General features: G+C 35.3%; 4 protein-coding genes across 4 annotated transcripts in view; 3 read left to right on the forward strand and 1 right to left on the reverse strand.

Annotated features, from left to right (window-relative positions):
* Nucleotides 1-814, forward strand: part of LOC115997166 (replication protein A 70 kDa DNA-binding subunit B-like) — a 2,594-nt gene extending 1,780 nt beyond the window's left edge. The window contains exons 7-8 of the mRNA XM_031236674.1: nucleotides 1-342; nucleotides 427-814. The exon at nucleotides 1-342 is cut by the window's left edge and continues 261 nt beyond it. The gene's annotated coding sequence lies outside the window, so the exon portion shown is untranslated. The remainder of the gene's footprint in view (nucleotides 343-426) is intronic.
* Nucleotides 815-1,058: 244 nt separating this feature from the next.
* Nucleotides 1,059-2,358, forward strand: LOC116001265. Its single transcript, XM_031241152.1, has 3 exons — nucleotides 1,059-1,193; nucleotides 1,285-1,887; nucleotides 1,972-2,358. The coding sequence occupies exons 2-3, from the start codon at nucleotides 1,648-1,650 to the stop codon at nucleotides 2,137-2,139; spliced, it is 408 nt and encodes a 135-aa protein (XP_031097012.1). The 5' UTR covers nucleotides 1,059-1,193; nucleotides 1,285-1,647; the 3' UTR covers nucleotides 2,140-2,358.
* A 1,795-nt stretch (nucleotides 2,359-4,153) lies between these two features.
* LOC116010718 lies at nucleotides 4,154-11,616 on the forward strand. The gene is made up of 10 exons (XM_031250235.1): nucleotides 4,154-4,217; nucleotides 5,423-5,560; nucleotides 5,803-5,889; nucleotides 6,913-7,065; nucleotides 7,172-7,613; nucleotides 7,687-8,333; nucleotides 8,738-9,070; nucleotides 9,203-9,952; nucleotides 10,039-11,464; nucleotides 11,568-11,616. Exons 1-10 carry the CDS (start codon nucleotides 4,154-4,156, stop codon nucleotides 11,614-11,616), a joined length of 4,089 nt encoding a protein of 1,362 aa, XP_031106095.1.
* A 26,860-nt stretch (nucleotides 11,617-38,476) lies between these two features.
* Nucleotides 38,477-41,927, reverse strand: LOC116014307 (E3 ubiquitin-protein ligase AIP2). The gene is made up of 5 exons (XM_031254338.1): nucleotides 41,592-41,927; nucleotides 40,369-40,591; nucleotides 40,084-40,286; nucleotides 38,947-39,162; nucleotides 38,477-38,807 (listed from the first exon to the last, which is right to left on the reverse strand). The coding sequence occupies exons 1-5, from the start codon at nucleotides 41,739-41,741 to the stop codon at nucleotides 38,658-38,660; spliced, it is 942 nt and encodes a 313-aa protein (XP_031110198.1). The 5' UTR covers nucleotides 41,742-41,927; the 3' UTR covers nucleotides 38,477-38,657.
* Nucleotides 41,928-72,089: the final 30,162 nt, after the last annotated feature.

Genomic DNA, 72,089 nt, shown 5'->3' on the forward strand with positions numbered 1-72,089 from the left:
GAACTTTATGCAAGGAATAAGGCAAGTAACTGACTGCTAATATTAACTGAGCTGCTATTTATTTATTTGACATACTAAACCCAATCTTTTTTTTTCTTTGAAATGGTTTTGCAGAAAAATATGCCAGTGAAGGAGGTAATGGATTTGGTAGGGAGAACAATGTTATTTAAAATAAAAGCCGGGAAGGATGAGTTAGCCAACCGTGGCAAGGCCTTTCCAGTCCTAAGAATTAATACTGACCCAGAGTTTTTGAAAATTCACTGCAATGACCTATTGAAACTGATGGTTAAGGAAGGCAGCTATGACTTTCCTATAAGTCTTGGAGATGATGATTTTCTTGAGGTTACTTGATTTTTACAACTTAAAAACTCCATTGAGCTTACTGTTTTTAAATATTCACATTTAAATACTTATTGTGCACTGTAGGATTTTATGAGTGATGAAGGTGAAAGCCCAATAGCACTGTTGACACCTGCTACTGTTGGAGATGCAGTTGATGGAACGACTAAGAGATGTTTGCTAGATGAATTCTCATCAACTCAATCTTCCAAGAAAGTGAAAGAGACTAAAGTAAAATTAGAGAAAATTGATTGACTGACTGCTATGTGTGGCATGACCCAGCTATTGGACAACATAAGTGTTAAATTCAGTTCGAATGGATGTCTTTTGATACTTTGCAGTACACATATTTTAGTTATGTGTACTGATTTGAACTCGGTTGTTGTTTTGTAATCTGTTTTTTCGTAGACTATCTATTTTATTTCAGTTCTCATATCTGTGCATGTAATTATTATTTGTGGTGTGTTTTCACAGCATTACATACTGCTGTGAAGGTATATATATGTGTTTTTATTGCAGGGTGATGATCCAGTATGCTGAACACCAACAAATCTGCAATAATTTTGCACTCATATCTGTCCATGTAATTATTATTTGTGGTGTGTTTTCACAGCATTACATACTGCTGTGAAGGTATATANACATAATAGATATGTATTGTAGTAAAACTTATTTCTTACTTAATAAAAAATATCATAATTGCCTTGCATTACAGTTTGAGAAGCATTGATCATCAAACTCCCATTCGAAACATAGCTTCTTTGTCATCCTTTAGTTACACAAACACAGTGGATGAGTCTACCAGTCAAGCTATGGAATTACTGACCATAAATCAGATTTATGACAATGATGAGGTACTCACAATTTACTCACAATTAAAGTCTTTTTCAATAGATGTTTTTAATCAAGTAATACTTACAAAAACTGATCTCTGTTTCGTTGTAGTGAGGAGAATTCTGGGTAGCTGCTATGATATCTGGTATTGTCAATCCCATGGATTGGTGGTATAGCTCATGTCAGAAAAATGGCTGCAACAAAAAACTTAAGCTTTCTGAAGGGGTTAACAAATGCTTCAAGTGTATGCAGATCTGGGATGAGGGGATTCCCCGTTATAAAATACATTTGCGTGTGGTTGACATTAAGGGTAATGCTTCCATTTTGCTTTGGGATAGGGAATGCCAAGAATTGATAGGAGTTCCAGCAAATGAACTTTATGCAAGGAATAAGGCAAGTAACTGACTGCTAATATTAACTGAGCTGCTATTTATTTATTTGACATACTAAACCCAATCTTTTTTTTTCTTTGAAATGGTTTTGCAGAAAAATATGCCAGTGAAGGAGGTAATGGATTTGGTAGGGAGAACAATGTTATTTAAAATAAAAGCCGGGAAGGATGAGTTAGCCAACCGTGGCAAGGCCTTTCCAGTCCTAAGAATTAATACTGACCCAGAGTTTTTGAAAATTCACTGCAATGACCTATTGAAACTGATGGTTAAGGAAGGCAGCTATGACTTTCCTATAAGTCTTGGAGATGATGATTTTCTTGAGGTTACTTGATTTTTACAACTTAAAAACTCCATTGAGCTTACTGTTTTTAAATATTCACATTTAAATACTTATTGTGCACTGTAGGATTTTATGAGTGATGAAGGTGAAAGCCCAATAGCACTGTTGACACCTGCTACTGTTGGAGATGCAGTTGATGGAACGACTAAGAGATGTTTGCTAGATGAATTCTCATCAACTCAATCTTCCAAGAAAGTGAAAGAGACTAAAGTAAAATTAGAGAAAATTGATTGACTGACTGCTATGTGTGGCATGACCCAGCTATTGGACAACATAAGTGTTAAATTCAGTTCGAATGGATGTCTTTTGATACTTTGCAGTACACATATTTTAGTTATGTGTACTGATTTGAACTCGGTTGTTGTTTTGTAATCTGTTTTTTCGTAGACTATCTATTTTATTTCAGTTCTCATATCTGTGCATGTAATTATTATTTGTGGTGTGTTTTCACAGCATTACATACTGCTGTGAAGGTATATATATGTGTTTTTATTGCAGGGTGATGATCCAGTATGCTGAACACCAACAAATCTGCAATAATTTTGCACTCATATCTGTCCATGTAATTATTATTTGTGGTGTGTTTTCACAGCATTACATACTGCTGTGAAGGTATATATATGTGTTTTTATTGCAGGGTGATGATCCAGTATGCTGAACACCAACAAATCTGCAGTAATTTTGCACTTCTGGTGATACAAGGAAAACTATCATGCAAGTAGGAAGAAGAATGAAGAAGAAACAATAGCTAATCATTTTCAGTCTCAAAAATATGTAGCATGTCTATGTCATGCACTCAAGAAATGTAATTTTAGCATTTAAGGGATTACAAAATTGTATAGTACTAGATTCTTTATAGGGAAATGAAAATGCTTAGGAGTGCAAGTATTCCAACTATCTTAGCAGTTTGTTTTTGGGATTTAATGTATAAGTTTTGAAAGTTTAGAATTAGTGTTGTGTATATGGGCTAATGTTCTGACTTAAAGCATTTGTGATGACAGTTTTCATAACACATTGCAATGTGCATGTGATAGTATGACTTGATTTTTGTAACCTTTGGAAACTTATATGATGCATTTTAAGAAGAAATCACTTTATAATTATACTTAAAAATCCTTTTAAGTATACCTTATCAAACAAAAGCATTGTGTGGAATCACCTGCCTAGGATGATGTTCTCAGGATGGTTACTCAGTTGAAAATAGCATTTGTAGTCCAATACTTGTGTAGAAAATAAAATAGTAGTAAGTCATTGTAGATTTCCCACTATTATCCTAAAGATTTGAACTCTATGGACACAGTATCAATAAAAAATTGTTAATGAAACTAAGTGTTCATCAAAATGACAGTTTTAAGTGTAACAAATACAATCTTTATATATTCTTTGTGATATATATATATATATATATATATATATATATATATATATATATATATATATATATATATATGTATGTATGTATGTATGTTAATCACCATAGAAAGTTTGTTGATCCCAAGTATGTGATGGTCTTAGGTCAACAGATTTAAGTTAATAGACTTAATGCATGAGAGTTGAATTTTAAATTTATGAAGTTTAAAAGTATAAGTGTTGCAGAGAAGAACAATACTTAGTGGCAAAAGTATCAATTATGGAATGTATTCTTTAAATATACTTAAGGTGTGAGACCCTTAAAAAAAGAAATCTTATATATTTAAATGATTTAAATCTTATTAATAGAGAAAATAGGAACAGTCTCACCTTTAAATCTGATTTTTAGAAATAAACCTGTAAATAAAATTGGAATTCGACTACGTAAAACGAACTGCAAAATGCTCTATTTCATAACATATTAGCAAACTATACCTTGAATATAGCATCAGAATGAAAATTCATCATTTGCATAAACTAGAAAAGAGATGTTAGCAAACAATGAATTCGGAAATCATATAAGAAATACAAAGTACCAATGTCCAGGAACTATACTTAGTTACATAAGTATCTACCAAAGATTCTTCATAGGGAAATGAACTGTAGCCATAATTCCACCTTTTAGTCTTCCAACAACAACATCATTCACTGCAGAATTTTGTTTTAAAGATGTTAAGTAAATTTAGATTCAAATCAAACCAACCAAATACCCAGATCAATGTGAGTAGCTACAACCTGTTATAGCTGCATACATACTGAACAGTCTTGAAGATATTATATTATAACAGGAGAATTGAAAACACCCACACAACATGCCACACTAGAGCTATTCAAGAAGATGAAGAAACTCAGCAATTCAACAATCATGGGCAAGAAGAGGAAGAAAATAGCTGAAAACAAAGGTAAGTTTCAAACTAATACTTCATATTATAGTTTTGTAGCTACTTGATTTTGATAAATTTCTGTACTTAATAGATGCTAAACAAGTAATAGATCAGTAATGCGATTGCGATAAATTATTAGTTTATAAATTCCATTAGATGCTGTACAAATCCAGAGTAATAGATCCACAACAAAAATAGATACTTACTAGGGTTATTTAGTTGAAATCAGAACTAAATAGGTTTATTCATAGCGAGAAGAGCTATTCAAGAGTTTAGAAATTCCCCAAAACAGATCCGATTAGAACCACTATCTGCAAAAATCGTACTGTTGGTCTACAATCTAGGTACGAATTAGGAAGAAAGAGTAAAAAACGAAGGTTAGCTATTGATTTTCAAGCACCCAGCCGAATTAGTAACATCTATGAAAAGCATAACTTCAACTACATGATTAACAAAAGTTTAGTATTAGATCTAAAACAAAATCAAAGACTTAGCTCGGTTTCCTTAGTTGAAATCTGCACTGGGATCGCCAGAAATGGTCTTCAATCGCTGCTAAATAGGACTAAACATGTTCGATTTAGGTTCGATTGCCCCAAATACTTACTCGAAATGGTGGTATAGTGTTCACCCTCAGTCGGAACGACCTAGCTCGGACCCAGTACTTCAATTCTGCAGTGCGATCGCCAGAAATGGTGACCGTCGTTCTGCCAAATTCGCCAAACAGGATCGATTTAGGTTCGATCTCCACCAATACTCAGTCCAAATGGTGGTATAGGGTTCACCGTCGGTCGGAATTAAGAAGAGAAAGCAAAGAACGATTCTAAAGATAGCTAATGACCGTGGTTTCCCTTTTGCTCAACGCCAGAGATGAATTGCCTAATTATCTTTTTTTTTTTAAAGCAATTTCCTAATTATCTAATTGCTTTGATTGGGTTATTTGGGTATTGTGAAGCTGGTGATGGGCTCATTTTGTACCCAAGTTTAGTGCGCTAAATATAATACAATAATAGGGCCTGATATAAAGTCCCAAAATATGTTATATTAACATTACATCTAATTTTCTGTATTGGGTTGTATATGCTTAGTATAAATACAGTTTTTTACATACGTTTGTTATAATAAAAAATTAAAATTAAAATTTAATTGCATGTAATAATTATTGTACTATACTAATACTATAATAAAATGACTATAATGCTGTGAAAATTTTTTATTATGTGCAGAGAACGAAAAACCACAATTTCCTGTTCATAGTAATATACAAAGTCCTAGATCTGGAAATGGATTGCAGCAATCCAATCACTACGTCTTTGGTGTTTTTGAAAATTCCATCAATTCACCATTGAGCATTATAACTCATAGTAAGTATTCATATAACTTACCTCATACATATCATAAGTTTTATTCATTTATTTGCATTGATATTTGTCTGGTGCTATTAATAGTTTTTTTAAATTCATTTTTCTACCCTTTGAGAAAATTTCAGGTGGTAAATTAGTCAAATCAAGTATTACTTGCACCAAAAAACTGTGTCAAGGTGAAAGATCGAATAAAGGTATGGACTACATTAAATAACATTCTATTTACATTTTGCCAATGTTAGACTTACAAAAGATGTCATTGCAAATTACAGAGACAGGCTCAGCAGAATTGACACAACTTCGAGTTCCATTTAATGATTTGACTAATGGTTAGTTTTCCTAGGCTATACAAATTTGGTTAATTTCAATTGCAGCAACGTGTACCGCACGTTGTGACCAAACATTCAGTATTTGTCACTTTCGTAAAGTTCTTTAAAAAAATCATTTCATAGTGTCATTAGTGGGATGTAATGTTTTTACTTTAATTTCTAAGCTTTCTAGCCAATGCTTTTTCAATTTCTTGGTTTAAGATTAAATACTAATCTTAATGAAATGATCTTTTTGTTAAACAGGTAAATATGATGGTCAATGTTCGTTGTGGCCACCAACTCATACAAACAGTAATCGCTTAAGGTCAAATTTATCCTTTAATTATTGTCGTAATTTAGAAGATGAGTTTGCACAAGTTTTGCAAGAAACAACGCCGGTTACATGCGGATTTAAGGGTACGCAAATGGTGTTACAATTTTGAATTTTCTTTAATGGTATACATCTTGAATAAGTTTTGTATTACATTAAATACTATTTATTGTTATTAGTAGAAAGGAAATGTTAATTTTATTAGTAATTTATTTTATTAGTTGCATTGGGCTTTTAGTTGTATTTCATATTTTTTATAGAAGCCTGCATTGGAATATTTTTTTTCAGGAAATTATTTGCCTAATTGTTTGTTGGAAACCAGCTGCAATATGCAAAGTAGTGAGATAATTTCTCATGAATCAGGGCCAGTGGTTCGAAATTTCGAACAATTGTTACTTAATGTTGACACACATAAAGACGCTTTAGTGGGCCAACAGAGTGGTATGGATATTTGTATTTTTCCTTTATCAGTTATGAAAATGATTTTTTTTTTACCTGTGTTCAATGGGGAATAATATGTGTTTTAACATTTTGAATAAGTTATATATTACATTAAATAGTAATTTTTTCCTTTAAATACATTAAATAGCACTTAATCTAACAGAAAGGAAATGTTAATTTTAATAAGTAGTTCATTGTATTAAGTACTTACATTGCTGTTATATTTAATTTAAGTTAATAGAAATTGTCATTGTAAATGGTCTTTTTTTCAGGTAATTATTTGCCTAATTGTTCTTTGGAAACCAATTGCATTATGCAAAGAAGTGAAAAAAGGACGCATGAATCACCACAAGTTGTTTGTAATTTAGAAGAATTGTTCCTTAATGTTGATAGAGTCAATAACGCTAATAATCCCCTAGATGCTGGTATGAAAATTTTTTTATACCACACATTATTTATTCATGATAATGTTTTTTTAACTGTTATGTATTACAAAAAATATATGGTTTATCATTTTCTTTCATGTTACAGTTACTTACCACGATATTGGTGACCCCACTAATATATGTGAACACTGCAATGCAATCTTCTGGTTTGAAGAGCGTGTCAATAAGTCTGTGCGCAACAGAACACCAAAATATTCATCGTGCTGTGGACATGGGAAAATCAAGTTGCCCAAAATGCGGATACCTCCTAAAAGGACTTTTGACCTCTTCTTTACTAAAGGACAAAAACAAAAAGAATTTCTACAACACATTAGGAGGTACAATAACATGTTTTTGTTTACTTCATTAGGAGCAAATGTCGACAAATCCATAAACATGGGTAATTCCCCACCCATTTTTAGAATCAATGGACTAAGCTTTCATTTAATGGGAGGATTACTTCCGCAACAAGGAAATAAGCCCAAATTTTCCCAGCTATACATCCATGACACAGAAAATGAGGTGGAAAACCGCATCAACGCATTTAGGTAATACTTTTCTTGCACTTTATATTTACTATTACCATGTTGTGAAAACTTATATTCATTTCTTTTGTATCAGCCTTTCACAGAATATCGATCAATTACATGTCACTATAGTGGAAGATATTAAGCAAGATTTAGATGATCACAATGTGTTGGTGAAATCATTCCGGTTAGCAAGAAATCAAATTCAATCTAATCCACGATTAGAGTTTAAGATGAGGTTGATTGGTAAACGGAATGTTGATGCCAGGACATACAACTTACCATCTGTATCTGAGGTAGCTGCCTTGATCGTCGGTGACTTGGACCCCACAATGGGTCAACGAGATATTTTGGTTGAGAGTAATGCAGGTGGCCTAAAGAGGATAAATGAGCTCAATCCAGCATATTTGCCTTTGCAGTATCCTATTCTCTTCCCGTATGGCGAAGACGGTTACAGAGAAGATATTCAATTCAATGTCACCAGAAACCAACATGGTGGTGGTAGAGTTCGTGTGTCACAGCGTGAGTTCTTCGCTTTTATGATACATGAAAGGTTGAATGAAGTATCCACAATGCTATATGCTAGGAGACTTTTCCAGCAATTTCTGGTGGATGCATACACCATGGTTGAATCTAGCAGGCTTCTCTATATTAGAAACAATCAAAAGGCATTGAGATGTGAAGCGTATAAAGGACTTTCAGATGCTTTGACCAGAGGAGAAGTTGGGACCAGCAAACAAGGTAAAAGAATAATTTTACCATCAAGCTTCACTTGCGGTGCTAGGTATATGATTCAGAATTATCAGGATGCAATGGCAATTTGTCGACACAAGGGATATCCAAACTTATTTATCACTTTCACATGTAATCCAAAGTGGCCCGAGATTCAAAGATACATGTAAAAATGCAATTTGAAAGCCGAAGATAGGCCAGACATTATATGTAGGATTTTCAAGCTGAAGTTAGATTCTTTAGTGAAAGAAATACGATCAGGGAATCTATTTGGTGTTGTCACTGCAGGTATCATGCATTTTTTAATTATGTTAATTCATAATAGAGAAAATGTTTCAAATTTACTTTCACTTTTTTAATGCATAATATAGTAAACTTACATTTAACTTCTATTTTGTTTGTTTTTCATGTAGTGGTATATACTATTGAATTTCAAAAGCGTGGATTACCGCACGCTCACATTCTAATATTCCTACAAAGATTGGTAATACCCTTTACATCAGAAACTATGGACAATTTCATTTCCGCAGAAATTCTGGACAAAGAAGTAGACACTGATTACTACCAAGCTGTTCAAGAATTTATGATTCACGGTCCATGTGGTATAGAAAAGCCCAAATCTCCGTGCATGGTTAACAAGTGTTCAAAACACTTCCCAAAGAAATTTGTTGATGTATCCACTTGGGATGACGACGGGTATCCAATTTACAAGCGTCGTGACAATGGTAAAACTGTGGAGAAGAATGGTGTGCAATTGGATAACAGATATGTCGTACCACATAATAGATACTTGCTTCTCAAATATTAGGCCCACATCAACGTAGAATGGTGTAACCAATCTAGGTCAATCAAGTATCTGTTTAAGTATGTGAACAAAGGTAATGATAGGGTCACAGCGGAATTCTATAGAAGCACCACTGATGAGCGGTCAAATGAGGTTGTAGATGAAATCAGCATGTATTATGATTGCAGGTATGTTTCTGCATGCGAAGCAGCTTGGAGACTTCTTAGCTTTGATGTCCAATTTAGGCACCCTCTAGTGGAAAGATTAAGTTTTCATCTTCCAGATTGCCAATCAGTTGTTTTCGAGGATGATGACCGTATAGAAAATGTACTTAATCGACCGACAGTAAATCAAAGCATGTTCACTGCATGGTTTGATGCTAACAAGAAATTTGATTCTGCTAAGGCCTTGCCTTATATTGACATGCCAACCAAGTTTGTGTGGAAGAAAGATATTAGAGAGTGGCATCCAAGGCAGAGAGGGTTCGCTATTGGAAGAATTTTTTATGTACCTCCCGGAAGCGGTGAAATATATTACTTGAGATGTCTCCTAAATGTAGTTCGAGGTCCTACAAATTTTGAAGACATTAAGTCATATAAGGGTGTAATATATCCAACTTTTCGAGATGCCTGCTATGCCAGAGGGTTGTTAGATGATGATAAAGAGTACATTGATGCAATTAATGAAGCAAGTCAGTGGTCTACTGCTGCAACAATGAGGAAATTATTTGTCATATTACTTACCTCAAACTTGGTTAACCGTCCGGAAAATGTTTGGAATGAAGTGTGGCATCACCTATCAGAGGATGTACAATATAACAGACATAGAGTGTTGCAAGATAGAGGTATCTGAAAAGGTTATTTAATATACTCTTTATGTTGTAAATTTTTTTAAAATTATTTTTGAGACAATTTTTTTTTACAAATTCAGAGTTGTGTTTATCTGATGATGACAAGAAGAATTTGGCGCTGATTGAAATTGAGCGATTATTACAGTTGTACAACAAGACCTTGAGCGATTATCCTCACATGCCAATTCCAAACTATGATTCAGAATGGCGATGTGATAATCGGCTGTTGTTTGCTGAGCTCAATTATGATCGTGTTGCATTAAGAGATGAGAGTGAGTTGATGGAAAAGCAATTGACTGATGAGCAAACTATCGTATACGATACTATTCTACACGATATCCAGCAACATAATGGGGGCCTCTACTTCGTATACGGATACGGTGGTACAGGGAAAACCTTTGTTTGGAAGGCCTTATCAGCAAAAATACGGTCACAGGGTGATATTGTCATCAACGTTGCATCTAGCGGTATTGCATCTTTGCTTTTGCCAGGAGGTCGAACTGCACACTCAAGATTTGCCATACCGATTGGTGTTACCGAAGATTCCACATGCAACATCACTCAGGGAAGCCACCTTGCCGAATTAATTGTCAAGTGCAAGCTTATAATATGGGATGAAGCACCAATGATGCACAAACACTGCTTCGAGGCCCTTGATCGGACATTGCGTGATCTGTTGCGGTTCAGTGATCCTCATAGTAACAAAAAAACTTTTGGTGGCAAGACTGTGGTTTTGGGCGGTGATTTCAGACAAAGTTTTCCAGTTGTCCCTAAAGGTTCGAGGCAAGATATTGTTTCAGCTTCAATCAACTCTTCTTATCTGTGGGATTCCTGTAAAGTTCTTAGGTTAACAAAGAATCTAAGACTGAACAATAGGGAACCAGGAGTTGATATGCAAAAGGTTGAACAATTTGCGTCATGGTTAGCTGCTATCGGAGATGGTACAATGGGGGGTCCTAATGATGGTTATGCAAACGTCGAAATCCCTAATGAAATGTTGTTGCCATCCACTGGTGATCACATAGCCACAATTGTTGATAGCATATTCCCAATGTTCAAGGAGGGTTGTTGTCAGGTTGAATACATGGAAACTCGGGCAATTTTGGCTCCAACACTAGATGTGGTCAATGCAATCAATGAGTATATGACTGATTTGCATGTCGCTGAAAGCAAGACCTATCTAAGTTGCGACACAGTCTGCAAATCTGATTCAAGTGATGGTATCCTAAATGATATGCACACTCTTGAGTTTCTAAATGGTTTAAAAGCTTCTGGAATCCCTAACCATGCTTTAACTTTAAAGGTTGGCTCTCCCGTGATGTTATTGAGAAACATAGATCACTCGATGGGACTGTGCAATGGTACAAGACTAATCATTACCAGGTTATCGGATCATGTTGTGGAAGCAAAGATTGTAACTGGAAACAATGCAGACAAAATTTTCTTGATTCCACGGATGTCAATGACCCCTACTGATACAAGATTGCCGTTCAAATTCCAAAGAAGGCAATTTCCTTTAATGCTCTCATACGCAATGACTATCAACAAGAGCCAAGGTCAAACTTTGACGCATGTAGGGTTACTCTTAAGGAAACCGGTATTTGTTCAGGGACAACTTTACGTTGCTGCTTCAAGGATTAGAAACCCTAAAGGTTTAAAAATTCTAATAGCGAATGAAGGAGTAGAAAATACTAATTCTACTACCAATGTTGTGTACCATGAAGTTTTTAATAATTTGTAAATTACTATTTGTAAATAATATATTTGTTGAATGAATACCATCAGAACCAAAATTCAGCACAATGTTTGCCATTAAGTTTTTAATAACATTTAAGTTCTTAATCTTAAATTTTTATTTTCCTGTTTAATAAATACCATTAATCTCATCCGTGCATCGCACGGGTATAATACTAGTGTGTTCCAAACACACACTCCATTTTTAATTCTTAAATCAACGAAACACTGAAATAATAATTTTTAAAGTATATTTCTTCAATGAATCAAACAATAAAATAACTTTTGAATCAAACAATTCGCACGCACATACATTTCTCAACCATTATAATCCAAAAGAGAAATGATTTTACTCTTTATCATCATTTTTGGAATCATGTGGACCTAAAAGCCACAAGAAAGCATAACTTTCATTTTCTTTTAGGTGCGTTTGGAAAGTAAGAAAATGACTTCTGGAAAATGTTTTCTGGAAAATGAGTTATTTTCCGGAAAATAAGTTCATTTTCCGTGTTTGGATGTACTCTGAAAACTGTCTTTGAGTGTTTGGTTCATTTTCCAGAAAATGAGTGGAAAATTGGTAGAAATGTATAATTATATAATTTTTCATGTTGCACCCAGCATTTTCCAAGTCCGGAAAATGACTTCCGGACTTTTTGTCCGGAAGTCATTTTCCGTGGTCAACGGAAAATGATTTCCGTTGACCACATTTTCTGGGTGTTGCCAAACACCAAAATTCCGAAAAATAATTTCCAGAAGTCATTTTCCGGGTAACCAAACACACCCTTAGTGCACCACTCCGCACTTAGTACCTTATCTTACCAAATTGTCATTTAATCTAGCCAATTTGGTGAGTAATAGATTATATAACAAAAGATAAATTTAAACAAATTAAATTTAGGGGAAATAACTTTAACTATGCAAATAACAAATTAAAAATTGATACGATTCAATCTCCCACCAAATTTAATATTTCTACCATAATTTAATACCTCAGGATACTAAAATTGAAGCCTAATTTTATCGTTCACCAACAAGGGAACAATGATCACCGTTAATCCAGGTTGAGAAGAAGGCAATGCCAATACCATCTAAATCATATATGAATATATTAATTTTCCATATATGAATATATTAATTTTCTTGTGTACATGAGCAGTGCAACACGACCACTCACTCTACAATTGTAGCAACACTCAAATCGGCTCCAATAAACGAAAATGAAAATTTCGCATATCACATGACTCTCTAAACTTTTGAACTGTTACTAAAGAGTCTCTCTCAAGTACCACCCACCTAAATCCATTCTCTCAATAGACCACAGTCCACAGGTCATAATTAATAGATGCCCAAAGTTTCACAGCATTGTGTGTCACACCTACATTAAAGGTTAAAAATGAAATAAATATAATTACAAAATCAAATAAAAATGAAGAGTACGAATATGTTAATATAATTGAGTATGTGGTCAGAATTGAAATAATAACTCTTTTATTTATTGATTGATTGCTGTCATATGTATTTAATAGACAAATTTTATCTCTTTTTTTTTTAATATAGAAAATCACAATGTAATAATATAATGCTTTAATAAATATTATTATGGGATAAATATGAAATTTTAATTCAAAAATATATAATTGTTCCGATAAATGTTATTCCTTATATCATTATTTCCCTAGAAGAAAAAAAAAAAAAAAGAAGAAAAGAGTGCATGACAGAGTATATACTGTAACTATATCTTGTTGCAGTCTAGGAACTGTATGGGATAATATGCATGCATCATTTTCAATTATATATTATATTTATTCTAAAATCGACATTGTTTTGGAATTATTGAGAGTAATGCGGATGAGATGTTCACATGACATTTATGTCTTGTAATGTTTGTTTTCTTTTTCGACAGTAATTAATGGTGTATTTGCAAACTAAGAAAGTAATTTCTGAAAAATGTTTCTTTCTAGAAAATATTTTCATTTTCAATGTGTTTTATTGCAGTCTAAAAAATTATGTGTTTGTTTCATTTTCTATAAAATAAACATTTTAATTGTTTTGTTTAGAATATAATAACATTAATAATACTAATATAAATGATCGTCAAAAACCTGTTGGAGGCCATTAGCACACCATAGGGAAACCCGGAAAGGGATCTTCAACCCTACAAAGATTGTACAGAAGTAAAATTACATTTTATTTTGATTGCGTAGTTTGTTGTATAATTTTAGTATTACTTACTAAATATCTAGTGAAGTCTAGTGATTTCCTCCTCCTTTTTCTTCTTTTTTTTGGGGTGTGGAGGGTTAAAGTAATATCCATAATTTGAAAATGTTAACTTTTTCTCTCAAAAATTGATCACCTCTTCAATTTTTGGCCATCTTATATTTGATTATGCATGTTCAGAGGTAGTGTACTCAAACCAGATTTCTCAATAAATACTATTCCCTAGACACGTTCCATGCCGTTGAAAGAGGCATCATATTTGTCTACACCGTCAAAACGTGGCTCATAGAGAAAAATATAATCTTATTTGAAATCATTATTATGTGCATCATGATCCATACAGCTGAGTAGATCATATTATCAAATAATGTAAATGATATACTTTCAATATAAAAATAATATACTTTTAATATATTAAAAATGTACATTGTATTAACCATACAGTACCCACACTAATAAATGAAGAGTTTTTACATTTTATATACGTGCAATGAGTTTTTAAAGTTTGTTGGGCTTATAAGATTGTGTTACTCATATATATATATATATATATATATATATATATATATATATATATATATATAAAAGGTATAATTTCAATGAGATCACTTGTTTAGGTAAGATCGTGCGATCAGATCTTGTGCATTTATGTAATATTTTTTAATGGTCTAGATTGATTGACACACAGACTCCGTTCGCACATATTTAATCACTGTTCACACACATTTCAACTTGGAATCTTAATCAATCTAGACCATTAAAATATTTTGAGATCAAATCGTGTACATCAATCTAAAAAATTTTAATGGTCTAGATTGTTTGACACACCCACTCCATTCACACACATTTAATCACCATTAACACACTTAATCACCGTTCACACACATTTAATCACCGTTCGCACACATTTAATCACCGTTCGCACACATTTAATCACCGCTCGCACACACTTAATCACCATTCACACACATTTTCGCATATACTTCAACTTAGAATCTTAAATCAATATAGACCATTAAATGATTACATGGATGCACAAGATCTGATGTCACGATCTTACCTAAACAAGGGATCTCATATGATCCTAACATGTGGTTATAATATATGACCTTGACTTTATAATATACAGAATTCATATTCATAATACACACACACATTTATACGATATAATGAACATGAATTCTGTGCATTATAAATATGAATTCTATGTATTATGTTAAGTGCTTGTGTCCTTAGTTATATAACACACATAATTCATGTTTATAATAGACAGAATTCATGTTCATTATATCGTGTTTATGTGTATGTGTATTATGAACATGAATTCTGTGTATTCTAAACAAGAATTTTGTGTATTCTGAACATCAATTTTGTATATTAAATCAGGGTCTACGGTGCACTGTGGACCCTAGTCCACGATATAACGACTGAGACTCAATGGCGGCGTCACCTTGATTCAGCTGGCGGACAATTCTCTACAATTTTTAATGCTTTTTGCTTTCGGCTTGGTCCAGCGTCCTCTCTAATGGGACTCAAGACAATGTAATTGGAGTATTTTAGATTTTTTTTAGTATAATATTGTCTATATTTGGATGTTGGTGTACAGGTGTATATATCTGTATAGTACGGTTGTACGTTCAGGTGTGCTGGTTGTTCAACTTAATGTTGTGAGTTGTATATTGTAGGCTGGTGAGATGTGCATTATTGCACTTAGTGTGGTGCATCGTAGGACATTAGGATGTCCATCATAGAATTTTTTGAGAGTGTTTACGAATACACAATTAGAGAGTTATCGATGCATAACATTCGATATAGGAATGCACAACTTTTAATAAAACTAATCTACCTCTAACTGTATAAGAGTATTTTCTAATATTTTAAAGGGATTTGTTTGCCTAATCGGATTGATTTGTTCCTTTTAATGTCAACCATGCATCGTTCTGATTTAATGATCCACATTAGTTCTCATGTCCTCACTTAAAGATGGTCCTCATGTGAACCGAAACCTATATATATGTAACGGATTACACCATAGGTTTTGGAAACCTTAATTTATCGCTGTAAGTGGTTTATTTTTTAATCATGGTGCATTATAATTTTTAACTATTGCCCAGGGTGTGATTCATGTCTTGGATAAAGACATCATCGTTGTATGCGCCGCCTGAAACACTGACCTATATAGAAAAATATAATACTAATATATTGAATTGAAAAAAATTCTTTAATAGAATAAAACTATTTTCTAGTTATTTCATTTTATGCGTTAATTGAATTTTACAACATCAGTACAATAATAATATAACATTACTAGTCTTAATTAAAATGATGTTATAAAACTGTATGAATTAACCACTACCATATTCCAAAGCACAGTATGAATTGAAATGCTAACATTCAATTCCAAGTCAAATCCAACAAGGTAGTCTACCTGGGGCTGACAACTAAGGATGAATATACCCCTACGCCTCATATTACTTGGAACTACTGTGACACGACAACAAATGCCTTCTTTTAATTCTTAAGGTGACAACTCTACATCGCCTCTCAAGAAATGCGTAACAATTTTTGACACCTTAATTTTAATTTTGATTTTATACTATCGAACACATGACAGGATGTATGTCACTAATGTCCCCAAATCAATGATATATAATGTTGCTTTAGACTTCAAGAGATTCTTCGGGAAAATGCTGGACCGAAATCAACGACACTCATGCTTTCTAAAATGAATCAGTAAAATGGTTATACATGGAAAATGGAGAAGGGAATTAAAACAACATTAGGACCCTTTAAGTTAAAAAGAAAAGAAAGAAGAAAAAAAAAAAAAAAGCTAAGCACGTATGATACAATTATGAGGAAGGCACACTTATCTCACCTTTCTCAGAGTATTTAAGGCTGGCTGCTCCTCAAAAAACCAAAAAAAAATTGAGTTTATATGAGCGCTGCAGCAGCTTCATCAAATTAAATGATAGTGCCATGAGAAAGGTCACTGCATAGTAGTGGTTCGAGTGAGAAAAAAGTCGCAGATGAGAAGTGAGATAAAATCTCAGTCCTAGATAAAAAAAGAAATTTGACATCTACGAACTTCAACAATGTGCACTCTAAGGCATAATAATGTGCATTGGAAGAAGGGAAATGTGCACTAGAATGCAAAAAATACGCACTAAAGGCACAAAAATGTGAAACAATTATTGAAAAAAATTAAATTTAATATAGGATCTTCAACACAAATCATAAACGACTATAAATAATAAACAAACAAACAATATTCAACTCAAATTAGTAATTAGTGATCAAGATTAATTGATCTTTAAAAAAAAGTTCCTCATCTACAATTAAAAAAAAAAAAAAAAAAAAAGAAGCTCTAGAAGGCACAATAATGTGCACTGTATGACATAAAAATGTGCACTAGAAGAATGAACAATGTGCACTGTATGACACAACAATGTGCTATGGTAGAAGGAACAATGTGCACCGGAAGAAGGAACAATGTGCACCACATGACATAACAATGTGCATTGGGAGAAGGAAAAATGTACACTGCTTGGCGTAACAATGTGCACTGGAAGAAGGAACAATGTGCACTGTATGTCATAAAAATGTGTAGTGGAAAAAGGAAAAATGTGCATTAGAAGGCAAACAAAATTAACTTACTTACACAAAATTACAATAATGCCACCGCATTTTTTTTTTAAAATCTCCAATTTGGACCCTTGATCTGTACTCAATCTACGAATATAATTGCATCTTATTTCTCACCTAAGGCAATTGTTTCACATGATCCTTTATATATATATATATATATATATATATATATATATATATATATATATATATATATATGATCTGTCCAACGATGACTATTTCCAAACCATCGGCAACGTTGCTACTGATACTCTCACCATCGGTGAAGCTTCCTTCAAGAACGTTGTGCTGGGTTGGTTGCGGCCACCGAAATAAATTCAAGTTCTCGAACGACACTACTTCTGGCATTGTTGGTCTTGGCTATTCCAATGTCTCGATCATCAAGCAGTTGTGTAAAGAAATCGGTGGAAAATTCGCTCATTGCCTATCTCGTCAATCCGATTCCAAAAGGTTTCACAAGTATTAATCTAGCTTGTATTTGTTCACATAAATTCATAAGTTCAAATTAACATTTGGTTGTACAACATATTTATGAAAAGAGTTAATTCCAACAATAGTCCCTCGACTATTGTGATTTTCCAAATTTAGTCCTCGTCTTTTAATTTGGACGAAATAAACCCTTGACTATCAAAATTGTTCCAGCATTGGTCCTTCAGTTAACCAAGAGTTAGATACACGTTAGTGAAGGGCTAAAAAGGTCATTTCGTCTATTGGGTTTCTTCTTCCTGAAACCCCCCATAGATCCACAATTTCCTCCGTCAGCTTCCTACTCTAATCTGCCACTCCGATCCATTTGTCGATCGGCCACCCTGTCGAACCCATATATATATATTGTTTTAATTTATTCTATCCCTGTTCAGGGCCACCCAGTCTTAACTAAAAACACTACTACCCTTCCTCTAACTTCGGCTAGCCGCCCCATTTGTAGAGTGCTACAGTGCTGCACCTCCATAACAAATTAACAATCCAAAAATTCCAAATTCACACTCACTGCTATAGTGCTGCACCTCACACGGCTTTAGATGGAATAAATTGAATCCTTCACAATCCAAAATTTCAAATACCATAGATTTTAGTCGAAGAATCAAGAACAGGAGCCTTCATGATGTAGAATCAGTGAATAAACTCAATGAAGAAGACATACCTAGATTCGCATTCGCAGGGGAGGGCGGGAGGATGTGGTCTCGTCAGCTTCTATCTTCGTCGTCGGCTGTCGTCTTCTTGGCAGATTCGTAGGGGAGGGCGGCAGCGTCGTTGACCCGTCGGCCTTGGGCTTGGCATCGTCGTCACCCGTCGGATGTGGCTGAATTTGGAGCAGCGACAGATCACAGATACACAAAGTATAATAGGAAAATTAATTAGGGATTTAAGAATTTAGATCTTAGGCATTATAGATTTGAGATCTCAAATTTCTGAAGGGTTAGTTCTTTTACTGTAGATAACTCTTCGAACAGGAAGGAGCAGAAGAGAACTAGCTATAGAAAAGACCATTTTACCCTTTAATTTAACATCTATTTAACTTTTGGTTAACAGAAGGACCAATATGGAACAATTTTGATAGTCAAGGGTTTATTTCGTCCAAATTAAAAGACGAGTACCAAATTTGAAAAATCACAATAGTCGGAGGACTATTGCTGGAATTAACTCTTATGAAAATGTTGTAATAATACTAATGAATTTATTAAAACAAAAATATTTAACTTTTGGTGCACTGCCAATTAATAAATCCTTTAGCTATTTAATAGAGTATTTAGTTTCTTCAAAATTGATCATGGGCCACTTTGGTTTGGAGGGGTCAAAACAATTTTGCAAGACATATAAGACTCTTAATGTCAAGTTTATTATGAGGTGGACCTTTAAATTATTTGGGAAGTTATGGTGTATGTTTAAGAGTTCGAACTTAAGACTTATAATGTTTCGTTCATTCTGTGAAAAAGCTATCTTTTGGTTATTTTGATGAGTGTGAGTGACAGAGGTGTCAACTCCAAGCTCTTAGCAATATTGGAGATAGTGTTAGAGTTATAAACTAGTTATAGAATATACTTAGCATTATGCTTACATTAAGAGATTCCTACTTATGGCATGCTTTTAAAGATTTTAGGGATCATACCGTGTGCATATTTTCTTATGCAAATTTGGATGATTTGTTTTTCAGTTGCACATATACATTTTATTTGAGAAACATCCATTAAGGGACTAAGAATAAGCGTAGGGTTTGTTCAAAAAGAATCTAAGTTAGGGAATCTAAATGCATGTGATCATAGAAGATATTAGTCCCTTGAGTAGACGACATATTACTATGGTTCGTGTGTTTTGTTCTTTAATGAAGGTTGTGCCAGTACTTGCACCAAGTGAGAAAATGTAAGTATTTTCCACTGCACATATATAATGTGATATAATATATTATATTATTAAGTGGTTGTGGTGCAAGTAGATAGATGATTAAGTTAGTTAGTGATTTAGTCAGTTAGGTAACTTAGGATATTCAGTTTAGCAAACTAAATATTTGCCTATATTGATGGCATCTAGGCTTTTAAAGCAATAGAGTTCTCCCACTGCTCCTGTATTCAGAATACACACACCATCTAGTATTCAGGAGAAAGTGGTAGTCAAAACACTAACATTATTATGCAAGTTTACTATCGGCAATTCCAACAACTATGTCTAGGGATATTTAGATGATCCTAAAGCTTTGAGGTCAGGTTCCTTTCCTTTAGTTTATGTTAGATAATATAATACTAACAGAATGTCCCTATATAAACTCAACCTTTGTAAGATATTAATCATTCCAATCTTCTTACTTCTGCTAACCATGGGGTTTAAATACGTGTTTTTTTAAGTTGTTTCTTTTTGCTTGGCTTCATACTCAAACCATTGATGGCTTAGCTGTTGAACTCCTCCACCCTAATTCTCCTTCAAACCCTTATCGCAACCCTTCCAACAACCGATTTGATTGGATCCGGCAAGCATATCACAACAGTCAATCACACACCGCGCCTCTATCTAGAGTTATCTTGGAGTCAACGATTCTTCCAAATTCAAGATTAACATAAAACCCTTGGATAGGGGATACGTGATGATTCAGATACCACATGTTCTCTTGGTGATGAATTTCACTATTCCAACGACAACGTTTGCCAATATGATCTGTCTAGCTATGACGGTTTCCAAACCATCGGCAACGTTGCTACTGATACTCTCACTATCGGTGAAGCTTCCTTCAAGAACATTGCGCTGGGTTGGTTGTGGCAACCGAAATAAATTCAGGTTCTGGAACGACACCACTTTTGGCATTGTTGGTCTTGGCTACTCCAATGTCTCGATCATCAAGCAGTTGCGTAAAGAAATCGGTGAAAAATTCGCTCATTGCCTATCTCATCAATCCGATTTCAAAAGTTATATAAGTTTCGGCACTGATGCCATAGTTAAAGGTCCTGATGTTGTTTTAATCCCCTTCCTCATATCCCTTGTAAACCACTTTATTAGCTCACCTTACAAAGCATGAACGTCGGCAACAAAAGTTTCCGGGTCCAACTACCTCCCCTTGAATCTTACGGCAACATTATCATTGATTTAGGGATGGCAGTGGCATGCATCCAATCCTATGTGTTCGACAGTATGAAATCGAAATTGATGAAACACATCCAGGAGACTCCGATAGATGATCCTCAAGGTTTTTTTTTACTGTGCTACTCGATTACAAGTGTAAAAATTAAGGTTTTTTTTACTATTCTACTCAAGGTTTTTTTACTGTGCTACTCGATTACCTCCCACAAAATATGCAACAATTTTTTGTACCTTAATTTTTACACTTGTAATCGAGTAGCACAGTAAAAGAAAACCTTGAGGATCATCTATCGGAGTCTCCTGGATGTGTTTCATCAATTTCGATTTCATACGGTCGAACACATAGGATTGAAGCGTGCCACTACCATCCCTAAATCAATGATAATGTTGCCGTAAGATTCAAGGGGAGGTAGTTGGACCTAGAAACTTTTGTTGCCGACGTTCATGCTTTGTAAGGTGAGCTAGTAAAGTGGTTTTACAAGGGATATGAGGAAGAGGATTAAAACAACATCAGGACCTTTAACAATGGCATCAGTGCCGAAACTTATATAACTTTTGGAATCGGATTGATGAGATAGGCAATGAGCGAATTTTTCACCAATTTCTTTATGCAAGTACTTGATGATCGAGACATTGGAGTAGCCAAGACCAACAATGCCAGAAGTAGTGTTGTTCGAGAACTTGAATTTATTTCGGTGGCCGCAACCAACCCAGCGCAACGTTCTTGAAGGAAGCTTCACCGATGGTGAGAGTATCAGTCGCAACGTTGCTGATGGTTTGGAAACCGTCATAGCTAGACATATCATATTGGCAAACGTTGTCGTTGGAACACTGAAAGTCATCAGCAAGAGAACATGTGGTATCTGAATCATCACGTATCCTCCATCCAAGGGTTTTATGTTAATCTTGAATTTGGAAGAATCGTTGACTCCAAGATAACTCTAGATAGAGGCGCGGTGTGTGATTGACTGTTGTGATATGCTTGCCGGATCCAATCAAATCGATTGTTGGAAGGGTTGCGATAAGGGTTTGAAGGAGAATTAGGGTGGATGAGTTCAACAGCTAAGCCATCAATAGTTTGAGTATGAAGCCAAGCAAAAAGAAACAACTTAAAAAAACACGTACTTAAACCCCATGGTTAGCAGAAGTAAGAAGATTGGAATGATTAATATCTTACAGAGGTTGAGTTTATATAGGGACATTCTGTTAGTATTATATTATCTAACATAAACTAAAGGAAAGGAACCTGACCTCAAAGCTTTAGGATCATCTAAATATCCCTAGACATAGTTGTTGGAATTGCCGATAGTAAACTTGCATAATAATGTTAGTGTTTTGACTACCACTTTCTCCTGAATACTAGATGGTGTGTGTATTCTGAATACAGGAGCAGTGGGAGAACTCTATTGCTTTAAAAGCCTAGATGCCATCAATATAGGCAAATATTTAGTTAGCTAAACTGAATATCCTAAGTTACCTAACTGACTAAATCACTAACTAACTTAATCATCTACTTGCACCACAACCACTTAATAATATAATATATTATATCACATTATATATGTGGAAAATACTTACATTTTCTCACTTGGTGCAAGTACTAGCACAACCTCCATTAAAGAACAAAACACACGAACCATAGTAATATGTCGTCTACTCAAGGGAGTAATATCTTCTATGATCACATGCATTTAGATTCCCTAACTTAGATTCTTTATGAACAAACCTTATGCGTATTCTTAGTCCCTTAATGGATGTTTCTCAAATAAAATGTATATGCGCAACTGAAAAACAAATCATCCAAATTTGCATAAGAAAATATGCACACGGTATGATCCCTAAAATCTTTAAAAGCATGCCTTAAGTAGGAATCTCTTAGTGTAAGCATAATGCTAAGTATATGCCTACAATCTAGCGAGGGGTTAGCCACTGTGTCCAACGGTGGAGACCCTGGGTTACACCCAAAAAAATATAATGCTAAGTATATTCTATAACTAGTTTTTAACTCTAACACTATCTCCAATATTGCTAAGAGCTTAGAGTTGACACGTCTGTCACTCACACTCATCAAAATAACCAAAAGATAACTTAGTCACAGAATGAACAAAACATTATAAGTCTTAAGTTTGAACTCTTAAACATACACCATAACTTCCCAAATAATTTAAAGGTCTTCCTCATAATAAACTGGACATTAAGAGTCTATAAAAGTCTTAAAAAATTGTTTTGACCCTTACAAACCAAAGCGGCCTATGATCAATTTTGAAGAAACTAAATACTCTATTAAATAGCTAAAGAATTTATTAATTGGCAGTGCACCAGAAGTTAAATATTTCTGTTTTAATAAACTCATTAGTATTATTACAACATTTTCATAAATATGTTGTACAACCAAATGTTAATTTGAACTTATGAATTTATGTGAACAAATACAAGCTAGATTAATACTTGTGAAATCTTTTGGACTTATTGTTTGACATACAATCCAATTTGAAATGTATGAACGATAATAAAATCCATAATCTTTAGTGGAGTATCTTAATGATCTTTTTCTAAATGATCACTCCCATTGATTAAGATATTCTTCAGCAAAATTAATGATATACACACTCATAATTGATTTGACCAACTAATAAATGAAGATACAATTCTCAACCATTAGTTGGGCATACTAAATAATCAATATTTGGTTCCAATTAAAGTCCAACTAAACAATGAAGATATAATTTCCCACCATAGTTGGACATACTAAAAAACAAAATACACCTTCCAAAATCAAGTTGGAATTTGGCTCAAAAGATACATTTTATTCTTGGAACCCAAAAAAAAAAAGGAGGTATTTCATATATATCACGTAACTTACTACAGTTAGTTCAAAGAACCGAGCAAGATTCGTGAAACAATTAATAAAGGTGATTATTAAATTTCGGGAAGTGAGTAGACACATGTTTTGCCAATGCAAACCATGAAACTTAGAATTATAATTGAACTAAATTTATAAATTGTAAGAAATTGATAAAATTATTATCTTATGGATTGAGGAATTTATTGACATAAAACCTTCCTGTGGCTGAAGTTTTAATTCTTTTAAATTCAATGAGAACCCCGATAATACTTTTATTATGAAATAGACGGAAGAATCTAGTGAAATTGCTTGTGGGCTAAATTTCATCATATTACATACAATTAATCACAACTGATATGTCTAAAACTTTATGTGATCCAACAACTCAATATATAATTTTAGCTTATTAAGGATGTTGTGGCTACTCCCCAACTAATTAAAATTATAAGATCACTAGACAATTATCATTGCCATCTTTATGTGATTTGAACTTTAGACAATTTTTAGTAAATTAAAGATGTTGTGGCTACTCTTTAATAAACCTAAAATTGTAATCACTTGTCAAAAGGAAAATTTAAAGTCTAACAAACAAACTATACTGTACTAACATGTGATAGACAATTCCCAAGTATACTCCCAGGAAAGTTGGTCAAGACGAAACTTAGTTAAATACCAACTCCTTAGATAGAGTAGCGTCTCAAGGGAACTAGTAGCAACAAGGCGTTTAAGCCAGGGCCATGGAACTAGTATTCCTCCCCAGGAAACTTCCCCGGTTCATGTGCTCTCACATTCAATGTATAGTAGTTTGAGAGTTCTAAATCAAAATAGAGATTCAGTCATGGTTTAGGCTTAAATTAGTGGACTAAATTAACCGATTAAATGTGCTTAAATTCAGGCACTACCGCAACTAATCTTATGCATAAAGTTCTAATTAATAAGGAACTAAATTGATTCTCAAACTATGCATGCTAAATTAAAGGCATAATAAAATCGCATGATTTTAAAATAAAATATTATGCTTAGAACAGATATGCATAAAATTAAATAGTAAACTCATATATCACAAATAAATTGCATAACTGAAAACAATTTTTAATATGAGCAATAACATCAAAGTATACAATTAATATTCAAAACTAGTATGACTTCATACCAAAAGAAATCCAAATATTTGAATAATACTTTGAAATGTTTAAAACTATAAGGTCACGTAAAAATATTTTAATTGTAAAATCAAATTTATGAGAAATATGTTGAATTCACAAATTCTAATAATATCAAGCCAAAAGGATATGTTGTCATTTGTGAATTAAAATCTCACAAACTCTAATTACATAATTAAACTTAATATTATATACTTAATGTGATTGAATGCATAAAATAACCCAAAAAGTATGGAAAACACCAAATATATATTCAATTATTCATACTTCACTTAATATGGACAATAACATCTAAAATCATAATTCAAATACTAAATAAATTATGTGATAGATATACAATTATGGCAATAGTCAGTTGCCTAAGAAAACATGTTTTTTCAAAATTCTGAATTGATTCAAAATCGCTCTCCAAAACTCAATTAATAGTATTGTTAAAGGCATAAAATTACAAATAATCCAAAAAAGCAATAAATAGTCATAATAATATTATTATGTTCTTTTTTTTGGTGGAGAATAATATTATTTTGTTAATTTGGAGACTAAATATGAAAAAAAAAAACAATAGTTAAACCGTTAACCTTTAAAACATTTTCGGATATAACTTTAAAATTTAATAAAACTTAAAGTCCGAAAAATACTAATGTCTATAAAATAATAATGTCCATAATATTTTCTTAACTGAAACAATGTCACATAAATCAATTTGGAAACAATTCATGACTTAATACCATAAAAATAATGTTATCATTAATTAAAATATTAATAGTAATAAGGAGCATTAATAATCTCCATTAACATTTAATGATTATAACCATAACATGGCAATACATATCTTAATGTTTTCATATTCTTAAATATAAAATGTGACAATTTCAAAAACGGTTAACAACTATAGCAGTAATTACCAATAATAATAAACGGTAATTAATGATTTACGTACCTTAATGATGCAAATCACATATCTCAATAGTGTTGGCATCAATGGCGAAGAAACCTCCAAAATTTCTCCATCTTCGCGAAGAGTTAAGCAACTTGCCGCTGATAGTAACCTCGATGCATCGCCCAATGGTACGTAATTTATTGGTAACACTCAATTACCATTATTAATAATCGTGAAATTGATAATCTATTCAATGTATCAAACTTGATAGATTATCTAATAATTTTTATGAAAGGAATAAACAAGATTCGCCCGAAGCTTAATTATAGTAATTAAAGAAGCTAATAACTATAATAAAGGCAAAACTGTAATTAAGAAAATGCCAAATGCAAACCTCATATCACTACATAATAATTAACTAAGACTATAATGCGTCATATGGAGACTGAAATTAAGATAATAACCAGATTACCATTGTAAAGGCAATATATGAACTACGTACATTACTTGCCATAAACTTAAGCTTAATATTATTATTAAGGCCCTAAAAACTATTAATAGATTAATGCATAATCAACTTAAATAATAGTCATAATTTTTAATGGCCAAAACAATAACTATTATTCTTAATTGCTTCAAATTGTAATTACAATCCTTAAACTCTTAATGGCTCAAAATTGGCTCAAGACAGTAATTATAGTACTTAATTGCTCAAATTAGGCCTATGATCTTTAATGGCCCAAGAGAAATATAAAAAACTACAAGAGAACAAGTCTAACACTAATACATACAATGACTTAATATTATTACCAACCATACCAATAACGGGTAGTAATAATTAAAACTTAATAAACATGTTGTACGTTATTCTCAAAATAGTGCTAAAATTACTCTCAAATATCAACCAATAATGTTGAGACCCAAAAAAAAGCCCAAGTAGTAATCTTTAACGGGTTGTCCAAAGTATGTTTTAAAGCCCAAAGGAAATAGGACTAAACATGTAAACAACTACACAAACCGCAAGCTTTTAAAATATTTTTTGGAAATATATTTACCGTACTATATACAAAATTATTACTATAGAAATTAACCAAATAAGGATAAAAAAACTTAATAATTGTCATTATACACTAAAAAGCTCCGATTCGTAACCTTTTATAATTATGAAAATAAGTAATAAATTAATATTAATTAGTAATATATTTATTTTTAAAAAAGAAATAATTAAGGAGCAACTAATGACAAATGAATTTTATCAAATTCTAAAATTATTATTTCTAAAAAATCATTAATGTCGAAAATATTATAATTAACATTTTTTGGCCAAAAAAGCACATAATAGCGGTTTGCAAACATGATAAGATTTACTTTAATTGTAATAAGAACGGCAACAATTCAATTACAAATAATGCCATAATTAATTTCAATTTGAAATTTTTAATGCCAAAATTAAAGACTAAAAGGGCATCAATATTTCAAAACAAACAATTACCATACACGTATCATATGCCAAAAATAATATACAAATTAATTAAGATAATATTAGTATGATAATATTAAACCACATCATTATCATTTACTAAAATTAATATGTATAATATTACTATATATTAACCATTTGCCAAAGTAATATATAATATTAAATAAGGCAAATATTAATATGGTAAATAAAAGATAATTGTATTTGAATAGGAAATATGTACCACTACACCTCCGTCTTCTACGTATCCCTCTGCTCCATCATCACCAGAAAACCAGCGAAGCCGCCGATGAAGAGGCAGGGAAGAAGCAGCGACAATCCGTCGCCTGAAGGAGGAGAGGAAGCCGGACGTTGCCAGAGCCCAGCCTTGTCGCCGCCGGGAGCCCAGCCTCGCCGCAAAGCCAAAGCTTGTTCGTCGCACCATCGTCACCATTAGAGATCGCCGGAAAATCCAGCGGGTTATGCAATCTCAGACCGTCAGACGGTCACGGGAAACAGAGTCCAGAGAATGGAAAAATTAAATCAGCAATGGTAAGTTCCAAAAAGAAAATATGATATAATTTCAATGATTCGGTTCATAAAATTTAAATTTTATTTCTCCTTAAATATATTTTTTGGGAACCAAATAATTATATGCCACAAAAGGGTGTGTACTCGAGTTTGTTACTAATACGACAATGGTATTGCTAAACCTGGACAAAACAACAATAACAACCCAAACCATATTTCTCCTACACGTTTTAACATATTGAATTAGTAACCAAATTAAATGAGTTCCTTCTTGATTAATGCAGAAGTTAAGGCTAAAACAGCCGGATCACCCTTGCATTATTGCCTCAGATCAATGGAGTGTTGGGATAAGCAAATTCCGAGTTTGGGTTGATATGATATTCTCGTGGTCCTCTCTTAGCTGATTCAACAAAAACTTATTCAGTTTGATCACTTCAGCTCATAACTATATATAGGGATATGTACTTCTTTGGTCTAATAAGCAATTCATCATCATCATTACCAATCTCACATGTAATATGAAGATATTCATTGTAGTGTTTTTCTGTGCTGTGTGATGACAGTCGTCTTCTTTCACTCTTGTATGGCCATTAGACCCTTGGAAGCTAGGCATGGTGTAAAATTATTGTTTCTGAAATCTCTTTTCAAATTATTACTTTAGTCAAAGAGAATGGGAAATTGTGTGAGTAGTTTACAATTAATACTATACCTTTGGTACTTACTTGCACAATATAACTCCACCACTACCTCATGCCTGGCCTCTCATCAAATTAACAAATTATATTTACACTAATAATGGCACATTTTACAATGAGTTTACTTTAAGCGTCATCATTAACTTAATATATCATTTTTCAACACTTTCAATAATAGTTAAAGAAATAAAGTTATTTTATTACCGAGTTTTTTTTTTCTAAAATGGTCCCTCAACTATTGCTCGATCATTCTCAATTTTGCATTTTGACTTTCAATTGTTCCAAATGTAGTCCCTCGATTTTCAAAAACTTGTTCAATTCGATCCTCCGTTACATACTCCGTCTAATCAGTGTTAAAATGAAGGACATTTTTGTCTATTTACCTATTGTTAGCCTAATAAACATTGAGAAATAGTTGAGGGACCATTTTGAGAATAGTCGAGAGTTCATTTTGGAAAAAACTCTTTTATTTATTTCGTTTTTTTTATTTTCATTTTTTAGACTCTATCAAATTAGAATTTCTATACATTTTTTTTCTTACAAATATAAATAGTTAAAATTGTGCAATCCAACCTCAAAATTTTTAATTTTCTTTACATACTTTTTCCCTCTATCTAAACATACAAACTATTCATATCAAGTTTTACAATAAATTCCGTAAATTTCATAAATACTCATATACTTTTTTATTTTTATCTTTTTATGTTCATAGACAATCAATCACTATGTATAAACATATGTATATAGATTATCATAAAAATTACGCGGAAGAAGGTGATGAGAATTACAATGCCACAAACAGAGAAATTGCAATTCTTTAAAAAAAAATATTTCATCTCAACCAAACTAAGGAATTTTATATGGAATTTTATATTTTTTGAAATTTAAAAAAAAAAAAAAAAAAAAAAGAGAATTACAATTCTCTTCAACTAAACTAAACATGTTATAAGTAGGAAACCAATTACAATTCTCCTTTAATTTACTAAATATGCTGTAGAAATTCTCTTCATTAGTACACCAATATGAACATGATAATATTTGTCGGTTGGATATTGATTAGTCATCAAAAGAACAAAAAAGAGACTAAAAGAGAAAAGAAAACATGTGCCGGCAGTCTTAGGCTATAGAATCGAAGCAAGGATTTGATTTGTTGATCAATATAGTTAGTCAATCGTCAAACCATTTAGTCAATATAGAGTGTGTTTTGTTGAAAGGTTTACCTATCAGGAATAATGCGTATCAAAGTTATTGTTATTGTTTGATTAACATATTTTTAAATGATTACTATGGGTTTTGATTACCTCTTAAATTGCAAAATCGATTCCCTAATAAAAATAAAATAAGGGTTTCACCCTTTCCTCCTCCACTTCCCCAACTATTAATAATCATTCTCATTCCACCCTACTACCAAACATGCAAAACACTTTCACCAAAACTCATTATCATTACCAAGTATTTGATACCCATTTCGATTCCGATTCCTATGTGCGAACCAAACACACCCCAAATACTCCTATGTGGACCATGCATGCATCAAAATACATTTGTATCAGTAATGAACTTTGTGCATATAAACAGTGAACCTTGTGCATAGAAATAATGGACCTTGTGAACTTCATGTACTACAAAAATGAGTCTAGAATATATGTGCATAAATAATCAACCTTCAGTCAATTTGTGCATGCTTAAATAATAAATCTTATACATATAAATAATGAACCATCAATTTGTTTTCATACTATTTTGTACACATTCGCATATATATAAAAATAATATAGTTTATATAAAAAAATGTACCTTGTATATAAAAAATAATATACCAAAGAGTTCTACTACATGGATTCTCATTTTATACTCTCCCACTTTTACTTTCTAGCGTGACAAAATATGATACGTTATCTTCATTCTGTGAGTCTCAAAAAAGGTGTCAACTTCAAACTTTTGTGTGTGTGAGCAAAAATATGGAGTAGAACTTGATAGTCCAAGTATTTAGTATTTTCTTATACGAAATACATGGTTTACTCAACTTTGTGGAGTATGGTCCACCTAATATGCATTGTAATGTGGTACGTAAATGAATGACGTTGTAACTACTTCGTCATTCATTTGGACTGCTTTTTATCTTGTCCCCTAGTTTGTCTCTACAGCAATTAGTTATACGTTCTTTTCTGCACTGTGAGACTGTTCAGATCTTGTAGTCAGCCGCTTGAATTGGTCTTTGATAAATATTTGCACCAAATAATTTTCAAGTGCGAGCGATTGAACTAACGTGTTTCACATATTTGGAATACATCACATTCTTGCCAACTACCATTCATACTAGGTACCTAGCTAATTAATTCATTCCTCTCAATTTAGTTATTTCTATATTGACATTAATAATTATTCAAAATTAATTTCTTTTTGAACAGTGACCCTTAAATGCCATCCATCATTTTAAAATAAAAATAAAAATAAATTAAAAATTAAAAATTTGTGCAAAAAGTATAGTAGAATATAATTGTGTTTGGCATTCATAGTTGAAAAGTTAGTTAAAAATTAAAAATTAATTGAAAGCTGAAAGTTAAAAAAAATTGGTGCATTGCAATTTGCAAATAAAATTATTATTTGGTAAGACCACTTGTTTAGGTAAGATCGTGAGATCAGATCTTGTGCATCCATGTAATAATTTAATGGTTTAGATTGATTTAAGATTTTAAGTTGACGTGTGTGCGAACGGTGATAAAATATTAAAATGTGTGCGAACGGAGTGGTGTGTCAAACAATCTAGACCATTAAATTTTTTAGATTGATGTACAAGATTTGATCTCAAAATATTTTAATGGTCTAGATTAATTAAGATTCCAAGTTGAAGTGTATGCGAAAGGTGATTAAATGTGTGCGAACATAGTGTGTGTGTCAATCAATCTAGACCATTAAAAAATATTACAAGGATGCACAAGATCTAATCTCTCGATCTTACCTAAACAAGTGATCTCATTGGAACCCTACCCTGTATCTGTATATGTATATATATGTATCTGATGGGTAAATACCCCAAGGGACTACTGTAGAAATACAATGTGTATAGTCCGTGTATTATTGTACCCTTAAAAAGTCGGGTGTCCCTTAGAAATTGTTAAGGGTCAAATGTAATATTATATTCCTGAAGGGTCAGGTCCTATTCCTATATAAAGGACCTGATCCTCCCTTGTAATGGCATCCTAGAGCCTGAATCGGAAGGACTCACTGAGCTCCTTCCTTCTCCCTTCCATCTTCTTCTCTCTTCATGACCAGGGAGAAACAAGCTTTCCTCCCTTCCTTATCCTTCTATATTCATACACTACATCATACACAATCAAACACACGTGGTGTAAATCCGTACCACCGTTTACATTTACACCATCATTGGCGCCGTCCGTGGGGAATGCGACGAAATGCCGTGTTCCTCTAATCAACCGGATGGTATTCACCATCCTCATCACCGTCACAACTCACTGCCGCCGTGTTGCGGCTTACCGGAAAATACAGCGCTTCGCCATCATCTCGGTCGTACAGCGTTCCACCGCCGCCATCCCAATCATGATAATCATCGTCATGATCCTCACCATCATCAACAATAAAAAAAAAATTACGAATAAAACGCTGGTGACCACAATCGAAAGAAGGAAGAAAAATTTTCTCACTAAAGGCTCTCAATGCATCGAGCTCAAGTGCATAGGCGTTCAACTGATGCCTAACCTGAGCTAGGTTTCGAACCCCTACACTCTCATCTAAACCTTCAAGCTAAACCCATCAAGCTACTACCACTTTTTCTTCCTTCTCGCCTGTTAACATTATCATGTTGTACACCAAGGGAGACCTGCTTCACTAAAACTCAACTCTACGAACTGCACTTTTCAATTTGCGAAAAAAAAACCGGACTACCAGAGTCTCCACCACCGCTGTCGGCTGCCACTCGTCTCTCACCTGCGAAAACGAGACCAAAGTGGCAAAGATACGGGTTGAACCAACAATCTCAGGTGATTGATTCCCTCTTTCTCGGGAAGAAAACAGACACCACATATTGTTCGATGGCTGTAAGCTCGCCGGAGTTGCTGCGTTTTAGGAGGAAAAGCCAGTCGCCGTCCCACGAGCTTCATGCCACCGCCGACCGCTGCCTGAACCTGCGACCTCCAACGGCTGGTTTACGTTCTTTCCTCCGACGCCACCATGCTCCGCCACCGCCGCGACTTTCTTTCTCCCTTGATCAACGAAGAAGTTTCGGAGACTATGTAGCAGTCAAAGTCTCTCTCCCCCTCTCGCTGGCGAAAGAAGAAGGAAGAAGAAATAAACGCCACCACCCCGTCATCACCCGTTCATTGCCCACCAACGTTGCTGTCGAAGTCCTCTGGTCACCATTGCCACCCTCTTTGGCTCGCACTCCGAACCACAGGACCCGTAACACCTTTCCTTTTTTATTGTTTCCTTTTGTAATGGCCTTGGAATGAGGAAAATAAAAGATAAGTGGAGGGTCAAGAGCAAAAAAGTAGATTGAATTATCGAGAAGATAGGGGTAGTTGTCGGCGAAAATGAGGGAAAAAGAGAAAGAGAAAAAGAGAAAAAGACAAAGAGTTAGAGTAAAATAAAAAAGGAGAGCGGAAGGTGTTTTAATCTCTTTCACGTGAAAGAGAGAGGCAAATGCAAAAATCAGATAAAGAAAAGGAGAAAGAAGACAAAAAAGATGAAAAAAAAAAACAAGAGAAAAATACAAAAGGAAAAAGACAAATAAAAAGGAAGTGGGAGTAGTTATTGGCAGGAAATGAGGACTCTTTTATATATTATATTGTATATGTACATCTGCATCAGATATTATCTATAATATAGAGTCTAGTAGTCTGCATGATATATTACACAAGGTGGTAGACGCAACTGGCTAGGAATCCTAGGATGAATGAAGTTATGACTTTCATCAGCTCCATAAATCAAGACATGGCATGAAGAAGAAGTACAGAAGGAAGCCCATCTGCTTTGTTATCACTTCGACGTCATAACGGCAACATTGGCACCGGAGACGTCCGGTCGTTACCGTTGCTCATCATGTCGTGACCATCCGCCGCCAGAGCTCCACCATTGCCATCACCGACGATCTCTAACCGAAGCCGCTGTCGTGCCTCGCTACCACTGGAACTCCACGCTGCCCCGCCGCTCCTCGCCACCGGTCCCTATCTCTCGGCGAACCAGCTGGCAGCAATCACAACATCTCCACCGCTTTCACCCATCCTTCCCCTTCAATGACCAACAGCACAACCATCACCTCCAACGTGCGCTGTCAGGATTGATCGTCGACCGAAGTCCAGGCCACTGCACCACCACCATCTTCATTACTGCTTCTCTTTGTCTCTTTAGTTAAAGACAAAACATATATGTATGGGGAAGACAAATGTATGAGGAAAATAAATTTAAAAAAAAAATTATATTTTATGGGGTAGCACGGCTGCTACCCCATGTGCAGTTCATACATTGGGGGACTTTGTCCCCCACATCCTTTTTAATTAAGGAAAAAACATATAGAAGGCAAAAAAAAAAAAGAAAAAAGTTGGTGGTTGTGCATGGAAATGAAGAAAAACAAAGAAAGAGGTGGTGGTAGAAAAAGACAAAAATAAATTGTTATGGGAGAATGAAATCGGGAAAAGAAAAGGAAAAAATGTATATATAGTGGGAGACAAGTACCACTTTAATATTATTATATGCATTGTTGTTTAAAACTTTTCAATATATTTCCCGCACTCCAACAAAAATTATTGAAGATTGAAGACTCTAGCTAAGGTGGAGATTATTGAAGATTGAAGACTCCATCTAAGGTGGAGATTATTGAAGACTTGAGATTCCAACAATCAGAATTGTTGAAGACGAAGACTCCAAGTTGAAGATTGTAGTCCCTTATTAGAAATGATAGATTTTTGTATCCTAATTTCTTTGTAAGGAGACTCCTGTAAAAATAAAAAAAAAAAAAAAAAAAAAAAAAAAAAAAAAACTCTCCATCCCTTCCGTTTGGGGTTTGGCCGACCTGCACGGATTTTGTTCGGTTGAGTGTGCCCATGCCTCGTCATGGCACTTGGAAAAAAATATATGTATATATTCTCCGGCTCTTCCGTTTGGGGTTTGGTCAACCTGCACGGATTTGTCCGGTTGATTGTGCCCATGCCTCGTCATGGCACTTGAAAAAGGACCATTGTGGTCGCAAAAGGGCCATTGTGGTCGCAAAAGGACCATTGTGGTCGCAAAAAATATATAAATAATAAATAAAATCCCGCGCTCCCGCGATGAGACCAAAATGGTTGCCCAAATACCGGCTTGGTGAAAAAGATGCCCTTGGCACAAAGAAAAAATGACCATTGTGGTCGCAAAAAAATAATTATAAAAATCACGCTCCTCAGCGATGAAACCCTTATGATCATCAAAGCACCAGCTCGGTAAAAAAGATGCCCTTGGCACAAAAAATCTTGCGCGCAATATAGTGGCTTTGGGTGCCCGCACAGCCCCAAAGTTGTGCATTAAGTCGTTAGGCATCCCTCGGAGTGAGGGTTCATTTTTAGTTATAGAAGTGGAGTTAGGAACTAACTTAGGATTTGCATATCAGGATAGGCATGCATTACATGCATATTTTTATCTCACTTTTTGCAGGATGTGAAAAGCTCACTGGACATGAAGAATCATTAGAGATTCAACCGGGAAAAGTTGATCAAGCTGCATCAACAAACAAGANAAAAAAAAAAAAAAAAAAAAAAAAAAAAAAAAAAAAAAACTCTCCATCCCTTCCGTTTGGGGTTTGGCCGACCTGCACGGATTTTGTTCGGTTGAGTGTGCCCATGCCTCGTCATGGCACTTGGAAAAAAATATATGTATATATTCTCCGGCTCTTCCGTTTGGGGTTTGGTCAACCTGCACGGATTTGTCCGGTTGATTGTGCCCATGCCTCGTCATGGCACTTGAAAAAGGACCATTGTGGTCGCAAAAGGGCCATTGTGGTCGCAAAAGGACCATTGTGGTCGCAAAAAATATATAAATAATAAATAAAATCCCGCGCTCCCGCGATGAGACCAAAATGGTTGCCCAAATACCGGCTTGGTGAAAAAGATGCCCTTGGCACAAAGAAAAAATGACCATTGTGGTCGCAAAAAAATAATTATAAAAATCACGCTCCTCAGCGATGAAACCCTTATGATCATCAAAGCACCAGCTCGGTAAAAAAGATGCCCTTGGCACAAAAAATCTTGCGCGCAATATAGTGGCTTTGGGTGCCCGCACAGCCCCAAAGTTGTGCATTAAGTCGTTAGGCATCCCTCGGAGTGAGGGTTCATTTTTAGTTATAGAAGTGGAGTTAGGAACTAACTTAGGATTTGCATATCAGGATAGGCATGCATTACATGCATATTTTTATCTCACTTTTTGCAGGATGTGAAAAGCTCACTGGACATGAAGAATCATTAGAGATTCAACCGGGAAAAGTTGATCAAGCTGCATCAACAAACAAGANTTACGCTTTCGGTTGTACTCTTTTTCCCTTAGCTAGGTTTTTTCCCATAGGGTTTTTCTTAGGCTAAGGTTTTTAACGAGGCAACCCACGTAAATCAGGCCCCTCATGCTCAACTCAAACTTGAGGGGTTCATCACAGACTATTAAGGCATTCAAATCGGGGAGACTTTTGCTTACAACAAGTTGACCATCGGGAACACATTTTACTTCTCGAACCTGACAACTCTCGCAGATTCAAGAAGTGGGGGACTTGTGATGGGTAAATACCTCAAGGGACTACTGTAGAAATACAATGTGTATAGTCCGTGTATTATTGTACCCTTAAAAAGTCGGGTGTCCCTTAGAAATTGTTAAGGGTCAAATGTAATATTATATTCCTGAAGGGTCAGGTCCTATTCCTATATAAAGGACCTGACCCTCCCTTGTAATGGCATCCTGGAGCCTGAATCGGAAGGACTCACTGAGCTCCTTCCTTCTCCCTTCCATCTTCTTCTCTCTTCATGACCAGGGAGGAAACAGGCTTTCCTCCCTTCCTTATCCTTCTATATTCATACACTACATCATACGCAATCAAACACACGTGGTGTAAATCCGTACCACCGTTTACATTTACACTATCAGTATCTATATATTAGGGGCATGCTCTAATGAGAATTAGGCCCAAGAGAGAAATAAGAACCATTTACTAGTTTTCACGTGTCTAGATCAACGAATAAGATGTAATTTAAAAAAAAAACGATGCAGGGCATTTTCATAAATAACTCAAACTTTGGTGCAAGTAAATGTGTTATCAGTGCGAGTAGGTGGTGCACCTTTTCAAGTAAAAAGTGCAAGTAAAATCACTTACAAGTGCAAGTAATTTACCTTGTTAACATTCATGCACTAAGGTGCACCTAATTATAATGTTAAATTAGGTGCGTGTGTGTATCAATCAATCTAGACCATTAAAAAATATTACATGGATGCGCAAGATCTGATCTCACGATCTTACCTAAACAAGTGATCTCATTGGAACCGTACCCTATATCTATATATGTATGTATATATATATATATATATACATATATATATATATATATATATATATATATATATGTATATATATATGTATATATATATATGTATATATATATGTATATATATATATATATATGTATCTATATATTAGGGGCACGCTCTAATGAGAACTAGCGCCTAGGAGAGAAATAAGAACCATTTACTAGTTTTCACGTGTCCAGATCAACGAATCAGACGTAATTTGAAAAACAAAAAACGATGCAGTGGCATTTTCGTAAATAACTCAAACTTTACAAGTGCAGGTAATTTACCTGGTTAACATTCGTGCACCTAGGTGCACCTAATTATAATGTTAGGTGCAACTAGTTATAACGTTAGATGCACTTAGTATCAATACTCAGTGTACATTTTTTACTTGTACCTGTAATACATTTTACTTGCACTTGTAATATATTTGGGACTACGTTCAGGGGCCAACTAATCAGGCGTTTTACACGCACACACTAATGATAAAATGAGGCCATCTATGCCCATGAATCCATGACTCCATGAGGTCTAATTCAGGCCATTAAAATATGTAGATCTTGGGCAGTAAATTACTCCATATTTTAAATTACAATCCCTAAATATTTGCCTAGTTTTCGGATGTGTAATCAAGTCTTAGGGGCAATTTTGGGATAGGATATGCACACTAATCCCGGAGTTTTGGAGTCCTCTTGATTTCCTCCGCCTTTCATACCAAGGGTTAGCAAGGTGGGATTCTAGTGAGTGTGCACGGAATGTCAAACTCCTGTGCATATGTGAAGTGCATTTGAGTAGTTGCAAGTGTGCAACGGCGGTGCTTTGTGAGAGATCATGGTGTGCAAACAAGAAAACGGCAAATTATTGTATGTACCATGGTCCACATAATTGTGTGGACCATAAATATAAAGTACATTTTCATTATACTAAAAATACATTATTTTTGTACCGAAAGTATATTATTTCATAGTATATATGAAATAATGTACCTTCAGTACAAAAATAATATACTTTATGTATAAAAATAATGTACTTTTAGTATAATAAAAATATACATTATATTCATGGTCCACATAACTGTGTGGACCATGGTCCATGCAATAATGATTGAAAACCATACCACCTGATTAGAACTATGTGATGTGGGTTTTACTAAAGGCCAAATAAGCCCGCGGTGTCGGTATCACGAGGTAAAAAGTGCAATTCATATGTTGTGTGCACGAGATGTCAAACTATCCCTAAAATCATGCATAATTTCCTAAAATAATATTTAGAATTGTGATAGCCTTAAGCAAGTGCTGCACAGAAATTATAAGTAATGGCCACAAAAAAGAAAAACAAGGAAGAAACTTATACAAGGAGGTCAATCTAGCCAAAGTTTAAATAACAGTACACCAAATATTTATGTCTGAACAGACTATTTTACATCTAAACATACATATATTCGCCCTCACGAACTGCATTTGCAGCTCCTTTCCTCTCTTCCTCCGCCTCCCTTTCCCTTTCCTTCCAACTTTCATAGTTATGATCATCAGTTTGCAACTCATGCCGGCAGATGGGACAAGAATTGTGCTCATCCTATCAAAAGAATATTCATCATTCAAGAATAAAAATGAGTCGATGTGGCAATGGCATCACGATGGAGAAGAAACGCTTTTGTATAGAGTAAAAGTTATATGGTTTTATGTGAATGATAAAAGGCTGTAAATTTCCTTACCAACCAGGGCTTCAGGCAAGGAGGGTGAAACATATGCTTGCAAGGCAGCTCTTGCATCTTATCATTAAGAACCAAATTCTCCTTACAGATGGCACATTCAGCATCTGCGTCTAGCTTTGCCAAGAATTCATCTGTAACAGTAGTAACTGGAAGCTTTGCCACCACCTCTTTGCTGGCAGGCGGTACTCTAGGGGCAGCAGGAGCATCGTCCAAAATCTGAAGTAAGAAATTCAGAGTCACATTAATATTAAAAACCTATATTGTTCTTTCAAAAGAAGTTTGATGATCAGTTCTCTCTTTTGGTTTTCCTTTTCCATCAAATTAAGGCAATAAAAGAGAAACAGCACAAGTAATATTGATGAAAAATCATTTCCCTGATGTGCTACTGCTATATAGATGCAGGAACCAGTGATTTGCCATAACAATAACCAGTTTTAACTTTTCCCTTGAGTTGTCCTTTTTATGTTTTTTTTTTTTCAGGAAAATGGTACTCAAAACTGTAACCAAAAAAATAAATAAATAAATAAATATTATCGAAAAGGAAATTAGTGATTATTAATCATTTTATATGAGACTATCCTCAAAGAAAGCACTTCAGCATCTATTTTCAGTATGGATCTAACCACTTGTGAAAAAATGGCCTTCAGTCACATCAGCCTCTCTTCAATATGGATCTAAATACTTGTGAAAGGAAGGCATATGCCAATAAGAATTAAGAAGACTGCATTCATGTACTATTATTGTTTGGAGGTGCATTGAATGCCTCTTCTTTTTTGATGTACCATTAACCAAAATCTGATTATCCAATTGTCCCTTTTTATGGACCCTGCATGTGTGTGCAACCATGCACATCTTTATGTTTGTGAATCAAGTTCTGGCTGGACATATACCAACTCTCTTTTAGGTTTTAGCAATGGAGTATTAAGGGTTCTAAAAATAAATAAATCTTTGAACAAACACCAGAATCTCAATTTGGAATATCATGTCTTGCAATCTTAAATGCAAAAGTCCACAAGGGGAGGACAAAATCCCGGTAAGTTCAAAATAATACAATGAAAGTTCATTGACTATAAGATTGGAAGCTCTAAACATAGAGATAATTATAAGTGCTATTGGACAAGGTACAGAGCAACATACCATTGGGACAATGTCATCAAGTCTATCAGCCAGCTCCCGAAGTAGGTTGGCAGCAGCTTCTGATGAGTTACTGCTGGCTGGATTCTCTTCAGAAGATTGTCCAGCAGGCAATGTAGCCGCAGCACTTAGAAGGTTTGACATTACAAGCCAATCAGGTTGTGGAGGTTCAGGGTCAACAGTTAGATGGCCCTCAAACAGAAATCCTGAAAAGATAGAACTTTAGAATGAACCAAAAATAGTGGTGTTATTGTTCTCAAAGAAATCATCAATGAGATATATTTCAACCTCTTGGCCGATTTTCTGTAGATGTTGAGTTCTCAGGCTGATTCTCTATTTCGCTCAGGTGATCCTGTGCTTGAGCAATGCAGTCCTGCAATTTTTTCCTCTCAGAAGACTCCGACACTAGGCGTTCAGTATCAAAGAAAAGCTGTAGCCCAGCATGCCAAAACCCAGGTGCTGTATATCTTGTCTTTAAAATTGTTGCAGCACGGCATACAACAGAATAGAACTGCAAGAATTTTGCATGTTTAAGCAAGGAGGGGTAGCAACTAATACCGTAAGTCAACTATAGTTCTCAAAATCAGAGGGTGAATCGAGTTGCCAAGATACAACAGAATAGAACTTAAGCAAGGAGAGAAAGCAATGACAAATTGTCATGTCAACAAATGTTCTAACAAGGTCAATCATATTGTGAAGAGAAAAGACTGCACCTAAATGTAATAGCCTCTAAGACTTTGAAATCAATGCATGTGTAACTAGTTATACACTAACATTTTCTTGCAATTAAGCAAACTAGCAATCAAGATTCAAGATTGTCATGTAGGAAACAAGTCAAGAATGGTACAGCGAAATTGATTACTGTGTGCAACCATGCTAGTTATGTTTAGCTGTGCATCATTATTTTTTTTTATAGGAACTAATCTAGTGCAACATTAGAAGCATTAAGTGCCTCAAATCCTCAATGCTTGTTTAGCAAATATCTGCTACATGTTAGCCAAAGCAAATTCTGTTAGATTACTGTGGATATATGTGGACCAACTCCAAATAAAACACAAGAAACTCTTTACAACAACTGATCATGCTCAAAGGTATGTGCAATATGTGTATGCTAGATTGCGGATTTGCCATGTAATAGAATAAAAGATGCTCTCTGCCAGCCAGAAACCTTGTCCAAGAGATCTACTTTCTTTTCATCTATACTGCCCTTAACTTCAAGAGAAACTCTTCAATTAATCACGACGGCATAAAAATATACATTGCAAAGCTCAATTGGTATTTAGTGAATTCAGAATAGTTATTGGTAATGAAAATTTTAAAACTCCATTAAAGTTTCAAGTTCATTAGGTTACACATGAGTTTTCTTGTCAAACTTCCTTTTCAGTTTATATGATACGCCCCAATCACAATACCTAAAGCAGCACATGGTTCAAGTGTCCATGGACAAAAATAAAATTCCGTAAAGAATAATCAAGAAATGAAATTGATCCAGATAAAGAAGATAGACATACCGATTTTTGAAGAGAAGGGGAGGCAGAAGGGTAGTATTGAAGGAGCAGAGATCTGATTGAAGAAACAGCTTCCTCGAACGATTGCTTCTTCCCCAGCTGTCTCTGCAATTCTTGGAGTTGCTGCTTGATTTCATCCTCCTTGCGCTCCATTCCTCGTCGTCAATGAATTCAAATTGCTCAATTTTTAAGTGCTTAATTCTTTTCCGATGCCGATGATGATTCGCGATTCCGGTAATTTATAGAGTGATCGGCAATAGAGAACGCAATATTTTCTTGCGGAGGAGGAAAGCAAAGCCTCACACGCGCCGGTTTGGATGAACCGGTACGCGGCCGTCATAGCCGCATAGGGAAATTGGCGATGAATAAATGTTATTTTTAATAGAAAAAATGATTAAATAGGCTTTTGAATTTTATTCCATGGGAAATTGTAATTTATGTCCCTCCATAATATGTCAATTATCAATGTCACCTTTGAATTATTGTGGTGTAAATATTACCCCTTAATTTTTAAAAATGGTACATATATTGCCCTCCCGTGGTGTAAATATTGCCCCTCCTTCGTTACGGGAGGGGTAATATATGTACCGTTTTTTAAAAATTGATGGGCAACATTTACACCACTAATAATTCAGGGGTGACATTGACAATTGACATATTATGGAGGGGCAAAATTACAATTTTCCCTTTATTCAATAAGTTAATTTGGTTTTTAAACTTTTTAAGGATACAATTAAGTTCTTAAACATGTTATTTCAAAGAATTGAGGTCCAGAAATTGATTGGTGATCTTTAATTACATACCACTAAAGTTTTGGCAAATCTCCGACAGGCCTCAACCATATTTCAGTCAAAAATACCGGTGAAACGGTTGCCCGTGTCAGTTGGTCGCCTTCTCCTTCATTGGAGAAGGCAACCAGTTTGGTCGCCTTCTCTCGCAACTGGAGAAGGCGATCAACCAACACTGACGACTGTTTTTTCGGTGATCTTAGGAGGAATATAGTCGAAGGTTAGCCGGAACCTAGTGACTTGTAATTACAAGTTATCAATAGATCTTTTGGCCTCAATGCTCTAAAATAACATGTTGATGGGATTAATTGTAAGCTTTGAAAGTTTAGGGGTCTATTTTACCATTTTTTTTAAAAATATTGAAAGTCCATTATTTATGTATTGAAACTTGAAAGTTTATAATTTTGTAATATATCAAATAATGAATTTTTAGTACACAAATAATGTACTTTCATAAAGTAAACATTCAATATACTACAAATGAACATTTAATGTATTAAATATGTATTTTATGATAATATACACTTTAATTCACTAGAGTATCACTAAAGCATCATTTTAATTATCTACACTTTCATTTAACAATATACACTAAACATGTGAGGCCTGCTATTTAGTTTCATTTTATATACAATGTAGTTAATATCAATCTTTTTAATACAAAACGCGGCTCTCTCTCTAGGGTTTTGTCTAGAGAGCTTTCTCCCTAGTTTTCTAGGGTTTTCCCTTTTATTCCTCGCTTTGTCCTGATCTTCCTCGTCTTTTGCTGCCTTTTTTTCATCATTGTTTTTATCTTCGTGGTCGTTGTTCTGGTTTTGTTGTTGCCATGGATATTCATGATCTTGAGAAGCATTGCTCATCCTTGACTCTCGACGTTGAGGAGGAGGGTGGTCTAGATGCGCCTGTCCAAGATGTTGCGTGGTAGCGTGACGTATTGGGAGCTTGTAGGGCGATTCCTTACGGATCGAACTATCAAGTTCGACCACGTCCGCATGCAACAAGTGCTCGCGTCTGTGTGGAAACCAGTAATGGGTGTCAAAATCGTGGCATTGGATGACAATCTATTTGCCTTTCAGTTTTCCCATAAACGTGATATGCAAAGGGTGCTCGATGATGGTCCGTGGTCCTACGAGACTCAAACGCTGATTTATGCGTCGATTCCCCCTATGGCTCGCCCGGAGGAGATTGTGTTGGACGATATTGATTTTGGGTGTAGATTCATGAGTTTCCTGCCATGTATGCGAACACTGAGTTTATTGAAAAAATAGGCAATTATGTCGGTTCTTACTTGCATGCCGACCCTGATAATTTTGGTGGAAGTTGGCGCAGTAGTTTCTTTCGCATTCGAGTCACGCTGAAATTGAGTGCACCTCTATAACGTAGGATGAAACTAAACCTAAGGGATGGCAGTTTCCAGTGGATTAATTTTAGGTACGAGCGACTCAACACTTTTTGTTTCTGCTGCGGTCTAATTGGGCACTTAAAAAAATTTTGTTGTAAAGCTTACGAAGAGGGGATTGATCCGAAAGACTACCCTTATGGCATCTGGATGAGGGCTGGTGTCCATAAATAGGTTAAACCAGTTGGTGCAAAATGGCTTCTTGTCGATTTACCCTCTACACCGGTTTGTGTTCCATCTACTCCGGCGACCCCTATTGTTAATCTTGAACATGCTGAGAACGCTAGTACGCTGCATGGTGTTCTTAAATGTAGGCATGATGATGACCGAGTAGATGCCAATGATGTGTGCATGAATGATGTCCCAAAACACTTGAGTCAGGCGGGTTTGGATGGCCAAGCCCGCCCATCCCAATGAGTACTCTAAGTTGGAACTGTTGAGGCTTGGGTGGCCCTCGTACAGTTCGTGAATTACTGGGCTTTGTGTCCAGTCAGTGACCCGATATTGTCTTCCTCATGGAGACAAAGACGCGTTCTACTCAACTGGAAAATTTGCGTGTTAGGTTGGGTTTTGAAGGCTTATTTATTGTGGATAGAGTTGGCATGGGAGGGGGTCTGGCCCTCCTTTGGAGAAATTCTTATTTGGTTACTTTACTTGGATACTCCAGTAATTATATTGACGTAAAGGTTACCATTACGGGCAAGTTGAATTGCCGTCTGACTTGTTTTTACGATTTCCCAGAGAGGTCGAGAAGGCAGCAAGCTTGGGATTTATTACGAGACTTGAGTCGTCGTCCATCTCTCCCGTGGGCGGTTATCGGTGATTTTAATGATATCATGTGCCACAATGAGAAGAAGGGACACATTCCACATCCGGATGGCCTCATTCGGGGTTTTAATACCGCCCTCAACGACTGCGAGTTGACTGATTTGGGGATGAGAGGACACCCTTTTACGTGGGAAAGAAACTCCGGCACTGATCACTGGATTGAGGAACGTTTAGACAAGGCTGTTGTGACGTCAGACTGGCGTGAGCTTTATGATATGACGGCGGTAGAGAATCTTCATGCTGTAACCTCCGACCATAGTGATATTTTTCTCAGGCTTAGCGGTGCTGTGATGCGTCGAAGTCGTAAGAATTTCAAATTTGAGTCTGTTTGGCTCCTTGATGTGAACTGCAAGAATGTTGTTGAGGCTTCTTGGTGGCAATCTCATGCATTGGATTTTCAGCACAAAATTCATGCTTGTGGACAAGACCTGTGGAGATGGGGTAGAGATTATTTTCGCAATTTTGGCTGTAAGATTCAACAGTTGAAAGCCCGGTTGGATTTGTTACGTAATAGTCGTGACTCCGGAGATGTAGCTTTGTTTCATGCAGTAGAAGAGCAATTACGTGTGTTATTTTCTCAAGAAGAACTATACTGGTGCCAATGGTCAAAACAGCTATGGCTTAAAGATGGAGATCAGAACACGAAATTCTTCCATCGTTTTGCTACTCATCGGCGAAAGTCGAATCTGTTACCTCGGTTGCGAACACACACTGGGCTTTGGGTTGAGGGAGGTGCCATGAATGAAGAAGTGATGAGATACTATACTGACATTTTCTGGTCTTCTCCTACTGAGTGTAATTTCTTTAACGAAATCCCGACCCGCATCTCTCCTGATATGAATTCTCGTTTACTCCGTCCCATCGAACCAAATGAGATTAAAGATGCTGTTTTCTCTATGGCTCCTGACAAAGCTCTGGGACCAGACGGTATGACTCCTTCTTTCTATCAATCCTTTTGGGCTATTGTTGGTTATTATCTTGTTAAGTTTGTGACGGACTGCTTTGTCAAATGTGAGATGCATACGGGGCTGAATGCTACAAATGTTGTATTGATTCCCAAGAAGAAGAATCCATAAAGAGTGTCGAATTTGCGATCGATTGCGTTGTGTAATGTAGCTTACAAGGTTTTTGCTAAAGTCATTGCAAATCGCATGAAGGAAGTTCTTAGCCTAGCTATTTCCCCAACTCAGAGTGCCTTCGTGCCTGATCGATTGATTTCAGATAATATCATTGTGGCGGGTGAAGTGGGCCATTACCTACGCTATAAATGTGCAGGAACTACAGGTTGGGCAGCCCTTAAACTGGACATGGCCAAGGCCTATGATCGCATGGAGTGGAGTTTCTTGGAGGGTATGTTTTCAGCGATGGGGTTCGCCCGGGATTGGGTTGACCTTGTAAGTCTTTGTGTCACTACTGTTACTTATAACATTTTAGTGAATGGGGAATCGGCAGGTACCGTGATGCCTACACGGGGTATTCGTCAAGGTGATCCATTATCGCCATATTTGTTTATTGTCTGTGCTGAAGGATTGTCATTACTTTTGCAGCGCTAAGAAGCTAGGGGAGATATTCATGGTGTCAGGGTAGCTAGAGGTGCACCTCCGGTGTCACATCTATTTTTCGCGGATGATAGCCTACTCTTCTTCAAGGCTAATGATAAAGAGGCTCAGGAAGTGAAAAGATGTTTAACACTGTACAATGCGGCGTCTAGAAGGCTGGTGAATTTCGAAAAATCTAGTATCATGTTCAGCCCTAACACTACGCAGGTGGTATGCAATCATGTAGCGGGGGTTTTTGGGGTCCATCAAACCCAAGACTTTGGATGATATTTAGGATTGTTGTCCTTCCTTGGGAGAAATAAAACTGCCGTGTTCAGGTATCTTGAGCAGAAAGTCAATGATCGTGTGCATTTGTGGACTCAAAAGTTCATTTCCAACCTTGGAAAGGAGATTCTTTTAAAGAGCATAGCCCAGGCTATGCCCATTTTCACCATGTCAGTGTTCCTCTTACCTCTTACAGTTTGTGAATCCATTGAAAGATTAATGAACAGGTTCTGGTGGCATTCCTCTAGTGCTAACTCTAGGGGCATTCATTGGTTGTGTTGGTCCAGGATGGTTGCCCCGAAACATGTTGGTGGATTGGGATTCAAACGGCTGCGGGAGTTCAATATTGCTTTATTGGCGAAACAAGGCTGGCGGTTGCTCATTAACCCTGATTCTCTCGTGAGCAGAATTCTGAAAGCGAGGTACTATCCTAATACCAGTTTCCTGGAAGCTACTTTGGGGCATAACCCAAGTTACATTTGGCGCAGTATTCTAGCAGGGCAGAACATTTTGCGGGAAGGTGTTGTGCGGTGTGTAGGAGATGGAAAGGAGACTCCTGTTTGGGGCTCGATGTGGTTAGCAGATACGGGGGACCCAAAATTGATAACACCATGCGTTGACGAGCTCAGAAATGCTCGAGTTTGCAATCTGTTAAACGAGGATGGCGAATGGGATGTGGAACTTCTTCGAGATATATTTGTGGAACAAGATGTCAGTCGTATGATTCGCACTCCGATCTCGCCTGCCTATCCTGACTCATGGTGTTGGAAAGGGGATATAAGAGGCCAATATACGGTTAAACATGGATATCGCATGTAAACTCGGGAGCAGATGACGCAACTTGTGGGGCTTGAGTTCACGCAATGGAGCAAACTTTGGATGATGAAGGTGCCACAAAAAATCAAGAACTTCCTCTGGTGATGCGTAAGAAATATACTTCCTGTCGGTGAAGTGCTCGATCGAGAGGCGTACAGGTTGGGGGAGTATGTGCTTTAATTTGTGTAATGGAGATCCTGAATTCGTTGCTCATTTGTTGTGTGAGTGTCAGGTGGCCAGACAACTGTGGGGTGGTAGGGATGTGCTTCATGGTTCCTCATTCCCTCAATTCGTGGAGTCAGTTTTACTAGGAGCTGATGAGGGAGAGATATTTCTAATGGCTGCTATATTCTGGAATTTATGGTTGGCAAGGAATGATAAAGTATTCAACAGTAAATCATGTTCTATTGCCTTGCTGCATGATAAAGTTCACTTATGTATGGATGAATGGCAGCGTATGCTCTCCTTAGGGTCCAATGCTAGTATTGTTTCTTCAGTATCTATTAATGCATGGGAACCTCCTCCGCATGGAATGTTGAAATGCAATATTGGCGCAGCGATTGTGGATGGTCACGTTGGGGCTGGTGCGGTTCTCCGTGACCATAGTGGGAGATTTATGGCAGCTTTTGCAACTCGTTTACTTTGTGCTCCGGATCCCTATCTTGCTGAAACCATGGCTGTTAAAGAAGCATTGTCTTGGCTCAAAGACGTGGTGCAAATCATATTATCATCGAGATAGATTGCTTGAATTTTTGTTCATCTTTTAATTCTTCGTCTAACGACTTTTCTTATGTTGGTCTACTTATTAAGCAATGCCATTCGATTGCTAGAGACATTGGGGATGTTGTTGTTCGCCATGTCAAAAGGTCAGTTAATCATGTAGCTCATGTGCTTGCACAGGTGACTGGGTCTACTCCTGTCTTTGGTGTTTGGGACTTTGTCCCTCCAGATTGTATTTCGAATATGGTTACTATTTGATTTAATGAAGTTTCTTTATTTCAAAAAAAATATATACAATGTAATTTTTTACAACACCACTAAAATATCATTTTAATTCAACTATAGTTATACACACAATATATGAGATATAAGAAAAAGAAAAAGGAAAAAAAAAAAAAAACTAAGCACGCCACAAAATGTAATGACTACAACTTCTCTTCATTAAATAAAAAAAAAAAAAAGGAAAAAAAAAAAAAAACTAAGCACGCCACAAAATGTAATGACTACAACTTCTCTTCATTAAATAAAAAAAAAAAAAAGGAAAAAAAAAAAAAAACTAAGCACGCCACAAAATGTAATGACTACAACTTCTCTTCATTAAATAAAAAAAAAAAAAAGGAAAAAAAAAAAAAAACTAAGCACGCCACAAAATGTAATGACTACAACTTCTCTTCATTAAATAAAAAAAAAAAAAAGGAAAAAAAAAAAAAAACTAAGCACGCCACAAAATGTAATGACTACAACTTCTCTTCATTAAATAAAAAAAAAAAAAGGAAAAACAAACTTTGTTTGGATCATAATCTACACAATTGTGTGCATCATGATCCAATCATTATTGCATGGATCATGGTCCATACAGCGGTGTGAATCATAAATAAAAAGTACATTTTTAATATACTAAAAGTATATTATTTTGGTATATAAAGTACATTATTTTAGAGTACATTATTTAAGTATTGAAAATACATTATTTTATATATACTATCAAATAATGTACTTTCAATACACAAATTTTAGCATAATAAAAATGTACCTTATATTTATTATCTACGCAGCTACGTGGACTATGGTCCACACAATAATTTGCAATCATGATCTATTGTACAACGATGGCATATTTTGAGTTCAAACGCATCGCAATAATAAATGAGGCCGCATTGGATTGGGCTTAGTAACAAGAATATTTTGTCGCATTGGATTGGGCTTAGTAAGAAGAATTTTTTGTCCTACGGCAATGGTATTAGTCCTGTTTAGTACAGAAAATATTTTCATCTCCAATTCTTTTTAGGTTTTTATTTTTTTCATTAAAGATTTGTTAAATTCAACTACTTTTAATTTATAAAATAGTAAATTAATTAAAATTTAATTAATTTCTTCATCTAAGTCTAAACATTTATAAGTATGAACGCGAGAAATATCCCTTATTTATGTCCAATTTTTTTTGGTGGTGTTAGAACACTTGTACATTGGTATAAAATGGTGTACATAAGTTGAGCATTCTCAATACTTTTAGTTTTTTGGTGGTTTTTCTCATAGCCATGTAGGAGAGAGAAGGTAGAGGGAAGAGGAAAAAAAAAGGAGAAAAAGAAAAGTAAAAAAAAAAAAAAAAAAAAAAAAAAACTCATCTCATACCATATGGGAGGAGCAATATATGTACCATTTAAAAATAAACATTGGGCATTATCTCATTCGCGCAAGACGCGTGAAAAACTAGTAGTAATAATAATAACAACAATAACAACGCCAAGCACCGTGTACTCAGATAACATGTAGTAACTCTCCCATATAGAAGTCATGAGATCGAGTCTCAGTGAAGGCGATATTGACCGATTGTGCTTCAACAGGTTGGGGAAGTTGTCTAGTCTACGAAAGAAAATGGAAGAAAAACAGAAAAATGAGAGTAACTTGTGGAATCTCATTACGTAATAATTATTCAATTTCATAAAACTTTACAATTCAATTTGGAATTGAAATTACGTACTACATACCGCCCATCGTTATTACATGGATCATGGTACATACAGTTGTGTGAACCATAAATAAAAATACATTTTTAATATAATAAAAGTATATTATTTATATATATAAATTATATTATTTAAAAGTACATTATTTGAGTATTGCAAGTACATTATTTTACATACTAACAAATAATATACTTTATATTTATGGTTCACACAATAATGAGCTATAATTTCAACCATGATCCAATTGCCTATAAATAATATCATAATATTTGTAGCGGGGCGAAAAATTATTTAATTTAAAAGAAGTTGATGTTATATAATATAATACTAGTAAATTATCCATGCGATGCACGGATAAATTTTTTTTACTATATATTTGGATAATAAAATTAAAGATGAAATTATAAATAATTTGATATTTGAAATTGTACATTCATTTTATTATAAAATTAGTGTAAAAGTATTACCAAATTAATTGAATAATATGTGACTCGATTGTCTGCAATTATCTTGAAAAAATCGATATTGTAATATGATTTAAGCAATTATATTGTTACTAAAATAAATATGAGAAAAAAATGGTAAATAATTTAAAAATGCATTAAGTTGTGAAAAAACAAAATTAGAATCAAACGCTATATTAATGTTATTTTAAAAATCACCTGATCGGCTGCAATTCTCTTTAAATTTTGAAAATGTAATATGATTTAGGAAATTATATTTATGAATTTATAACAGTTTGTAAAAAAAAAATATGGTGAAAAGGAATATATAATGTACTAATTAAAATTATTTTAAAATGTCCTTATGGTAAATAAAATTTGTAAAGTTATTATTTAGTCACACAAATAATACAATTGACCCTATTACATTATAGTATATACTTGTTGAAGCACACAAGGAGTTATGAGTTATTATCGCCTCCAAACTGAGGCTCGATCTCATGACTTCCCATGACCTCCCATATGGGAGAGTCACTACATGTCATCTGACTATCTGAGCACAAGGTGTTATACTATAATTTAAAATTAGTATTTTAAATATATTATTTTGGAACCAAAGATTTGACCCATTAAGCGAAGATCCGACCCGTCTCACTAATTTAGACCCGTGAGACGGTCTCACACAAGTGTTACCCTAGAAGTATAGATAATTATTCAAACTATTATTATTGCTATTAGTAATAATTAATAAATTATCATTTCTTATAAATTTACGTAGAATCTGTTTTCATTATTCTCACAATTATAATGGTTTAATTATTTTCAAAATTTGGTAAATAAAATTTTGTTGCCAATTTAAACTTTATTAATTTTTTTACCAATTAATTAATAATATTAATTTCAGCGGGAAAGTGGAAGGGGAGTATTTTACTTTTATTAATAGTATTGATTGATATGTGAATATATAAACAATATTATCAATTAATAGATATTAGTTAACTTTCATTTTACATTTTCTTATCAAATAATTAAGCTTTATTAATTATTTGACCAATAAAATATTTAATTAATTGACTACAAAAGTTTGGACGGGAAAATGAAATAGGAGAATTTTGCTTATGTATAGTAGTATAGAAGTTAGATTATTATTATTATTATTATTATTATTATTATTAAATTTTCTGCAATTCCTTCGCTCGGCTCACGTTATTGACATTTCCTAGCGACCATTTATTCCTCATCATGCATGCTTAATTCCTCCAATTAATGGGTGAAATTTGATTGCACTTTCATTTGTTGAATTTTTCTTATGCTTTTGGACAATTTATTCCTAAGAGGAACAATATAAAATGTAGTTGAAATAATAAAAATATTAACATTGGAACTATAAAATTTGTCTTTATTAGGAAATTAAATAGTTTGATTAGTGTAAACGGTGGTGTATTCTCATCCCTTAAGAGTGGTCAGGAGTTCAAACTCACTCTCGTATGAAAAACTAATTTGGCTAGCACAACTTTTAGGTGTTTATATTCATCATTTTCAAACACAACTTGTTCCCGACCTTCAATTTTGCGCTATATTAGATTGACTCCATAACAAAAATCTGAGATGTGTGGCAGTCCCACTATCTTCTAAACCTTATTCGCTTCCACCAAAGGTTTTAAGGGCGTTGTAACATAAGTTCTCAGGATAAAACGAATTTACAACAATATAATTGAGCATTCAAACTATATTGTTATTAACAAACTAGAATAAGGGTAGAATAATTGAAGTTAAAAAAAAAAAAAAAAGAGTGAGCAAAGTTTTTAGAGAATAGGGAGACAACATTTCATAGGAAAAGAGTTTTAGTATTTTGTTTATGTACTTGGCTCTCTAAGTCGTCGCCCAACAATCCATTTCAAGTACCTGTCAGTCTCAACTGCACAACATGTTTTCAATGGAATAAATCAAACCAGTGATATGCTCTGATACTAATTGTCAAGATCAAGTGCTTATTATTACACCAAAAGGAATAACTAGTAAAGAAGACACAACTTGATTTGCTTATATTTGTGCAGCAGTTAGTGTCATATTTTGATGACAAGATGCTGAATTTTGAACTTAGCTCTCCAAGCTCCAACCAACAAAATTATATGCTCATCACCATGCTATTTAGCATTAACGTGGTATTTAAATGTTATTTAAAATCATATTGTAACTCCCCCCCTCCCCCCTAACCCCATCCCAAGACCATCCATTCAGGAATTAACAACTACGATTATCAAGTTAATTCTCAAATTTTAAATTGGAATTAATTACTAAAAATGATCAGAATCAATTCAATTTCCAAGATGTTACATTGAGTGGTAAAAAGAGTGGATTCGGGCACTCTTCTGTACAAAGGTCAGAACCAGAGAGTGAATTTATGATGAGTTACCTTGTTAGGAATAAATTGTAATTAAATTTTTATGAGCCAAAATGTAATGTAGGCTAAAATTTAAAAGAAATCTATTATAAATAATATTATTATTAGTGAACATTATTATGTAATGAACATATTTATGTTTCATTTATATTTTTCGTTATAGTTTATTATACGTATATTCACTTGTAAGATGAACTAAGAAGGCTAATGGAATGCGATTTTTACTCTTCTCCCTAACTCTCAACTCAATTGATATTTCTTAATTTTAGCTTATACTTTGAAACTACTTGCAATTAATCGGTTAGGAGCTAATGAGCCAACATGAACATGCATAAATAACAAATTACAACACGTTATCAGCACGCTACCAATACAATCGGTGAACGGCATTTTTTTTTTGTGATCATCCCTAGTTTATTCAAAACTGCTTATAATTGTTCTGAGAATCTGTGGATATGTTTATGGGTTATATGATTTTGGGATACATTTTGATATGATATATGCGTAGGTCCTAAATTTGTAGTATACGTCATTTCCTGTGTGTGATTAGATATATACACATGTTTTTTTTTGGAATACATAGATAAAAATATTTTCTTTATATGTGTGTTTGTGGTTGTTTTTTTGTTTTTTTTTTTTTTCCATAATACATACTTTTCAGTGAAAAAAAAAACGAATAATAATAATAATATTTTTTGATTTGTGTATAAAAATATATAATTTTTTTCTTTCGATTTTTTTTCCATATGCACACATATATAAGTTTTCCGAAATACATATGCGTATGAATATGAATATATATACACATTTTTTTTTGAAATACACAAATTTTTGAAATGTATATATATTCTTCAAAAAAAAATTCCACAACTTTTTTTTTTCAAAATACTGATCGAATTTTTTTTGAAAAATACCTTACGGATTTTGATTGTTGCTGAATTTTTATTTTATTTTATTGCCAAATCCCTCCCCTATCTGCGGTGAAGATGATCAGTCACCGGAGACGATTGTGGAAGACGGCTTTTGTTCACGCAGATTTCGTTGAGGCCGGAAAAATATTTTCTTTCGTTAACCGGACGTTTGGTTGGAGGGAATTTAAATTCCATTCCACTTAATTTCCACCTAATTCCGAAGGTAAATAAATTCCTTCGTTTGGTTCCTCATTTTCATGAAATTAGAATCCCATGCCACCTTTGGTATTTTAATTCCATGGATTTTAGGAATAAAAAAAAATACTCCTGAGACAAAATTACCCCTCTCTTTTTTAAACTAAAGTTGATGTCTGACCTTCTCTTTTAGCTAATATCGTGTATTATCTTCGACAACTATCAACAAGAAAGTTGTTCCTAAGCAAGCAATAATCATTCTAGGTCAACCTTAATCAAGTATGTTTTCTCAAAACTCTCAAATATTTTTTACAATATGTCTAACTCAAGAGATACAGTATATGAGTGATACTTTAATTTAATATGTTACATTTTTTGTGTACTTGTCATTTAATAATAATAAGGCTCAAGTGCCATTTCGCACCATAAACCAATCGCGATTCTTCATCCCGCACCCTCACCTTTAATAACTGCTGATTCGATGCATTAACCGCAAAGTTTTTGTCGCCTAGCCTTTTTTGCAGGTTTCCTTTAAGTTAAAGGTAATAAGTTGCTGAGGTGGTTTTGAATTACTATTGATGTGTAGTGTTATGTAGAGTTGACTGCCATCTCACCCTGCCATCTCACCCATTTCATCATTTCAGTTTAATCGAAAGATACCCAAATCCCTTTTTCCCCTCAATTTGACGAACCCTAATCCAAAATTGCGCAGGTTGGGACGACATCCTTTGACAAATCCTAATCAAATTCGTTGAAATCCTAATCCCAAACCCAATTCGAGATGAAACCCAATCGCTGAAATCCTAATCCCAAACCCAATCCCTAATCTGAAAAGCGAAAAGCAACTAGAATCAACGAAAGTGTACAAATAATTATTGGAAAGCCGGGCAAAGTTCAAGAAGTAAGGTATGTGTAACACTACTTGTTTTCATTTTTTTTTTCGAATGTGAAGTCAATATATGCTGTGAAAACGATTTTGGGTGGACCTGCTGGTGTTTTTCATTTTCATATTGACTGTGATGTAGTGGGGTCCTGCTGTTATTGCTTTAGGGTATATGTTGAATTGGTTTTGATGGACTAGGTCCTACTATACTACCTTGTTATTTGAATATAATGTGGTCCTGCTCCAGTTTGTATGGTTTTGTGGTCCTGCTGAATATTTAATTTGAATGTGTCTATAAAGTGTTAAAGTGTGCTGCTGCTTTTTTGTTTAAATGAGCCTTCAATTACTTTTGTCAGGAATGGATGACAGTGTGGAATTATTAATTCATCATGGTGGTAACTTTGTGAAAAACCCTAGTTTTAAATATGTGAATGGTGAGACAGAGGTTGTGGTATTGGACCCTGACTTAATATGTTATTCTCACTTAATGAAGTTTATAGGTGACCAAAGATATGGCAAAATAGTGTCACTTACCTATAAGTTGACCTCTGAACCTTTTACAGCTTTAAAACTGCTAAATAATGATGCCAGTAGTCTACACTTAGCTAAGATTGCTCGGGAAAATAAAATGTGTGAGATATATGTTGAACATGGGGTAGATGAGCCTAATGTAGTTGGATTATGTTTACCTGGGCTTGAGTGTGAAGGGAATGTAGCTGAGGTTGGAATAGTGAATGAGGAAGGGGGGTTTGACCATAACATAGGGGGTGAGCAAGGTACTGAAGATGGGATTGAAGTTCAGGCAGATTTAGGATTTGGGAGTGATTATTACAGTGAGAATGAGACAGATCTTAGCATTGGGAGTGAACATATAACTAGTGGCAGTGAACATTTAAGCAGCGACAGTGAACAAAGAACAAATAGGGACAAGAGCAAAAGGAAAATAAGGGTAGATGATGAACCTATTCCACAGTCTGTGGCAGTAGATGAAAATCCTCTAGAAGATGATGCAGATTCTCTATATTATGATTCACAAGATCCACCAACAGTTGAAGAGGCTTTGGAGAATGAAGAAGGGGATGAGGTGCAATCAAAATACAATTCTAAGTACCCAAGGTATAACTCTAAATCTGATCCACCATTTCTTAAACTTGGTATGTATTTTGATGATAATGTACATTTCAAACTTGCTATGATAAGTTATGTTGTACACACAAAGAGAGATTTGTTTTGGGAAAAAAAATGGATTAAAGTATGTTAGGGTGGAATGCCTTGGAAAGTAGTGAATGTATTTTAGTTTTAGAATGAGACAAGATTGCACACAACAGTGAAGAGTTGGAAGCTTCATGGAGTTTAGTTTGAAGTCAATGTATTTTGAATGCAAAGGGGCTATTGTAGTCATTAGGTCATTTTGTGTTGATTAAGCCCAGCAGTGAATGCGAATGGCTAGATTGATAACAAAACTATATTGTAGTGATTAGGTCATTTTGTACTCATTACTGAATGTAGGCTGTGAATGTCAATGGCTAGACTGGTAACAAAACTATATTTTGGCTACTTTGAATGATTAATGCTTGAAACTCTTCAGGTTGAATGTTTGTGAATGATTTTTGGCTACTTTGAAACTTTGTGAATGATTAAAGCTTTGTGAATGATTCAAACTGTTTAGGCTTATGTTAAAAAAAAAACAGAGCAATGCTCTATGTTTAAACTGCTGATAGGAAAATAATGAGCCACTACCACTGCCAAACAATTAAAATTTGGCTCAAATGTACCACTGCCAATCAAACACACACTGCCAATCAAACACCCACTGCCAAACAATCAAACACACTGCCAATATGCAAAATGTAAACTGCCAAATTGCATTTTCATTACAATGCCAAATTGCATTTACATACAAATTTTAGTTACAAGTACCACAATTACAATCAAGAGAACAACACACTTTAGCCTCAACACTTCGTTTTCTTTTTTCATACCACTATAGTCATTTACAATTAGTTCCCTCACGCCTTTTATTTCACACTTCAAAGACATCACGAGCTTCTTTAGGTCTTCATTCTCACCTTCACCACTCCTTGCACTGTGATCCTTCCAAAGGAAGAAGCCACAACCATTTTCATCCTAAAAATAACAACTACAAAAGTCAAACCCCTTGAAACCCCAAATGCGAACACAAACCATAAATCCTGTAATTTTAAACAATTGAAAAATCATAAATCATTTGAAAATTCAATAAATCCCTACTTTCCATCTTTGACACCCGAAGAATTGCTTTCCCGAGTCTTACTTGTGCAAATAGGAGCTTTCAACCCACAATTACAATAAACACTAGGCTCGTTATCCATGTTTACTCTCACTCGGGATGAATTCGATGAGGATGACATCTTGTACGCTTACTACTTCCTCGGATATTAGTGTTTCGTACGACGTCGTTGACCCTGTCGGAGTGCGTATTTGCGGTAGCTAATGCGGCGAACAGTGGTTGAGCTTGAATCTCTGTATTTTGCGAAAGGGAGACAACTATGCACTATTAATACCTCACTTTTGGAGGAAAAAAATAAAAATAAAGCTCCACATCAGATTATAACCAGCTCCATGTCATCAAGGCAACAGGGAAACCTGCAAAAAAGGCTAGGCGACAAAAATTTTGTGGTTAATGCATCGAATCAGCAGTTATTAAAGGTGAGGTTGCGACATAAAGAATCACGATTGGTTCATGGTGCGGAATGACACTTGAGCCTAATAATAATAATAATAATAATAATAATAATAATAACAATGGGCATTTTGGACTTTATACTACTTATTCCCTTTCAATTCACATGTATACCAAACATTGGAATTGTAATTCCTAGTAATTTTATTCCCTCCAACCAAACACTGAAATTTAAACTCTCACTTTATTCCCACGTTATTCTTTTCCCATGGAATTGCAGTTCCTTTCCTACCTAATTCCTTCCTTCCAACCAAACGCAGCTTAGAGAATCCTTTATGTTTTAAAATTAAAATAAAACAAACCAACAAACAATGGATTAGGGTTTTTTTGGGCCTCAATTGTTGGGTTGGGTCTGGCCCAATTCGGCCAGACCTAGGCTTATTTAAAAAGAATATATATATATATATATATTCTCATCATATTAAAGGAGTGCGGCTCTGTATGAGGCTCGTACTGCAGAGCAAGCGAAGAAAGCGTAAGGGTGCGCGTGAGCACTTCTGCAAGAAAATGGATGCGTGGCTAACGCGCTAGCTGCGCCGTTGCTTGTTCCCTCACTGATCACTTTCTAGATATCTGTCTCCATTATCAACTGCATGCTATCGGAGAGAGCAATGGGAGGTTCAGTCAAAAGCATTTACTCTGCACTCAATGATCAAGCAAATAAGCAAGACGAATCTCTTTCTCTTTCTATACTACGAAATTTAATATATATATATTGATTTGGGCCATCAATTTTATTTTTGAAAAGAATTGAAAAATCTATTACTTTAAATTGCCATTCAATTTATTATTTGAATTTATTATTGAATATGTTCATATCTTAAATTACTATTTTGTACAACTTATTTGAATAATATGATTTTATGAATTCACATGCATATTCTATTAAAGCATGCTTAGCAGTGGTTTTTTTTTATAGAGTTTTTGGTACAGTAATTTGTGCCATATAGGAGAGATAGTGCATGAGAGAGAAACTTCAGGTTAATTTGCAAGGAAAGGAGTTTTTTTTTTCAGAATGTGGGACCCATTGTTTTTGTTTCTAATGCTCTCATTTGCTGCAATCTGACATTTGGGGTTTTAATCTGACGCGTCCTGCTTGACATTTACTTTTTTCTTTTTTCTTTTTTATTTAAAAATCAGTTTTATTTATTTTTTTTCATTTTTTTTATCTTCCCTCTCATTTTCTCTTTCCCAATCACACTTACAAAAACTCCTAAAAATTGTGAAAAAACTCCATTGATAAGGATGCTCTAATATTAGCATAATCTATAGTTTTGATTATGCGACATATCAATTATTCTTTAAAAGTGGACTCTCGATTTTAGCCAGATCTTGGCTACTATCATCAAGCATGATTTTTATCACACTTGTTCTTATACTGGAACAATTATTTAACTTGGGCTCTAAATATTGAGATTTATCTCGATCCTACGTCACCTTGAAGACACGATTGTTAAGAAGTCCACGAGCGATGCGGCCTAGAAAGTCAATGCCTTAATTTTTCTTACGCCACCCCTAACAAATGAATATTTTCATGTAAAGGACCCTTATGCCATATAGAAATCCCAAAAGGATAATTTTGGCTAGTACATATTAATGGTCTTTTTCTAAAATCAACTATATGCAAAATGGTGTCCCAACTAAAGTTGTGTAAACAGAATGTTTCTGACACGAATTTGATTGCTGAGACTTTGTTTTCTTTTCCACACCACCCTCCTCCCATAAATGTAGAAACACAATCACCTGTTGATGCAAATTTAGAATGCATGCCCAGTTGGCTCTGCACCGGTGCCCTAAGCACACAATGTCGCGTAATTGTGAATCACCAATAGGGGATGGGGAAGAAGACGGGGAAGAGGTAAGGCCGAGGTGGCAACAAAAATAACTCCCGAAACCAGAATAAAAATAATAAAAATGATCCAACTCGTCAAAAATAACCACAAAATCATAACTCTGGCCCAACAGCAAGTTATGTTTCACGTATGAGTGTAAAAGGCACTGCTCACGTGCGTACCACATCCCGAAACATTTTGCTGAAACCTAAACAAACATCACCATGTTGAATCCAACTAAGTTGCATTGCTTGAAGTTAATGCTCTTATTGGTCATATTATATTAATGACCTACTTTTCCTTATGTTCCCTTTTGGATGCTCTTTATATCAAACCTCTAACACCTTCCTACCATTATTGATAAGGTTTCCTTTGTGAGCTCTAGTAAAACATAACTTTTACGCCATCACTTTACTAGACAATAAGTCAATTGGTTTTTATGATGAAACCAAACATGTTCATAAATTGCAATACATTATCGTAACCTAATGAGATCAAATATCCTTATGATGTAGTACCTTATTGATAATGCCCAATTTTTAGGATTATCCTGTTAACTTCGTCGGTTTTTTACGATTACTATTTGGCATTGAGGGTTCAGGCAGAACATCAAAACCAAATGGTTTAGCTAATTAATCGAGTTCATTATTGCTAGACCATTCTTTTTTCAAAAATCCAAATGTGCCGGATACTTGTTGGGGAAATGTGGGGATAGAATAAGGCTCGGGAATTGAAGCTCGGCATGGACGAAGGAGACGATCAATGTTGAGAAGGAGAGGGATCGGAGGAAGATAGAAAGTCGGGCGGAGCTCGGGACCCCGACCGATCGACTGAACGATCGTAGGAAAGGTGACAAGGCAGCGGAAGATCTTAGATTCAGGATGACCCAATATAACTATTGAAACAGTTGATTACTATGGAGGAGAGGTCGGAGTTGGAACGCATGAAGGGTAGAGGTCGGACCGGACCGACCTAGGCGCAGGGTCGAGGCAGGAAAGGCGGTGCATGAAGGGCGGTGTAAGTAAGGCGGCACGAGAAGGAAGGGGTAAGGCAGACGGATATGAGAGTTTCCTAATCGGCGGTGGAAGGAAAGGGGCATGAAAGGAAGGTCAAGATAGTTTAGGAAAGCACCTAAAGTGTAATAAGGAAAGAGTGTCTATCATAGTTTAGTAGTTTCCTAAGGGAGAGATCCCTCATAATTTGTATAAATAGGGGTTCTAGGTCTCGAAGGAGACAAGAAGCAATCTAGCATACTCAAAGGCAACTCATTGTATTCAAAGCAGTCAAGCAATTAAAGGAGGGCCGAAAGGTTACTCTATTTTCCGACGAGTGTTAGCTATTTTTCCGGTGGTGTTGGGCCCCCGTTCGACCATTTCGTGGGAGATAAAACCAACATTGGCGTCGTCTGTGGGGATCGATCAAAGGGTCGTGTAGGTTCTAACTAACTAAGTAAGACACATAGAGCAATGGTAACCACGAGGAGCCGTCAAGATCAGGGACAAAGGAGAATACATATTCAAGCACAAGCTAATGGTACCGCAGGACAGATCGTTTCTCAGGGGCGAGATATGCGAGAGCGTTTATCTCAACCCCGTGATGGAGATTTGAGAGAGTAGCTCAATCAATCCCGAGCCCAAAGCGTGTAGAGGCGAGCGGATGACCCTCATGTTAATGGATTCCGAGTGGAGGAGGAACCCCCGCCTCCCGTTCCGATCGCGCCGGAGCGACCAGAACAATTAGGGATTTTGGGAATGCTTACCAGACTAGTGGATGTCCACGAGCGAGAGGTTCGCCTCCGGGAGAGAGAAGGGCCCTTGGGGGGTCAGCCAACGAGGGTCGTCTTAGTAGCCACCGAAGAAAGATCGGTCGCTTCGCACCGATCTCCGCCAAGGTCGCGAGGACAGCGACAATCCGTGTTCGATAGGCTGTCGAACCAAGACATAGCTAGAAGCGAGGATCCGAGGGAGGTCGCCCCGGAAAAACCTAGAAATAGGCGCGAGCGACGATACGACGAGCTCCAGAGACGTATCGAAGAGCGCTCAGTTCAGGAAAGTAGTGGCAAATCGCGTCTGGGTCCAGGCCAAAATCCAGAAGATGTTGTTGCGTTGGCACTACAGGTGCGAGTTCTACAAAAGCAGGTAAACGGGGATGCGGAGGACGCTTAGTCTTTCTTATAGGCACGACCTTTCTCACGGGAGGTAATGTCCTTCCATACCCCTACAAAGTTCAAACTGCCCGAGAATCTGATGTATGATGGGTCAGGAGATCCTCGTGAGCACTTACTTAGCTTTCAGGCCCGAATGCAGATTCATGGAGCCGAGGACCCGTTGATGTGTAAAGCTTACTTAACCACTTTGACTGGTTCGGCGCAAAGGTGGTGCATGAAGTTGCCAGAGCACTCTGTTCACAACTTTGCACAGTTAGCCCAGCTCTTCTTGACCAACTATGCCGTGTACTTGCGCCCGAAGAAGAACTTCATGTACTTATCCGGAGTGAAACAAGACCCTGGTGAATCACTTAGGTCATACTTGGCGAGGTGGCAGAAGGAGGTCCAGACGGTAGACGACTTAGACGATAAGACCTTACTGGTCCTATTCATGGAAAACCTGAGGTTGGGTAAGCTATATACCAACCTTCATACTGAATGGCCGAGCTCCTATGCCCAAGCCATCCAGAGGGCTAACCGCCACGCTAACACCGAGGATGCTGTAAAGTTGAAAATGATCCAGGAAGGAAGAACGTTGCGTTTTAAGAAACCTCGCATCGAGGAATCTGACGCTGGAAGATTCGATAAGAGTCGGTTGGGGCGACAAGAGATGGGTCAGAATTCTAAAAGAGCGGGTGTCCCACCCTTTCCGTAGCAACTCGTCGTGGTCCAGGAAGTGCAGGCTCCGCCACGCACGGAAGGGAAACCGATTAAAATTCCCCTGGCCGCCAGGCAGACGTTAGGAACTGGTAAGTATTGTCAGTTACATCGGTCATCCACGCATTTAACTGAGGAATGTGATTTCCTAAAAAAGGAGATAGAAGCCATCATTCAACGAAGCACCCCAACTTAGTGGCGACAAGCTTCACCATGGCAGCGCGGGAACCAAGATCTGGTCGGCGGAGATAACCATGATAAAGGGAAGCAAACGACCTCAGAGGAAAAGGAGGATAAGTGGAAGGGCAAGAACGTGATTAACATGATCGTCGGAGGACCCGAGGGGGGTGACTCGACCGGGTTGATGAAAGCTTGGGCACGACAGTTGTACGTCAGAGCTATCTATGGACGAGTAGATCAGGTGAAGAGAGCGTGTCGGGAACCGATCACCTTCATAGATGACGACCTATCCGTGGGGGAAGGACCTCATAGAGATACTTTGGTCATAGCTATGGATATAACAGGTACGGTCGTTCGGCGAGTACTGGTGGATACCGACAGTAGTGTCAATGTGCTCTATATCGACACCTTCAATAAGTTGGGGTTGGACAAGGACATTCTTAGGCCGGTAATGACCCCTCTGGCCGGGTTCACGGGAGATTCCATTGAAGCCGAAGGTGCCATAAAGTCGCCGGTCGAGTTGGGTACCTACCCAAAGACGTTCACGGTAGAGATGGAGTTTGTAGTCGTTCACCTGAATACTCACATAATGCGATACTAGGAAGACTCGGATTGGAAGATTTAGGAGCCTTGATCTTGCTGAAACATTTGTGTATGAAGTTCATATTAACGCTATTCGGGGTAGGGGTAGCTTGATGCGACCAGCGGATAGCTCGGGACTGTTATCTACAATCTTGTTGTAAGATAGGGAAGGCAGACATACGAATCCATACCATCTCTAAGAAGGAAGATATGATAGAGAGGACCGTAGAGAGACTGGAGCCAGCGGTCGAGTTAGAAGAAGTAGAGATCAATTCGACCTTCCCTGAAAGACGGGCAAGGATCGGAAAGGGCTTATCTAAAGCCGTCTGCGAAGTAGTGATCCAAGTATTGGGGAGGTACAAGGCCATCTTTGCTTGGGGACCCGAGGATATGTCGGGGGTAGACCTAGGAGTGGGCACATTTCGGGTCTAACCCGAATTTTCGCGGGTTCGACCCGAAAAGTGCATTTTCGGTTCGGGTTCGACCCGATTCGGGTCCAACCCGATCCGAAATATACTGCTATGCTTTTATTCGGTTCGGGCTTCGGATTTAAGAGTTTTGGTTCGGATTCGACCCGAAACCCGAAATATATAGGTAGTATATAAATAATATTAAGGAACTTAGGGTTACAGACTTATGCTCCGCCTCTTGACCTCCTCTCTCGCTACTTCCCCTGACCTCTATCTTCTTTCGCAATTCTCTACCCCTTTCTCTCTCAAGATTTCCCCTCTCTGAGTCTCTTCTCTAGTTGTCTGCTCTTCTGTCTCCCAGATCTCGCATCTCAGTATCTCATCCCTCACTCTCTTTGTCTCTCACCTTCTCAAATCTTCGTCGGTCATAGCCTCAAACTCCGCCTCTCATCTTTCACAACGTAGATCTGGGAGATGGGCGTAGACTCCTCCACTTCTCTGGTGACCGACGGTCCGCTACGCTCCTTCGAGGCAAAGGCCAAAGCCGTTAACAATCTAACAGGTAACAATAGTTTATTAACCGTGTTTGGAATTTTTTTTCCATTTTTTTCTTGAAAATATGCGTTTTAACCGTGTTTGGAAAATTTTCTCAGAGTTTCAGGCTCGCTCTCACTCTCAAGTCTCGCCTTTGCTCAATCACTCCTGGTAAGTCTCCTCTAACCTCTCAGTATCTGGCTCTCTACAGATCCGGTGAGATCTCCATTTAGGCTTCAAGTTTGTAGACTTCTCTAGTGAGTCACAGAATGCTCACGGATGGCCTGACCGTTTCTGGCCATGAAAATATAATAGGGGAAAAAAGGTAATTTACTATTATTTTAGTTTGTTTTTTCATTTTTTAACAGAGAATTAAAATTTTAAGACTTACAATTTTTTTTGTATTAAACTATTTTTTTGAACTCTTGTATTAAACTATTAATTTAACTAAGACTGTTTTTTTTTTTTTTTTTCAAATTTGTAGTTGTTCGTACAACTTTTTTCAGCAGAAAACTATATTATAGTGTTTTTAATGTTATTCTAAGGTTTTTATTTATAAATTTTTATTAGTCACTGTTTTTCAGTTTTTATTTGTTTTGTTTTGTTTTTTTTTTTTCATTTTTCCTAGAAAATTAAAATTAACTATAATTTGATTTGGTGACTAAAAGATGAATTGTTTTAGTTTTTAAACATGGTAGTTTTAAGTCAGTAAATATATATGGTTCAGACTACATCTCCTAGTTGTACAGTGGATAGTTTTGTTGATGTGCCCAATTGGCAACCTTAAATTCTGTAATTATGCAATTATTTCCATGTTTATATATACTATGTTAGTTTGATTTTATGTAGTACGAATTTTAACTCTCTGTTTTACTTCCAGGGTTCCAATCAACAAGTTGAGACTATTGAGACTGCATTAATTCCAGATCATCCAACAACTACAAGGTAAGGTAAGAGTCCTTTATCCAGGCTCCATTATAGCATTACGGAATTGAGTTATTCTATATATGTGTGAAAATATGATTATATATTTATATATATGTGAAAATGTGATTATATTCTATGTATGTGTGAAAATGTGATTATATATGTATATATATGTGAAAAAAGTCTTAATTATTGAATTTATGAATTTTTGAATTTACTGACTTTTATGAGTTTATTAGATGTCTTCTGAGTTTTTGATTTTGTATGCTTTTAGAGTTTCTATTATGTCGTTTTTAATAATGATTTTTTATTTTATCAATTATATGTATGCTAGTATACTTTTATTAGTTTTTCCTTAGAATCTTAGAATGCATATTTAAATTGGTAATTTGATGATATGCTCAGTTATTGTCTTTTTGACATACTAATGTTTTTGTTTACTAACTTGTGCTATATCAATAATAAAGTAACTTCCATGCTTTATATTTAAACTTTTAACTTGTGCTTTTAATTTGTATCAAGTATCATAGCATAATTAGCATTATTGGAGTTCATATATGAATTTTCACAATAAACTATCTTTATTGTTGTTTGTTGTACGGTGTTCCAATTAACAGACAAACGAGTAACCAGATCACTAGATCAATATTTGCTTACAGGAGCAAACTAAATCCAATACAGAACACTTGGCTTTTCCCTCAATTTTATTTCACTATGCTTTGTTTAGTTTGTCTTTTTTTGTGATTGTAAATTTGTAATTAACTAGGTAAGGTATTTTGCCCTTTTAATTTGGATGGGTTGTCATGTAGAATATTGTATTTTATTATTTTGGATATTTTATTTTGTTTAGATTGGGATTTCAATTTTGGGTTTGCTTCAAGAATTTTATTGCTTAAAATTTAAAATTTCAAATTTTTAGGGCTTTAGATAAATGTTACAATTTCGGGTTCATTACACCCGAACCTGACCCAAACCCAACCCGAAACACCCGAACCTGACCCAAACCCAACCCGAAACACCCGAACCCGAAAAAACCCGAAAATTTTCGGTTCGGTTTCGGGCTTTAAAGGAGATCACCCGAAATGTTTTCGGGTGACCACTATGGGCACGGGTCGAACCCGAACCCGACCCGTGCCCAACCCTAGGTAGACCGATCCATAATCACCCACTGGTTGGCAGTGGACCCGACTTATCGACCGGTCGTCCAGAAAAAGCGACACTTATCGACCGACCGACGAGAATTTGTGAAAAAGGATATCGATGCCTTGCTAGTCGCTGGCCATTTCAGAGAAGTCAAGTACCCTAAGTAGTTGGCTAACGTTGTGCTGGTTCCAAAGCCACCTACTTGGAGGATGTGTGTCGATTAATTACATCGATTTAAAAAAGCCTGTCCTAAGGACCCGTTCCCGTTGCTTAGGATCGACCAAATGGTGGGCAAGACAGTAGGGTGCGCTTTGCTAAGCTTCATGGACGCTTTCCGAGGTTACCATCATATATTCATGCATGCGTCTGATGAAGAGAAAATCGCCTTTGTAACTCCCGACGGAGTATATTGTTACCGAGTAATGGTGTCATAGTTGCTCAAAGGTCTGTTGGGGAAGTCCATGGCTGCCTACGTGGACGACATGTTGGTAAAAAGCCTCAATGAGGAAACTCACCCGGACGACCTTGCGGCGAGCTTTCAGGTCATAGAGAAATATAATCTGCGGCTAAACGCTAGAAAGTGTGTCTTCGCGGTAGATAGATGCCAGAAGTATCTAACTCTTTGGACCAATTAAGGAAGGTTATTGTCAAACAAAAGCTTTAAAAGAACTCAATTTGTGATGTTTTTACATTAATATGCTAAATAATGGAAAAATGTACTTTGTGTGGTATGTTTTAAAGATTTTGACAGGTTGAAAGCTTGGAAAACCCAAGGAATGGCATACATGGTGAAAAAGGAACAAACCCGACCTTGGTGCACGCAAAGACCAACCCGAGCCAGTAGAAGAAACGAAGACAAGGGAATTTTTCCCCGACCATGCCTCATTCACGCGTGTAGCACGTGTGGATGAACTCTAGTAGCTCTCCACGCGTGCATACACGCGTGAAGGTCGCGTGAACGTAGTATCAGAACCCTGCGCGAAGTTGAGTATAAAAGGATCATTTTCAGCTTGGAGAAGGGATTTTTCATAATATTTAGTTTCAATCCTTAGATTATGGTTAGATAGACTTTTGAGAGAGAAGAAGGAAGATGGGAAGAAAGGAGAAGGGATTGGATCGAGATTGCTAGCATTCATCTTTGGTATACTCTTTCATCACTTTATTGCAATTGCTTGTAAAATCCCTTTGTTGACTTCTTTCTTTCTTTGATCTCATTTGCAACTTTTTATTGTTATTATCCTTGAACCTTGATCTTAGAATAGCTATGATGTTTAGAAAGCCCATGAGTGGCTAAATTTTAGGATAAGGGCTAGGATGGAAGGAGTTTTGTATTCATGATTTGAAATGTTCATATGAGACTTGATTTCCTTTGATTTGCTGAAATTGTGTGTATGTTTATGATTGTTCTTGTTGGATCGAGGGCCCCGATCCCCTCAAGAGTCTAGGATCACCCACTTGGCGAGATATTGCAAATGGGTGAGAGCCCACTTACTCACATCTCCCGCCCTCAATCTAGGAAGATGAGGTCTGGAGGGAACTCGTAGGTAAGGTGTTTGACAAAATTCCCCAACCGACTGGTTTCTAACATGCTTTGTTTCCGCCTAACTAGTGGGTGGTTGTTATTCTCCACCCGTCAGGCCTTTCAATCCCTCAATTTCAACATGAATGCTTCTTGAGTTTTGCCAAAGTTTTCTCTTGATCTTGAATGATTTGCAATTATCTCTCACTGGTCAGTTTCATTCACTTGAAAGTAGTATGAGTACTTAGCTTGTATCTTTTTCTTTAAATGACCAACACCTCACTCAGCATTGAATTGAGGTATTTATAAATACTCATTAATTTTTCCGTTAGAGGGAAAACAAATTCAAATGGGTTACGTTTGTTTTGTAGTGACCAGTGGTAGCGTGTTAGGTTGCACTTGTCAGATTTTCTAGCGGTTGCATGATTTTTTGCTCCTGAAATCTTGGGGTGCGTTTACTAACTGGAAATTTTCTCCAATTTTCTGGAAATTTGGAAAACAGGAAAATAGAAAACAGAAAACACGTTTACTAACACAGTTTTCCATTTTGAAAACAGGAAATAATTTTCCAGTTTTCTAGAAAACTGAAACACTATTAAAAGCTGTTTTCTAAATGGAAAACAGAATCAGCTATCATCTATTAGACTATATGTCACTATAACCACATTCTCACCATTATCTACTTACATATTTATGCATTACTATGATTACATTTATTGTCATATTCTTTTACTTATCATCGTGTTCTATCTTTTCTACTTGCATTACTTATTTAAACATAACTTATTTGTTTATGCTTAAAACTATAAATCATTCACATTATCAAAATTAAAAATTGAAATCTTACCACATTTTATATTTTGATTGAACTCAATTGATTATTGGTTCGGATATTTTTAATTATGTTATATTGGATACAAGTTTGGTCCAGATATCGGATATCGAAATTTTACATATATAATATTAGAATTCAAAATAAAAATTATATATTATATACATGTCATTCAAATGAATATATCCAAACATATTTTAAATATTAGTTCAAAAATATTAATATTATCTAAACTAAATTTTATGTGAATTTAATAGGTTATTGGTTCGGATATATTTTTATTTATGTTATATACATATATAAATTTGGTTCGGATATTAAATGTAAAATTTTTACATATTGGACTTAAAATTTAAAGTTATATTTATTCTATTTAAATCAAATATATTTTAAATATAAGGTCTAAAAATCACTCGAAATTAAACTTATTGTTAATTTTATAACGTTAATCTAAAAAAATAAATTTGAAAAAATAAGGGTTAATAAACAAGTTTTCTAAACAGAAAACAGAGAATGGAAAACAGAGAATGAAAACTGAAAAATTAGAAAACAGAAAACAGAAAATAGTTTTCTGTTGGTATGGTTTTCTTTTTGTCCTGGGTTTTTCTCTTGGCCTTTTATGGGAAGTCCTTCTTGATGTATGTACCTAGACACAACAAAACCTTAGCACATTCTTCTTGCTAACTGTGTGGTTAAGGATGATCACTATACTATTAGTGAATATTTTGATTGTAGTGTAAGTGTCCATAAGGTAACTAGGTTACTTTTTGGAGTCCACTATTCGATATCAACCTTCCTTAAACCTTCCAACCTTGACTATTGAATGTTAGTCAATCCAATACTATTAGGTATAAACGTACTATTCATTTATTTTTATCTTTCGGTCCCAATAACCTTTTGGGTAAAGTTTAATTTGACCCTTCCACAATTCGACTATGAACCTTCTAGTCTTCATATCTTGAACCTTTCGGCTGTATCTCTTCGTCTCCTTTGGAATCCTTGACTTTTGAAACTTTTAACTTCAGATTGAACTATTGTCTGATATATTTACTTTCTAGGTAGTATAGTTCGTTCTTAACTCTTAAGAGTAATCTTTCGGATGTTATAACAAAGAGAACCTAAGTTTACAAAATACAAATTTTAGGGACCTAATTTTTTAATTTGTTGGGTATCATCAAAATTTAAATTACAATATTCCTTACATCATTAACTCCGTCAAACTTGGGACTATCATTCAAATTTCAAAGAAGACAATTTCTTCTAATTGTGTCTTACACTATGACGATTAACCAAAGTCAATGTCAATTACTTTCTCACGTAAGCCTATTTTTGAAAAGACGAATATTTAGTCACAAATAATTGTATGTTTTTGTTTCAAGACTCACCAGCCCGAATGATCTGAAAACTTTGACTTTTGATAGGAAAAACATACAAAGTAATTCAATATCAAGCTAAGCGTTGTATATAAGGAGGTTTTCTAAAATTTGTAGAATTGTAAAATACTATTTAATCATATATTCTTGATACACTTTTACAATTATTTACCATCTTTCTAATTTCTTCCTAAACTTCATCATAGCATAATCATTTTTGGGCATCCCACATGTAAAATGCCAGTACATGCAAAGAATGCAATGCGTAGACTAGTATTTCATATTTTTACACTCCCTAAATTCTTCCTGAAAATGTCTAACCCTTCAAAAAATTTCCCAAAAAAGTCAATTGCCCCAATGGAATATAATGTTTCATTATATTCCTATGCTCAAAACTCTGTACAAAGTATCCCCATATAATCTATCACTGAAGACAACATTATTCACCAATAGACTATAACACTCATATATTTAAAAAGAACACGTCCATTATTAGTTGAATGCAAACCTTACCTCTTCTATTATATTCCGAAAAAGTTCTCTTTCGATAATCGAAATATAAAATATAATATTAGAATAAGATTGTATATCGGCCTATTTATTGCAGGAAAAACTTGTGTGAGATCGTCTCACCGTAAAACGGGTCGGAATGCAAATTTAATACTTATATGCACAAATGTCATACTTATATGCTCAAATGTAATACTAATCAAGAATAAAATTTTTGTTACTTATAATGGTAAATGTAATACTTTTACATTTCGATTTAAAAGTATTACATTTTTTTTTTCAAAAGTATAGTATTATATTTTCCCTTATAAGTAAGGGGCACTTGTCAACATTACTTATTATGAAATATGTATTACTTTTTATCTTATAAGTAACAAAAATTGTATTCCTGATTAGTATTACATTTCAATATATAAGTATGACATTTGCATGTTCCTTCGACCCGTCTCACGAATAAGGATCCGTGAGATGGTCTCACATAAGTGTGACCCTTTATTGCAGGGTTGATTGATTAGATAAGGTATATCTCATTCACTCAAAATAATTTAATTTTAAACTCGATTGTCAATAGTGGATGTAAATCTTAGTAACTCATTTGCTTACTGCGCACAAGAAGCCGCTGGTGAGACTCAATCCCTAATGTTTCTTCCTAAACTTCACCCCTATAACCAAGCTAGTGAGTTGTCCATGCATGCTATCAATACTTATTCTTAATTAACTAGCCATTTGTAATTTTATTCATTCAATACTTTCTTTAAAATACTTGGTATGTATACCTTCCTATCAATTCATTTCAAACAAATAAATAAAATTTAAATTTCTCAAAAAAAAAAATTTAAAGACAAAACTTCCAATTTAGAAGAATTAATAAATGGAGTATGTGTTGAGTCAATTTAATAATTATACTTAATTATTTGTAGATAAGTTCCATGATTGGCATAAAAAATGTGAAATTTTTTATTCGGAATTATCAAGTTTGGGATGCTGGCTGTAATTGCGTAGAATGTGTTGCATACGATCAAAACGTGTTACGGGTACCAACTACCAAACTTGTATACATTGCCTCTAATTGCATCATTCAGCTGACGTCACCATAGTAGTTAGTAGTAGGACAAGACCACCTGGATTTTTCTTTCTTTTAATTTTTTTTGTTATAATAAATTAAAAAGCAGAGACAGACCTGCGGCCGTTAGAGTTTAGACAAACAAAGTTCGGCTCATGCGAGGACTAAGAATTTTTAAAGGGGGAATGACGTATTACAAGATAAAATTGCTGACGTTGTGTATATTTTGTCACTGCTTGCGTCAGCAGCCGTGACCTATGATTTTGAAGCTTTTACACGCATTTGGTAAGACAATTAGTGCGGTGTTATCAGACAATTGCACATATAGAGCAGGATTTTCAATGAGAATTCTATTACTGACTTCCCATCGATATTTTCCTTTGACTAGGCAAATATGGAGTTGTTGATTTTACTATTTTTGATTAGTGGACGACTAATCAACACAATCGTTACAACGTCATGTAAATGCATTGAGAATGAGCAATAAAACGCTTAAAAAACTTAAGAACTAGTTTCAGCATAAATTGTTTTAAACCCTCAGAATTTCAGATCCGTTGCGCACCCATGGACATTTATACAAGAGGACTGAGTACATGAAAAGGAAACTAGATTCCTAAAAGTCGGCCTACCAAATTCAGCTTTAAGCTATAAAGATACTTCTTAAAATATGATAGGAAAGCTAGGTAAATTAAGTAACAAGTTCTCTAATCCGGCTTTAGGGAAGATTTGCCAAATCTCGTGGATCAGAGCTCTTTATATACCTCGTTCGAGCTTCTGAAAATCACTAGAACGTCATCAAAAAAGTAGAGCGCTAGTGGTCCAAGCAGCTCCTAA

The sequence above is a fragment of the Ipomoea triloba genome, chromosome 1 (assembly GCF_003576645.1).
Source record: "Ipomoea triloba cultivar NCNSP0323 chromosome 1, ASM357664v1".
NCBI lineage: Eukaryota > Viridiplantae > Streptophyta > Magnoliopsida > Solanales > Convolvulaceae > Ipomoea > Ipomoea triloba.

What these genes read in the sequence shown, in the direction of transcription:
- LOC116014307 (XM_031254338.1), bottom strand. Translation starts at nt 41,741, where the DNA reads ATGGAGCGCAAGGAGGATGAAATCAAGCAGCAACTCCAAGAATTGCAG. An exon ending in TACAGAAAATCGGCCAAGAG is followed by an intron (nt 40,287 to 40,368) that starts GTTGAAATATAT and finishes CTATCTTTTCAG; the next exon opens with GATTTCTGTTTGAGGGCCAT. An exon ending in TTGATGACATTGTCCCAATG is followed by an intron (nt 39,163 to 40,083) that starts GTATGTTGCTCT and finishes TTCTTACTTCAG; the next exon opens with ATTTTGGACGATGCTCCTGC.
- LOC116010718 (XM_031250235.1), top strand. Translation starts at nt 4,154, where the DNA reads ATGAAGAAACTCAGCAATTCAACAATCATGGGCAAGAAGAGGAAGAAA. An exon ending in ATTGAGCATTATAACTCATA is followed by an intron (nt 5,561 to 5,802) that starts GTAAGTATTCAT and finishes TGCCAATGTTAG; the next exon opens with ACTTACAAAAGATGTCATTG. An exon ending in TAGAGTGTTGCAAGATAGAG is followed by an intron (nt 9,953 to 10,038) that starts GTATCTGAAAAG and finishes TTACAAATTCAG; the next exon opens with AGTTGTGTTTATCTGATGAT.
- LOC116001265 (XM_031241152.1), top strand. Translation starts at nt 1,648, where the DNA reads ATGGTTTTGCAGAAAAATATGCCAGTGAAGGAGGTAATGGATTTGGTA. An exon ending in GAGATGATGATTTTCTTGAG is followed by an intron (nt 1,888 to 1,971) that starts GTTACTTGATTT and finishes TGTGCACTGTAG; the next exon opens with GATTTTATGAGTGATGAAGG.